The sequence below is a fragment of the Schistocerca piceifrons genome, chromosome 1 (genome assembly GCF_021461385.2).
Source record: "Schistocerca piceifrons isolate TAMUIC-IGC-003096 chromosome 1, iqSchPice1.1, whole genome shotgun sequence".
NCBI lineage: Eukaryota > Metazoa > Arthropoda > Insecta > Orthoptera > Acrididae > Schistocerca > Schistocerca piceifrons.
Window position 1 is genome coordinate 1,217,266,317 of NC_060138.1, and position 72,089 is coordinate 1,217,338,405.

Below are 72,089 nucleotides of genomic sequence, written 5' to 3' on the forward strand. Positions count from 1 at the left end.
ATTTAGCTTTTCCTTAATTTCCCTAAATTTCTTCAGGTAACTGTTGGGATGGTTCCGTTGACAGGGCATTGGTTGAAAGGGCCTGGGCGATTTCATTCCTCATACTTCTCCAATCCCAGCTTGTGCTCCGTCTCCAATGACCACGTTGTCGACGGGACGTTAAACACTGATCTCCTCGTCCTCCTCAAACTATCCGTCTAATCTTCATTATTCTCTCGCAGCACCATACCTTTGATTATGTTCTTCTGTGCACTGTTCGTCGACCAAATTTCACTTCTCTACAACGTTAACGGCCCAGACAAATACTTTCAGAAAAGATTCCCTAACATTTAAATTTATATTCGATGTTAGAAAACGTCTTTTTTCATTAAAGTTTTTGCGTGGTATTGCCAGTCTACATACTCAATCCTGCTTATGTCGATGTAAACATACTTATATTCATCTTCCTCAGGAAACTTTGTCTTGCTGTTACCATTCAGTTTTTTGTATCTGCCTCATTTCTATCACCATTTTGTGCCCAAATATCGAAACTAGTCTACGACATGAAGTGTTTCATTTCCTAATCTAACTTCCTGCAGCATAGTCTCATTTCACTCGATTACATTCGATTATCTATGTTTTACTTTTGTTGATTATCACATTAAAATCTATTTTCAAGACACAATGAGTTCTGTTCAACAGATCTTCCAATTCGTTTGTCATCTCTGACAGAATTACAACTACACTGTCAAACTTAAAACTTTTTTATTTGACATCCTAACTTTAATTCAGTTTGTAAATTTGTGTGTGATTCTGTTAACTATTCGCTCAATCGGCAGATTCAATAGGATGAGGGATAGAGTATGACTTCATCTCGCTCCGTTCTCAAATACTGCCGCGCTTTCATGTTGTGAGCCGAGCCGAGCCGGCAAAGCGCGTTGCGTGCAGCGCTGCTGGGCGGGGCGATTGCCTGGCCTCTTTAGGCCTTCTTCTCGCTCTTCTTTGGCAGCAGGACGGCCTGGATGTTGGGCAGGACACCACCCTGTGCGATGGTGACGCCCGACAGGAGCCTGTTGAGCTCCTCGTCGTTGCGGATGGCAAGCTGCAGGTGGCGCGGGATGATGCGCGTCTTCTTGTTGTCGCGGGCCGCGTTTCCGGCCAGCTCGAGCACCTCGGCCGCGAGGTACTCCATGACGGCGGCGAGGTGGACGGGCGCCCCGGCGCCGACGCGCTCGGCGTAGTTTCCCTTGCGCAGGAGGCGGTGCAGCCTTGGTACAGAACGAGTTGTTGATAATCTTTCGTTCCCTATGTTTATCCGTGGTAGCTTCATAATTGGAAAGGATACAGCCAACACTGTCAAAATTATTTTCTTATTCTATAAAACCTTTGAATAGTTCATCAACATATTCTCTAGGGTAAGGTGTGGGATAACATGCACGGTAGCTACTTCTGTCAGCAAATACAGCAGTGCTCTGCTGTTGGTGCAGTAGACAGCGTTTTGGGTGAGGATTCAGGAGGAATCGCGCTGCGAAGTCCTGAGTGCTCGAATTTTTCTTCACCCTGTATACGCTCCTAAACGCAAGATGATTTCCTCCCAGGCTGGCTTGCATCGATCGTTCCATTCTGCTGTTGATACTTTGAGCCAGTGTCGATCGTGGCCAGACTCATCTCCAGTATGAACTAAATATGTTCTGAAAGCACCCACGGCACCCGAGGGTCTGCAGACCACGTCCGCTAGCTTAGACAGCTCAGCTCTGCTCCTAACAGATTCCTGCCACTTTCTCGAGTCCAGTTCACCGGTTCCTTAAGATGTTTACTCTAACTTCGGTTTTTAATCTTAGCTGATACATTATTTTTACATTACAAAGCTAATAATTACCGCATCCCGGTAAAAGAACCAATGAACATTCAATGTTTCTCTACATATTTTTGGAATTACTACATTTATATATCTTATATATTATGTTTACAGTAAATATGATATAAATAATATTTTATTTTTTAATTACACTTGAAATAATTTTCACATAAAAAATTGAACTTTACTGAGTGTGTTTTGCGTTTTTCTGCATGTGTTACAAACTTTCAAGACATGGCAGGAAGAAATACATCATGCAGGGGAGAACTAAATGCAGATCGCGATTCACTGCCAGACTAAGAAGGAGGAGAAGGGCATTGAATTAGGAATCTGCAAGACGACATCACTCTTTGTTGCGTTTATGAGCTGGGTTAATCAGTTTCATTCACTCTCTCTTCTTGAAATTTGGTAACAAAAATTTATTTAAATTCAAGGATGCAATTATCCTCCAGAGAATACCTCATTACCTTATATGATAAAACCTCTGTTTTGATCAAGTATGATCTGTTTTCAAAATATTCAAATACGACTTAATCTTGTTTCGACTCTTGTCTTTTGCTCCTTGTTCGTTCTCTCGAATCCTACTAACTCGAACCATTTATTCGTTTCCAATTAGTCAAGCCGTTTGAAGTGGTCAGTTTGGTGTCACGACGATCGAATGCCATCAGCAAGCTGTTGGAGGTAGATTTACATTTTCACAAGTAGAACCTGAAATCCAGTTTTCTTTTTACGAAGTCCAATTGTCTACGCTATTGTCGTGATAATTATTTATTACTCTGAAATTTAATATTGGACTGTCCTACGCCAGCAAGCTTTTCCGCTCTCCAGCGACGACTTCTGCACCTAACTTTCACGGGATTTGAGATCTCAGGTATCGGAATTTTATCCCAAGCAGGAGTGGTGTCGAATTTTATGATTAATGATAGAAAATTATAGTTGCATGTTATTGCCATACTCCAGGTGTACTCAACGTGTGTGGTTCACTTCTCAAACAATGACCATTCAAAAATAATCATTATTTTATTTATTTTATTTTTGTGGAACATATTACAGTATGCATCTCATAGGACACGTTCTTAGCAGCTTCCTCTAAAGGAATCATGTGTTCTCGATATAAATAAAAGACACAAGAATCATTAACTGGTAGATTGTGCAGCAAATACTACTAATTCATATCATACTTGACTCATAAACAAGGAACACAGGAACAAAATATGTTGAGAACATAACTCATCTGTTTCTTTTTTTTTTTTTTTATTCTTCATTATTTCTACTGGTTTCCTGCAATCGTCCATCTTTTCATCCTTTCGCAGCTGTTACACTCATCATCCTCTACAGCATTTTGAACACTCTACTCTCTGTCTGCCGCTGCATCGCCTGCCCCCCACCACCTCCTTTGTCTACATTTTCGTACTGCTATATTTCACGAAGTGTTCGAAGTACTCAGTGACGTCACTTTTACAGTCTTCTCGATCGGATGTCCGGACCACGGGCTCAGCTTGAGACGGGCCGCCAGTCGCTGGTTCGCCTGTGTTCCGCTGCGTCGCCCGCGCGCCTTCATATGAAACAGAAAAAAATAAAACATGCGTCAGTTGCAAATAGTAATAAATTGTCTTATTATAAAAAATTACAAATCTACTCCGATAAACGCTTCAACTGTACGCCCTAATGTGAAGAGGCCATCAGCGAATTTTGTCACACAACACTACCCAGGAAGTAACGAAAATTCATTACTAGCAACGACTCATTCAAGGAATGTTAACAATGACGACGATAGCTCGCGGCAAGTTAAATGCGCTGAAAACGAAACTAACTGTGCAACACATGACACGCTATGCATCAATCAGTACCAGACTGATATCTGTGCGTCTGAATCGAAGAACGTACTGAAAATATGCAAAGAAAATTATCACAGTGACGCCATTTCACCGCGCTTGCTGTCACTGGAAGATCCAAAACTTGCCTACATTTTGTTTCCGTTACTATACAGTGTCTGTCGTGAAGCCATTTTCAAGTTTGTGCATAACTACGGCCATTCTAAGGTCAGCGTGCGAGTACTCTATTCATAAGTGTAACAATGTACTCGTGAGAACTAGGTCATATTTCACAGTAAAGGGCACAACAACAAGCCTATCTAGAACACAGTACTGCTTATGAATGTACAGTTACATCCATGATTCTCAGGCACTGTACATACATCTGAAAATGGCTGAAAGTGTACAGTAATAGAAACAAAATGAAGGGAAGTTTTTCTTTCTCCAGTGGTAGATAGCGTGAAAGGCTGTTACCATTCACATAGTGTACGTAAGCCTTTAACCCCACACTTCCCGATCGACGAATGAGTCTGTCTGACACAGTAGAGATGAAGCCAGCAGAGGAGGCGGGGTAGCTGTCCCAATTTATAATCTTTAATTTTCGTGGCGCCATTGTTTACAGTTTCCCTTTCTGCATTAGTGTATCTCGTAGTATGGAGCCTGTACGTAACGTTGCAGGGGATGACATGCTCTTAGCAGAGGCACTCGTGGCGGTCGTCTGCTATTGTAGCTCATTAACGCCAAACGCCTAACGGATACGTTCGCAGTGCGTCCCACATTGATGCCTGTGACTGTTTCACGCAGTCTGCTAGTCTGTTAGCAATGACAACTCTATGCAAACGCTGCTGCTCTCAGTCGTTAAGGGGCTCCGGAACGCCCTACACTTGCAATGTTAAAATAACGCTTATACATTACATCTTTCCTCACAAAGTATTTGAGGTAGGAAGTTGAACTTTTTACAGATTATTTATTGAAATATGGGCTACAACTTAACACAGGGATTTTACAAAATTTTAGTTCAGTTATTAAAGATGATTTTTTTCAATTGTAATGAAAATTCACAACATTTTTTTGCAATTTTTTATTTATATATTCAAAAATATACAGTTTTTTGGAAAAAGGCTGTGTTAAATTATGCAGAAGGTATTGTGTAACATTTACTGAAAGTTTGAAACAAATATGTTTGGAAGATCCTTAGAAAACATGTAGTTAGTATGAGAAAATAAAAGTTTTGGGAATCGAGCGACAAAGATTGGATTAACTTTTTAGTTGGACGGATTATCTTCATCCTCTGCAAACTCCTCCTCCAGCTTCCTCTTGTTCCTCCTCCTGTTTACTCTTGCTTGTATTTCTAGACTCTTTACAGCCCTGTCTGCAGCCCGAAGGCGTTCCTTGTCTAAAGCAAGCATCGCTCGTTGTTGTGTTCGTAGATTTTGCTACCATTTTCTCCAGTTGCAGTTACTGCAACACTGTTCCAAAAGGTGGTCATGTATGAACACTTATCACATTTCAGTTGTATTTGACTAGCAAGTCCTACGTACTTTATTATGGAGAGTTCCAGACCAACTTCACTACAGTGAATACATCTTACACAGTTTGAAAAAATTCCTTTGAGAACCGACATATCAAATACTTCATTCACATCCGATTCGCCCATAAAACAATTATAGTTTTCACTCATTGAACCAAGCTTCTTCTGTGAAGTATTTTCTTTCCCACTTTGACTGCTATGGGCAGGTGTACTTGAGAGGTTAGGTTCACTCACTTGGTTATCGTCTTTATTGTTTACAGTAATAACACATACCTTTGGCTTTCCAACATTTCTCCTTTTCTTAAAAGCCTTCAGAGGATTTCTAATAACTTTACTTTTACTCATTATTATACTTCAACAAAACAGAGACTCAAGAAACAGAATTAATTACGAATATTTTCGAGATAACGACAGAGTAAATAAACATGAAACAATCGACAATCACACCAGCGATATATATTGAACCATCACAGGTTAGCCACAACACATACTTTATCTCACATCACTAAAATGTACCTGATGAACACGAACGTTAATAATAACACCATTTGACAGCAGTTTAACAGCGCCACAGTGGGTGACGCCCATGTAGAACACATTTCAAAAAAAATTTAAAAATAGTTGTAGTCTTCGGAATTGAATAAATTATATATCTATTAAAAGGTAATAGTATGCAGATTCAGAAAACGCAAAAAAGTAAAAATTGAACTTTTCATGATTTTGAGCCTTTCCGGAGCCCCTTAATGCCGGTATTACACTATCAAATCTCTTTCTCAAATATCTTTGTACAATATCTTTGTCAAAGATATTTGATGGTGTAATAGGGAAATTTGTCAAATGTCGTCCAATATTTGATCAAATCTAGGGCCTCGCTGTAGATTTCATCAAATAAGTCGCTTGTCTTCTGTTCACTGCAATGTGACATGTTACCACACGGAGCGCTAGCATCGCTGCAGCATTCTGTCGTCTGTAGTGTTTTAATAATCATTGCCGGTAAATACAATTGGTGTGTGCCGACAGCTACAAAATTAATAGAGATGTATGAAGCTGATGAGGCGCTTTACAACGTGAGGCACGCTGAATACAAAAATAGATTAAGAAGATTGGAGACCTGACCTGATCTAACCTAACCTAACCTAACCCTCTCCTGTAGCAAGGAATCGGAGTGTTACAGTGAGTCTGTCTTCTGCAGATGTAGCAGTTCTTAAGTGAATATTGTGCTTTGTGATATGAGGATACACTTCATTGAGCGTATACAGAGATCAATGCTCATCCATTCTTAAGTATTTGATGTACGACTTGACGTCCTCCACTATAAGCTCACGTAACAAGTTTTGTTGAATGCTTGTATCGTGTCGTCGTAAAACCCACGGCTTCACCGAGGTATGTTTACTTCCCCCCCCCCCCCCCCCCCTGCTTCTTTCCGCTTGTGGTACATGCAACTGCCGCGATTAATAACAAGTTGTTGTTGTTAGCCATCTTGAACTTCGACGAAAAATATGATGACACTGTAGTACCCCTTCTAGCGCTACGTCAAAGATCTTTGTCAAATATATTTGACGGATTATTGGATCACATCTTAGATCAAATCTTTGACAAAGAAATTTGATAGTGTAATACCGGCCTAAGTGAAGCCCGTCGACCCTGCGTTGACCGTGGTGAGAGGTGATGCCTGAAATTTGGTATTCTCGGCACACTCTTGACACTGCGGATCTGGGAACATTGAATTGCCTAACGATTTCCGAAATGGAATATCCCATGCATCTATATCCAAATACCGTTCAGCGTTGAAAGTCAGTTAATTCCCCTCGGCGGGCATAATCAAGTGCAAACTCATTTCATATGAATCACCTGAATGCAAACTACAGCTCCCCAAAGCACTGCCCTCTTATACCTTATTTACCGATACCACCCCCATCATTCATGGAGCGCCATTTGCCTCATGAATGTGCACATCGGTGTCGCATGCCTTGTCGCCTCAGTGTCAAGTTACTGTCGAGTTTCTGGGCTTCTCCGGCGGCGTGCGTGGCGGGCGCGCCTACATTCCGGGGCCGTGTGTTGTGTGGGCCTCTTGCGTGGAGTCGCCAGCGGGCGCGTTGTGCGGGCTGCCTGCCTCCGTGTGTGCGCCGTATAGCCACCAGCCACCACACGGCGCTCGCACCAGGTCACAGCGGGCAGCTGCGCTTCCTTCATAAAACAGCTTTCTCTCTTCTCCTCTCTCTCTCTCTCTCCCTCTCTCTCCCTCTCTCTCTCCCTTTCTTTCTCTTCTTTCCAGTTTGCTAATTCTTCTCCAGGTTCGTAACAGGACAGACGCCCATGGCTGGAGATCCACGATCTTCGCGCAACTTCATGGTAGAATTACGGAAAGTGTTATGATCACGCACAATGTATAGGAGCCTGAACAGTTTCTCTGTCAGAATCGACATAGATTCTGCAAGGACAGGTCGTGGAAAACACGATTCACTGTTTCTATTGCTGAGATTCGGAAGACTGTAGACGAGGAGCAAGCCCAAAAATTTGCTGCGCTTCTCGACTTCCACAAATGTTACAATAGGTTTGCACATTGCTGCCTTATAAATAGAACACATTCTTACTGCCTTATAAACAAAACACATTCTTACGAAATATGAGATCACGTATACGATTCGCAAACAAAACTCAGTACCCACTCTCTGACGCCTCTCTCTTCATCTTCAAGGGGCTTTTCGTATTGATCTTTTCCCATCATTCATGGTGCGCCATTTGGCTCATGAATGTAGTGCTTTGGTCTAAGCGTAGGTGGTAGGATAAGCACTGACAGTGTAATCTTTGCACGCTACAGCCCATTTTCCCAACTGCTGTCAGTTCGTCAGCAGACAGTATGGAGTATGATCACATCAAAGTGCTGGATGACGGAGTTTCTGTGGAAGGAGGGCGTAAACAATACGGATATTCATAGGCGATTGGTAGCATTGTATGGAGAGGATACACTGTCTCGAAATGTTCTCTTCCAACATGACAACAGGTCGTGCGGTAGCGTTCTCGCTTCCCACGCCCGGGTTCCCGGGTTCGATTCCCGGCGGGGTCAGGGATTTTCTCTGCCTCGTGATGGCTGGGTGTTGTGTGATGTCCTTAGGTTAGTTAGGTTTAAGTAGTTCTAAGTTCTAGGGGACTGATGACCATAGATGTTAAGTCCCATAGTGCTCAGAGCCATTTGAACCAACATGACAACACTCGTCCGCGTGATAGTCGGAAATCCACGATTTCCACCGTTGAAATTCTCCTGACTCGGTCTGTTTAACTTCTGTAGTTCCTCCTGTTTTGGATCCCGTCGCAATCACCGAAAGACAACAGTTACTGAAAGTGTGCAAAATGATGTCTGTGAAGACATAGCTCGGAAGAGGTGGTAGTCAGAAAGAGCCAAGTCAGGAAGATACTTGGAATCCCGTTTCAACTATGGGAACCGAGATTTCCAGAATCGTATACATGAAATTTAACAAAGTTGTCAAGCTGATTCTCATAAGAAAGTAACAAATTATACACCGCCAGTCTGAATGGAAGGGCTGCCTCCAGACATACTAAAAATGAGCTTCAGTCGGCAAATCGAACGTGGCTGGTTGCCATAGCATTGGCCACGAATGGTAATGTCCATGAATGAGTTGCCGTCACACGCGTTGTGTTTATCCGACGAATAATTTCAGCATACAAACAAGTGAAAGACTGCACCAACACTACATGAATAAAACGATCATTCTTATTTTTTCGATATGGGAAATAGCCGACTCGTTCTGATATCTTGTTCCAGACATCTCGACTCTGATGATCAATCGATTCAATAAACTGCTTTAAGTCAGTTCCTATACTATGTCTTTTTATAGGTAAAGTAAAAATAAAAACTATCCCTTACTTTGATTATGTATTGTCATGCGGTATCATATTTTTGGTTAACTCATTAACGAAAGATAACTTTATATAAATTTAAAAGTGCCTAATATGGATTATTTATGGTGTAAATTCAAGGACGTCTTGCAGAAGCCTGTTGAAATAACTGGATATCCTAAATACAGCTTCTTAGTATATTCATTCACTTATGAAATTTATTATAGTAATAGAGTCTTATAGAGCAACAGTTCCATCACGGAAATCCTAACAGGAAGGAATAGTCGCTCAGTTTGCGCCAGAAAGCTTTTCGTCATTCAGGAACACAGATTTTCGGTAGCTTTCCAGCAGTCAGAAGAAGTTTAGCTGTTGATAAAGTGCAGCAGAAGATTGAAGTTTAAAAGATTTATAGGTGGGTAACTCCTGTTATTCCACTAATAGATTTCTCACCAGAACAAACTGATTTAGTTATTATTGACTACCTCACATTACATTAAAGCCTTCTACTGTCTGAGTGTGGCATAGCTTCAGTTATAATAGGAGAGTTCTGTAACTTTTTTACGATTTTTGAGTACAGTAACCTTGGAATCATCTTACGTACTGTAGGACATAAACATACAATGTTTCTTAATTGATGTAGAAACGAATATTTTTGTCCACATCTTTGAAAACCGTCTCAGTTAGGATCTATAGAAAGGAACATTTTCATATCAGTTCCCTTGCAAATATTGTCTGACACGTTTCACATCCTCGACGATCTCGTCAAGTTCTCAATGTAGTGAAAGAGCTCGCAGCATGTTTTAAATGAACCTAGATATTAAAGTGTTAATTTCAGAGAACTTATAATGCTATGACCACAGTATGAATGACAGACAATTGGCATCAGTCAACTCTTCGGCGTAGATAAAAGACGTGACTGACTTCAGTGCTACGTTTCTGGGAAAATGTAATTAGTTCACAACAGACACTCGTACGACCCATCCTCAAATATTATGGAACACAATCCACAGAGGATTACCAGGGGATGTTGAACGTATATAAAGAAGAATGACATGCAAAGTCACAGGTTTGTTTGACTGACCGGCGAGTTTTACGGAAATGCTGAAAAACCTACATTAGCAGATGCATCATTTTCGGCGTCAACTGTGCCGAGAAAGCCTGCTTACATAGGTTCAAGAACCAATGTTAAATGAAAAATCTAGGAGCGTACTACAATCTCCTATGTAGCACTTCCCTGTGGACTGGGAAGAAAGCGTTAGACTAATTGAAACGCTCAGAGTGGCATTTAGGGAGTCGTTTTTGCAGCATTATATAAGTGAATGGAAGTGGAAAGAGGAATAATATGCTGTACAAAAGGAAATGCCCTCTGTCATGCACTTCACATATATTTACAGACTTTTTAAGTCGATGCTGATTGAGTTCTGGGCCTACCGAACGCCAGTGCACTTAATCTACTGTAAGATTTCGACGCGACTGTTGCTTCGGTGTGCGGACATTTGCCACGCCGGATATTTACCACGCCGGACATTTGCCACGATTTTACCCGCTCCGAAGGGTTGGGTCCCTTGTCTCTCCCTCCTCCTCTTCCTCCTCCTCATCGCTTACTGAGCCTTTCCGCTGGTTTTCTTAACATAGGACCAGAATCTCTTTGGATTTTCCGCCACATTTCTAGAGAGACTTTCGTTGTGGAAAGTATTAAATGCATCTCGCATTTAGATCCGCACCAAATTTCGAGCCTCAGTAAAACTTCGCCAATCTTGGACATTTAGCGTTCGTCTAAATTATAGATGCCTTTTTCGGTGCTCCTGCAGCAGCTTTCTGTCGTGTTTTGTGTACCATGTGGGATCAGTTCCGTCTCTTATTAATTTATTTGGTATGAATCTCTCGAGGACTGTTGATACTATTTCTTTGAACTTAAGCCACATATGGTCTTCATTTACATAATTTGGAAGGATTGGAGACTGTCTCTTAGAAAGACGTCAACCGAATTTTTAGCTATTTTTATAAATAGATATATTTCGCGTTTAATTTTGGTGAATTTCTTTGTTGCGGAATTGAGCCTCGCTCGACTGTGTCTTCACTAATCCCTGTATCCGTCGTGATGCTCAGGATTATTTGTGGCTAAGAGGTCAAGTGTGTTTTCGTAACCATTTACAATTTGCATGGCCTCGTGAACTAACTGTTCAAAATAATTTTAAGAAAATCATTTAGAACAAGTTGTTTTCTGTCTACAGTAGGGTCTAAAAATGTATTTTTGTCAACATACGGGAGGTAGATTGAAGTCACTGCCAACTGTAATTGTATGAGTAGCGTACCATCTTGTGATGAGGCTCAAGTGAGACCGGGGGTCGGTAAAAGGAGCCAATTATTAATTTATTCCGGTTGTCCGCCCATACTAAGTCACAGGAACTATTTACTACAATGTCGCTTGTGAGCTGAAACGCACATTACATTATTTTCCTTAAGTTGTGCTTCTTGTTTCTGTTGTAGTGCAGATCATTACAATTACGGCTTTTCCCTCCAAAACCTAGGGTGCGTTCTCTGTGATCCTGTAAATACCAGAGTTAAACAATGTAGAACAACAACGTACGTTACAAGCATAGCATTCTGTTTTACTTCATTTCCTTATTTCTAACATTTTAAAATTGTACGTCGACTTTAGATGACATGTCAACCATAGATGTTCTTATCTCTATTTAGTGAACGTATTTTCATTCATATTTTGAAAATTTTCCCCTCTACACTTGTAAGTAGGCTGTTTATGTTTTCTTATTGGCAACGTTACGTAGCGCTCTGCATGAAAATCACTGGCTGTGCTGTGTGCAGTCTGTGGCTAGTTTGCATCGTTGTCTGCCATTGTAGTGTTGGGCAGCTGGATGCGAACAGCGCGTAGCGTTGCGCAGTTGCAGGTAAGCCGCCAGCAGTGGTAGATGTGGGGAGAGAAATGGCGGAGTTTTGAAATTTGTAAGACTGGATGCCATGAACTGCTATGTATATTATGATTTTTCAACACTATTAAGGTAAATACATTGTTTGTTCTCTATCAAAATCTTTCATTTGCTAACTATGCCTATCAGTAGTTAGTGCCTTCCGTAGTTTGAATCTTTTATTTAGCTGGCAGTAGTGGCGCTCGCTGTATTGCAGTAGTTCCAGTAACGAAGATTTTTGTGAGGTAAGTGATTTGTGAAAGGTATAGGTTAATGTTAGTCAGGGCCATTCTTTTGTAGGGATTATTGAAAGTCAGATTGTGTTGCGCTAAAAATATTGTGTGTCAGTTTAAGCACAGTCATGTATAATTTTTCAAAGGGGACGTTTCATACATTTTATTAACAAATGTTTTGCCGTAAGGGATATCGGATTTTAGAGAGTAAATTAATATCGAGTATGTCGTTCTTCTTTTCAAACATTCACATTTCCATTTATTTTTGTCTTTTGGGCATGCAGTTGTAGTAATTAAAGTAAGCACAAATGCAGTGATGAAAAAGAAATGATTAGCGTACATTCGCATTCTCTTTACGTCGTTGCTTTCTTGTTGCTCCACTGCCGATGGACTGTTTCTATTACAATCAGTAAGCGTGAAAGGAAGCTACCGTACAGACACAGTGATCTATATTTATACTTGGCAGAACTAATTAAATACCGACATAATCGTCGGTATTGCTTTCGTTTCCCAACAAGTTATAAATATTTCTATTTCGGAAAAGAAGCCCTGTATTTCGCCAAGACGTTGAAGAAGAAGGTCCCGTAGGTACTGGCTGTATGGAGTGAGATGTGAAGACGGCGATTTGAAAGCGGACAGAAGAAGTACGAGGAAGGGCGTCCCTTACCTGAGGGATCGCTACTCAAGCTACCTGGCGAAGGGGCAAGTGTGGCAAATGTCCGGCGTGGCAAATATCCGGCATTCGTTGCTTCAATGTCGTACCTATCTTAGATTGCGCTTGAGTCCCGCGTCTCTAATGACGTAGGCATGGAAGTCAGAAAACATCACTATAAGGAAGAACATGGACATTAGGACGTCTTCCGGGAACACAGTGGTGGGTTTAGCCACAGTGTGGAGCCTTTATGATTCTGGGTTACAGGAGGAGAACGGAGGAACGCGCAGATGGAGATGAGGAAATGTATGGCCGGTCATAGTCGGCTGCGCCCGGCAGGAAACCCGGCGGGACCCGCGCAGAGCAGAGCAGAGGAGAGGCACATATTAGGGGGAGAGAGCGCGCCTTCGCCGGCCCTGATTACATCTGCTCTGCTCCGCGCCGCGCCGGCTGGAGAAAGCCGCGCCGGACCCCGCGGTGCGCTATGACGCGCCAGCCGGCGTTTCCCTGTTCTGCACAACACAGCACGTCACTTCGGACAGCCTCGTCCGCTGACCACGAGGCGGTGTGCCCGCCTTCTTGCCGGAGTTGGCGTCAACAGCTGGGAGGCGCCTAACTGCCGCAGCGGCCCACTCGAGCGACTCAACCTGAATAAAAACGACTTTCAAACAAGTTCTACCACCCATCAAGGTAATTTATCTTTCAAACTCTGATTATGTATACAATCGATGTTCGAGGATTGACAAATTTAAAGACTATAAAAGAACGAGTCACTGAGGAAAAAATGCATACACTTATGGACTACAGATTCACGAGATTCATAAATGGTTAATTGGTAAAAGTTGAACCTTTGCTTAAAACTATTGGGAGATATTCAGCTGCCCCTACCGGGGTCGTTTTATGCTGTCCACAATGTTATATTTGGACTTCATAAACCACGCGCGAGACTTTCCGTTTCTCTCGCACGACTACGCGCAAAATAGTAATCCTACAGAAAAAAAAGAGTGTGACCTTTTTGTAGGAAATTCAATGTAATTAAATTTTGTGTAGGGATACGTTTTCGCTGGAGGCCACAATTTTTGAGTTATTCAAGAAAAATGTACCAAAGTGACCTTCAAACACACCTCCACCCCCTCACTAACGAAAGACAAACGACTTTCGTAAACGTTGCACTAAAACTAAACTAATTACGGTGACGGTTCGATCCAAACTTAGCCCCTCCAAGCACAGTAGGAGAAGTCAGAAGACCTTGAGAAAACAACATCTACATCTGCATCTACATCCATACTCCGCAAGCCACCTGATGGTGTGTGGCGGAGGGTACCTTGAGTACCTCTATCGGTTCTCCCTTCTCTTCCAGTCTCGTATTGTTCGTGGAAAGAAGGATTGTCGGTATGCCTCTGTGTGGGCTCTAATCTCTCTGATTTTATCCTCACGGTCTCTTCGTGAGATATACGTAGGAGAGAGCAATATACTGCTTGACTCCTCGGTGAAGGTATGTTCTCGAAACGTCAACAAAAGCCCGTACCGAGCTACTGAATAACGATGTAATTGCTTATTTTATTCCGTTAAAATTCGTAAAAATTGTAGGTAAAATTGACACAAACGTCGGTTTTACAATTTGTAAGTGCTCGACTAAACCGGTGGCGTAATAAGGCCAGTCAACGAAACGAGAGAAAGTCGAATGTGGGAAATATTTCGTGTAGTCGCAAATTTTTGTACAGTGGTAGAAGCGAAAACGTATTCCAGTACAAAATTTAATTACTTTAAATGTCCTGTTCGTTTTTTCTGTACGACTAATAGTTTGCGCGTAGCGAGCGAGAGAATATGAAAACCTCGCGCGTGGTTTATGGAGACCAGATGTAACGTTTCGGTTTGCATAAAACTACATCGGTACGTTCAGTTGTATGATCCTGTATATTAACACATGGTCGATATTTCACCATTCGTGTTCACGTTGTCTGCACCGATATACATAGCAATGTTGACAAACGCGTGGAAAAGATCCGATGTCGATACTCCTGCTTGATCCTCTGATAATGTGAGCAGTGGGGCTACTGAATTTGGACTGCAGCAGTGGGAGTACACCGGAAAAGATGTTGGTCGTTTACATCGCCTTTATCAAGTGTGCGTAATCTTCTGTTTAGCCGTGTTTTAGTAACTACTTTGAAAATCCACATTTGAACTTCGATGACAAGTAAGTATAACAACACCGACATTTTGTTTTGGGAAATCTGAGTCCGCAAGTAGTATATGTTAACAAACATCGTTTCAAGCAAATTCTTCGCCCGTTGTCGCATAGTACCTCTTTTTCGACTCTTGTGAATTTTCTGGTCACAACTGTCTGTTGCACGGTAACGTTTACAAGTAAATATCTCTCGTGGTTAGTAGAACAGACACATGTCCGTACTTTAAAAATACTTTATCCCATTTCAGGCGTTCTAACTGGGGTGCTTCTTTGTAAGCGAAAGTGTGGACCAGTTTAAAGGAAACCAAGTCGCTTTCACGGATTTTGTGAACCACGCGACATTTAATGATTGTTGGTGAATAACCAGCCACAACTACCTTTTTAAAATACTTTTAATTCATAGCCGTAACCGGTTTCGGACATTCATGCCCATCTTCACTTTGCTTATGTTTCCAATTACATAAATGTTTTCACCAGCAGCATGTCGTCAGCTCCACCACTGCATAAGAATATTTGAATGTTTAGTGCCACTTTTATGTTGTTTCGACAGCAAAAACATGTTAATATGCTTGCAATTACTTATACATACAACTGTTTCATCCTGTACAGAGCTAAATGCAGACATATTAACATGCTTCTGTCATATAAATAACATAAAAGGGAGCTAAATACTCAAACATTCTGTGCAGTGCTGGACTAACAACATTCTGGAAATGTTTATGTAACTGGAAAGGTTAAACAGGTTACAGCTTTGAAATAAAATAATTTTAAAACCATTTGTGGCTGGCTGCTTTATTCACGAACAACGTCCATGATTGTTTGAGGAGCTACAGTAGTCTTTCGCCAGTTAGTATTGGTATTTTGGCAAGTGTAGTGATGAAACAGCAGACGTGCTAATAATTTGCAACATGGCTCTACAAATGGTGTTAAGAATGCGAAGCCCATTTTAAATGTACGTACTATTCATCACCGGCACAACTCCTTATCACTGCCATGTTGTTTATACGCTGGACAAGCGATGAAGAAACAAAGTGCGAGGGAGACAGATACAAATGTTAATGTTACAGCAGATTATTTCTGACAGTAAGTAGAAATTAGAAGAAGCAGTATACTGAGTGCACACGGATTATGCGGTGCATAATTTGAGAATAAACGAAACAATGAAAAAAGCTACGAAGAGCTACAGAAATAATAATAATTTCAGGTGCACACAAAGAAAGAATAATTTCAGTACAACAAATTACAGAATTCTAATTACTAGGATACGAGATAACATAATTTTTAGAAATAACAATTATGGTACGACAGAATGTGCCGTTTCAGTATGGCCTTGTGATTCGGCCTTTTGACATGTTGCCTTGTGTGTAACTCTATCGCCTTCTCACATTTTATAAACTCAGCAAATGGATATCGTAGATTTAGATTCAAATGGTCATGTTGGACGCTCAGCCTGCAATAACGTCGTTCTTAATGCCGGTGGACGGTCTATTCTTTGAGCGGAGCTAGCAGTGTTTCAGTAAAGAAGCTGTTGTGCCAAACTATGGCTTTTGAAAAGGTTTTAGAAACTGTAAAATATCGATGCAAGAAACATGCAGTTAGCAGAACGGATTTCCTCAAAAAGTAAATATAACGTCAGTTTCAGAAATTGTACGCCTGAAAATTTACATCGTATAAAAATTATATTGTGCTACAGAAGACTATAACAAATTAAGTGACGGGCTAAGAAACAAAGACAAACTGTCTCCCAACAGTGGAAGGCAGTACTCCAGTTATTAGGAATAAGATAACTGTAGGAATGACAGATTTGAAGACGCTGTAGTAAAGGTTCGTATTTACAGAGGACAAAGTAGAGCACAGAAAAACCTAATCGCAGATTCAGGAGTCGAAACTTATAAATGTCGTCTCTAGCCACACTCGAGACGTCAACTCCGTGAGTCACTTTGTTGCACCTCAAAACATTCACCTCAGATTTTATGGCAGATGTAACGCAATTTTCTTATTTGAACATTCCATTAGGTCACATTAAATACTCTTAACCTGTGCGAATATCTTTTCTTTGTGCATTTTGTTCCTTTGTGACCTAAAAGAAGTTGTTTCTTATGAGTGTTCGCGTATGGCCACTTTCGTTTGCATCAAAGAGAGAAACATCTCTTGTGAGACAACAGAATGGAGGCAATTAATGATACGGCGTAGACACTGCCAGAAATGATTCACAGGTCGGCCGCTGGTTCCCTGTGACGCTGCGACAGCCGGTTCGCAAGGAAACGCAAACACAATGCGCAGCAAACTAGCAACAAGTTCGTTTGCGATAGTTGTTTTGACCTGTGAGTGCGTTTCAGTGCGAGAGTTTCGAGTCTATGTTAGATAGCGTGACCATACGCTTTGTTAATAAACAGGAGTTTTGAAGCTGATTGTTCACCGAACTGAGACGAGATAATCCTCATCAAATTTCTAGGTTTCAACGGATGAGAGGGACCTAAATAGCCACAAGGATGACACACTGTGACAAAAAACAAAAGAAACCGAAGGTGACTTGGATCAAATAAATTAGGAAAGAACTGGAAAGAAATAACACAAAAGAAATTGTTTCAGCACTAAGATCCTCGATTTAGAAGGCCACCAAGACAGGAAAAATAAAGTTTCAACAAGGAAAACAGAAACAATGGATGGTAGAAAAAATGCGACGTGGAGAGAAAATGAAGCAGTTTTGGAAAAAAAAAAAGTAATAAGGAATGTAAAGTAACTGAAGTTGTGACTCGATCACAGTCAATCAGTACGCAGATGTCTATGTTGTTATATAATCGCGGTAAAAACTAGCTACTGCTTTCCTTTCAAAGGTGCTGTTAGATTACCAGAGGACAGAGAGGAAATTACGGTAGACTAGCTTCATTAATTGTTGTGAACGGATCACTTCTGTCAACCAACGCAGGTGTAGCTGAAATGAAAACAAGTACGTGGCAACAGATGCCTATTCACAGGTCACGCTATTCCTGTAATTACGATATCGTGATCCATAAGCTCTGCTTCAAAAAATGGTTCAAATGTCTCTGAGCACTATGGGACTCAACTGCTGTGGTCATAAGTCCCCTAGAACTTAGAACTACTTAAACCTAACTAACCTAAGGACATCACACACATCCATGCCCGAGGCAGGATTCGAACCTGCGACCGTAGCGGTCGTGCGGTTCCAGACTGTAGCGCCTTTAACCGCTCGGCCACTCCGGCCGGCTAAGCTTTGCTCCCAGATGTGCTGTGTACCTGGAAATCGTCAGAACGCTCACCGAACTATTATGGCAAAACCTGGTCCTGTTATATGGATGACAGTATTCTTCAAGTTTTGGGCAACTGCGCAAGTGTGGCGCCTCCCGCCGCAGCTGCAGGGGTCAGCGATGTGCGTATGACAGAAAAAAAAAATGGTTCAAACGGCTCTGAGCACTATGGAACTCAACTTCTGAGGTCATCAGTCCCCTAGAACTTAGAACTACGTAAACCTAACTAACCTAAGGACATTACACACATCCATGCCCGAGGCAGGATTCGAACCTGCGACCGTAGCGGTCGCGCGGTTCCAGACTGTAGCGCCTAGAAACGCACGGCCATTCTGGCCGGCTGCGTATGACAGCCACCCCTCCTACAGAACGACACTGCCCTAGACACCCATGTACTGCATACCTTGCAAACTCCGTGCTCCGTCACCACGACCCCTGTTATACGGGGTGAGTCAGGAGGAAAGGTACAGAGTTTGAGGGCTGATAGTGTAAGGGATTCTGAACAAAAAACTTCGTACGGACATATGCCCTATTTCGAATGGTTTCCGAGATAGAACGTATGTAATAATACATTATTCCTTATTTTCTGTGTTATTCAGACATCGTTATTGTTCACAACGTACGACGGCAGTGTAGAGGAAGCTGAGACGAACAGTTTGATACAGGACACAAGTGTTCCATGAAGTCGGGAGACTACTTCAAATTGGGCTACAAAGAGTACCTAAGATACAGCGCATGCTCATCGCGCCAGATTTTCAATATATCATCGCGCACTGGTTGGGCCAACTGTAAGTCCTAGAGAAACATGCATCGGTCCATTTTTTGCAGGACACTGATTGTAGTTTCGTACTGCGACATGTTTTCCCTGGAGGGTGCGGGTTTCGAGTGATTCAAGAAATCATAGAAAAGTGATATTACATGTTACTTTTGAATACATTATGGGAGTGACAGTGATCAATATGTTACAAATATTTACCATTAAAAACAGTCTTGATCACAATTTATATAGTTCGGTGACCGGTTTCGACCACTATTGTGGTAGTGCAGTGATTCTCTAGTAAAAGGAGGTTCTTACTCATGGGTTTGAAGTTGACCACAGTAGTGGTCGAAACCGGTCACCGTACTAAATAAATTGTGATCAATACTGTTTTAATAGTAAATACTTGATATTACATGTGTTTTATCTCGGAAACCATTCGTAACATTGCATTTGCCAATGTGGAGTTTTTTTATTCAGAATCAGTAATGCTATCATCCCTCAATGCATGTATGGCTCAAATGGCTCTGAGCACTATGGGACTTAACATCTATGGTCATCAGTCCCCTAGAACTTAGAACTACTTAAACCTAACTAACCTAAGGACATCATACAACACCCAGCCATCACGAGGCAGAGAAAATCCCTGACCCCGCCGGGAATCGAACCCGGGAACCCGGGCGTGGGAAGCGAGAACGCTACCGCACGACCACGACATGCGGGCTCAATGCATGTAATTTCCCTCCTGACTCACCCTGTGTATCTGACAGCTCGGCTCTCAGTTCCGTGGTCCCTTGAGTAAAATGAAGCAGCTATCAAAACGCAGTGCTTCGCGATCCTTGGCTCCACTTTCAGTGCCATGTCCTCACCTTCCTTTTACCTAACAACTGGTTCTTCTGGTGAACTGTGATGGAACGCACATTTTGACATCGTGTTCGAATCACTTCGGTACTTTGCCTATATACACACTCCATTTTCGCAGACCTATATCTCACGTTATTGCCATAAAAATAATTCATAGGACGCACGGAGCACTAAACCATGGAGTTTTGGCTCTGATCCTGACGCTCTCGTAGCCAGCAGTCCATTCTCTTCCAGACGGTCCTACATCCATTACGTTCTTAACTGACAGTGTCATGCAGTCAGCAACGTCAAACGGACGGTTCTTCTGCTGCGAATCGAGCGAGACAGTAAGATGCTGAAACTTAAAACGCCTAAAGGCGGCGCGGTGTTTAAAACATTGTGAGGTGGCGCAGTGCTTGAAACACTGTGTGAGCATCTGGGAGGTTGGCGTTGAAATGCCCGCCCTACCGTCCATATGAAGGTTTCCCGTAGAGCCCCAGAATCTTTTAAGGTAAATCACAGGCTGGTTCCTTCCACAGTCGAAGACTTCGCTCAGTCGCTACTGATCCCATCGTCGATGCGACGTTAAATTCTACTTTTCTTCCTTGTTATGGATGATGATGATGATGATGATGTTTGGTTTGTGGGGCCCTCAACTGCGCGGTTATCAGCGCCCGTACAAATTCCCAACCTTTCAAAAATGGTTCAAATGGCTCTGAGCACTATGCGACTTAACTTCTGAGGTCATAAGTCGCCTAGAACTTAGAACTAATTAAACCTAACTAACCTAAGGACATCACACACATCCATGCCCGAGGCAGGATTCGAACCTGCGACCGTAGCGGTCGCTCGGCTCCAGACTGTAGCGCCTAGAACCGCACGGCCACTCCGGCCGGCAATTCCCAACCTTTGCTCAGTCCAATCTGCCACTTTCATGAATGATGACGAACCGATGAGGACAACACAAACAGCCGGTCATCTCGAGGCCGGTGAAAATCGCTGACCCCGCCGGGAATCGAACCGGGACCCCATGCTCGGGAAGCGAGAACGTGACCGCGAGACCACGAGCTGCGGACCCTTGTAGTGGAAAGCCTATCTGCAACAATTTGAGATGAATGGTGCACCACGATAAAATTATGCATTATACGGTTGTGTACTTCATTGCCGCCGGCTGGTGTGGCCGAGCGGTTCTAGGCGCTACAACCTGGAACCGCGCAGCCACTACGGTCGCAGGTTCGAATCCTGCCACGGGCATGGATGTGTGTGATGTCCTTAGGTTAGTTAAGTTTAAGTAGTTCTAACAAGGGAACCTCCCCATCGCACCCCCCTCAGATTTAGTTGTAAGTTGGCACAGTGGATAGGCCTTGATAAACTGAACACAGATCAATTGAGAAAACAGGAAGAAGTTGTGTGCAACTGTAAAAAAATGAGCAAAATATACAAACTGAGTAGTCTGTGCGCCACATACGCAACATCATGAGCATAATTCTCAGGAGTGCCGTGGTCCCGTGGTAGCGTGAGCAGCTACAAAACGAAAGGTCTTTGGTTGAAGTCTTCCCTGGAGAGAAAATTTTACTTTCTTTATTTTTGCATAGTTATTATCTGTCCGTTCGTTCATTGACGTCTCTGTTCACTGTAATAAGTTTAGTGTCTGTGTTTTGCGACCGCATCGCAAACCCGTGCGATTAGTAGACGAAAGTACGTGCCTCTCCAATGGGAACCGAAAACAATTGATCGCAAGGTCATAGGTCAGCCGATTCCTCGACAGGAAAACAGATCTGATATATTCTATACGACACTGGTGACGACATGTGCGTCACATGACAGAAATATGTTGTCGACCCAACTAACTTGTACACTTGGCGAATGGGTAAAAAGATTCTTCTACCTTGCCCGATTTAGGTTTTCTTGTGGATGTGATAATCACTCCCAAAAAAGTGATGAAAACATAAGAGTTTGTCACATAAACTGAAAATAAAAAAAAAATTAAACTTTTCACTCGATGGAAGATTTGAACCAAGGACCTTTCGTTCCGCAGTTGCTCACGTTACCACGAGACCACAGCGCTCCCTCGTGCCCAGTCTCCTTGATGTTGCATATCTTCCCATGAACTACTCAGTTTGTATATTTTGCTTATTTTTTCACAGTTCGACACAACTTCTTCCTGTTTTCCCAATTGATCTGTGTTCAGTTTTTCAAGGCCTATCCACTGTGCCAACTTATAACTAAATCTGAGGGGGGTGCGATGGGGAGGTTCCCTTGTAAGTTCTAGGGGACTGATGACCTCAGCAGTTAAGTTCCATAGTGCTTAGAGCCATTTGAACCATTTGAATTTCTACTTCATTGTCTCTGATGAGCTCCGAACTTGCCAAGCAAAACGTGTTTAACTCCTACATCTACGTTCTTAAGAGGCGCTGGCGTTCAACGTTTTGTGTGCTCTGCTAGTGAGTTCACTTTGTTTCGGCAGCTTCCGGCAGAAGCAAACAATTGCAAAACGTGAAATTCTGAAAAGCGTCGTCTGTTTCCAACAAATCACTCCCAGTTCTCAGGTTATTGCAATTAGCCTCACCCAAACTAATAGCTGCCGGCAACCGTATCCGCTGACATTCAAGTATGCTTACCCATTCGCGCGGTACAGTGATCTCAGAACGTCCTGCCACTGAACCCAAAACAGTAACGACGCCGTGTTTTGTTGCCTAAGCAAAATCTTAATCAACATCAAGTATCGCGTGATGCCGTGATTTGTAGTTCGTTTCGCTCTGGAGTTCTTCGTCATAAAAAGGGGAGCAATTTCTCAAGACTAGCCGCGCCACTTATGCAGAGCGGTAGCGAAACAATCGGATAGATTTCCGCAGAAAAGAAACCGTAGGGCGGGTGGAGCGTGTCGTGAAGGCCGCCGCCGGCTCAGCAAGACACGACAGGAGCGAGACGAGACGAAACGGCCCAGATACAGACCTAGCCAGGCCTACGTGGCGAGCAGCACACAGCTACACGCCGCCATCTTGCGGAGGCAATGCGGAGCATGAGAGAACTGGTGACCCGCCCAGGAAACCATCTCACGGAAACTGAGACTTAACAATCACACAAGGCGTTATTGGACAGCCGCTAACAACGGGGTCAGGTCTTGGTGTGCAGCTTTTAGTGTTAGAGACCTTTACGGTTGTTCCAGAGATTTTTTACACAGTTTTCAACAGAAATTTTGTATCACCAATCTGCTTCTGGAGACATTGTACTGTTGCTTCCAGTTCAGATAAACTTCAACAGAAATTGTAAGAGTTCAGTGGAATAAGACTGAAAGTGTACTTCAAAATCAATTACATTAAGACTAAAATAATGTATACCAACATATCGCAAAGAAAATAGTATAAATCAACAGTGAAATCATAAAGGCAGTGTATGAGATTTTGCATTTACAGAAGTTGATGATAATGAGTGGATGAGCAAGAAAAGAAGTAAATGTAAGAGCACAGAGGGCTTTTTGTAAATAAAATATAATTTCATAAATCAGCTTCTGATGTGTCTGAATGGGAACGTTCGTAATCAGTGTGTAGGTTTCTGCCGTATTTATCCCAGGTATTTGACTGGTCCTCATCATGTGCAGGCTGAACAGGGAGAAAAAATGGTTCAAATGGCTCTGAGCACTATGGGACTTAACATCTGAGGTCATCAGTCCCCTAGAACTTAGAGCTACTTAAATCTAACTAACCTAAGGACATCACACACATCCATGCCCGAGGCAGGATTCGAACCTGTGACCGTAGCGGTCGCGGGGTTCCAGACTGAAGCGCCTAGAACCGCTCGGCCACAAGGCCGGCTGAACAGGGAGAAAGCTCAGAAAGTTTGTTGGTAAGATCCTTTACGGCCAAGCTGAGGAAAGGTTCTGCGACGGTAAGTGGTTAACACGTAAGTCATCAAATATGGAACAAAGGCTAAGTTTATTTTATCGGTTCCACAGAGCACCCATCAAGACATTTATTAATTTCTTTGAGGACTGTGTGCCACGACTATGTAGACAGCCCTAAACGGCGTACAAATCACACTATTCAGTAAACTCCGCGGCCCTTTTGACTCGCGTCCAAACACTGACTCATTTTCTCGCCCACTGCTGCACAGCACCTGCTACACGCTAGCGGGCGCCAAAGCAGGACCACGGTTCAGACCAGAGACAAAGAGCATTGTACTCTTACACTCTCACAACAGTAGGTAATTCAGAAAACTTTCACACTCAGGTTCACCATTCAATAAATTGACGCAAGACTAGAACATCTGAGGGACACACATAACTCGCAGGTGTATGTCGCCAGTTTTGTCTTATGGCAATGTCAATGCGAGAATCATTCCAAAACTTAGAGTGCCGAGCAGCCAACGAAAATATGTGCCATGGGAATAGCTAGGAAAGGCAGTAAAACAAGAAAACTGGATCAGGGAACAGACTGGAGTGGAAAACTTAATTATGATGGTTATAGAAATGTAATGGAGATAGATGGGACGGATATCCAAGTGAAAAAATGATAGCTTTAGCACGAAAGTTCTTTGCTGGATTCCAAGACATCCCAAAAATGTAGATGGGTACGATGAACTAAAGGACGATGGTTAGGTGGCATTAGAAAACCTGCAGGAACACCATGCGTTTAATTTAGACAGTAGTGCATGCAAGTATTTAGAGACGGCGTTTATCCAGTACTGGATCTGGAATGCCTGTTGGATTTTCTTGTAAACTAATAAGTAATGCTTATAGTATTTTTACGACTCATTCCAGAAAAATTTGAAAAAAAGAGAAGAAATAAAATGCCCACCAACTTTATATAGTAAATAGAATGTGATAACAACAGTCATCGAGGTGCAAATACACTGCACAATATTTTAAAAATTAAGGATTATTTTCCTTAGTTCTGCGAAAAGTCCATTGCTAAATGTCTATTCCATTTCATTTGTCTTTGTAAAAGAAAACTTTGTTTATAGCTCAGCTAATTCAACCTTTACAAGTCTCTTTAATCTTAAACTGACAAGCATAATTTCAATAGCTCTTTCCACGCCTCCCTGTCTATTTCCATCTTCTGCCAGCTGAAGCCTGAGACTTTCTTCAGCTTTTCTTCCCAGATGTCGGAGATCTGCCTTGCGGCCCTCTTCTTTGTCTGGGACGCCACTCTAGTACTGCTTTTGTCCATCGTCCGTCACTCCTTCCAATTTAGAACATTTACCCTTTCCATAACATCCTGAATTCCTGTTATTGCTCTTATGCCTTCACTTTCTTCTCATCTTTGTTCATGTCACCTAGGAGCGATCTTTCCATAGCTCTCTGAACTGTTCTTAGTTTTCGTTTCAAAACCCAGTTTTAAGTCCAAGTTTCATAGCCAAAGGGTCTATGTTAGCACGGGAAGAACACTCTATTCAAAAACAAACTTTTTCAAGTTTGCTGGTGTAACAGATTTAAAAACGAGTGCATTTCGTCTACAAGATTTGCAACCTACCTTGATTTGTTTTAAGTCTCCTTGGATATCAATTAATTGTCCCCAGAAGAACGCATTCCAATTTTTAGACATTTGTTGTTCAATATTATTTGTTTTGCAGTTACTCAGTTGTTGTGCCTAGTATTTGTTTTGGACAAATCTATCTTAAGGTCCAGTTTTTCACAAATATAAATCCTTTATAGAGGCTTGCAGATCTATCATATTGTTCCCCAGAACTACTATATCATCTACGAATCTCAGGTTATTGATTGTTTTGTCATTAGTTCGAGACCCTTTTCTTTCCAAATAATTTTGGACATAGCCATGTCGAGCACTGCTGTAAATAGTTTCGCGTATGTAGGATCACACTGCTCGTGCGTTTACCTATGCTGACAGAAGGATCATAGATGTTACATTATAGAATGTATGTTTTTACTGTATTTGTGCAGTAAGACTAAAATACTTTTTGACTAATCATCTCACATAATTGTTTGCTTATCTTGTTCCCAAACAATATTTCGTTTGATTTTTTGTAGTTAGTTAAACAAATGTCGTATTTGTATTATTATGTCACATAAACGAAATTGATGAAATGGGCTTTGCCTGAATCCGATAAAAATAAAATAAAAAAGGTTCACCGTTCATAATAGAAAATGAAATTTTGCTATTGTCTAGAGTTTTTATTGTGCAATATACAGCCAGCAATGAAATTTATCTGACTACCTCAGACTGAAGATAAGACGTTTTTACGACTTAGTTTCATGCATTATTGCGTCATATAATTATTTGTTGTCTACACCAATTTCAGTTATAGCCAAATATTTGGACGGAATAAATGTGTTGTATTGCAGTGCGGCACTGATAATTTCTCTGCAATCTTGTGCTTAATTTTTTAATACCTTCTGTGAGAGGGTGTTAATTACGAGTACGTGAATTTGTAAAGGTGCCGCATAGATTCAGAGATTTAGAGAGTTCACTTATTAAAGCTTCTTGAGTTTGTTATAGTTACCTAGCAAAGAAACAGAAAATAAACTGGGATGTTGTTTGCAATGCTCTCTATAACTGTCTGCGTATATATTGCGTCATGTGGCTATTAGAATTCCCCTCATAACTTCCCTTGCTTCCCTGGCATATACACACAAAGAGAATGCATAGACACATTTTTCTATGACATTTGGTAACTAAATTAAACCACGCGGCCATACGACGTGTGTCTTAGTTGAGATATACGGCTGTGGTGAGTAGATCATCGTAAAGAAGCACACTCAATTGCATGAAGAGAAAATAAGAGGCGCTGTCTTGAATATTTTTTTCATGTCTCGTAACTAGTTCCCGTTATATAAATAAGAAGTCGGAAAAAAGGACCTTTGGAGACGTGGGTGTTATTATTTACCCAAATTGTCGCATTCTAGAAGAAGAGCATACTTATTAATGAAGCGGCTTTCCATTAATTGAATATACAGTTGCTGAGCAACTTTGAACATGGAGAAATTTATAACTGGACATATATTTGTTCAGAGCGAGTTATATTCAGTCAATATTTATACCCAAGGTAAATGTACAGTTTTAAATCATCGTAAAATTAGGGTATTTGTATATCACAACATGTGTGATATAATTTTAGTTGTAGTGTATTACTACAAATTCGTCTCAATGCTTCCCGCTCATTAACATTTTTGATGACAGTATTTAACTTGTTCCTGATAATGAATTCGTAAAGACAAATCCTGTTGCCAACAGAAATAAATACTAACTTACGATTCACATTACTGGATTTTTCATTATACCGTTAGAACATTTCACCAAAATGTATCACACTAGTTAAGGGAATTTGCAACAGTAACCGAAACGTTTGGCTATACATCGACTTGACGACCCTGTAACATATCCAAAAAAAATTTTTAAGGAAAAAAGACTGATTGAACGAATACATTGTGTATTAATGGATTATTTCACCGCTATATAATGGAAGAGATTCCTCTTTAGCATTCAAACATATGAAATGTGAATCTTCTGCCGTGTTAATCTTCTTTTCTAAAATGTATTTTACGGCTTAGAAGAATACAGTCAGATAACAAGTTACTACAGAAATTTCGCAGTTTTTATTTCCGTCCGAAGCGGATGAACAGAGACTTTGGAGAACATCTGTTGTTAGTAAAAGATTAAATTGTCTTGACATTTATTTGTCACAAGAAACCATTTGTTACGGGCAGTTATTGGCTTTTTTAGAAAAAATGACAGTCCATTTAATAGTAAACAACATAAATTCGGTACGCCTTCTACCTTTGTAATACATTAGATTCATTTGCAGACTGTACGTGCAATATCACAAAACGTTGTTTTTGCTCATGAGTGACAAACGACAAAGATATACTTACTACTCCCGTGAGCCTCGCGAAGCGGAATAATAATGGAGCGATAAGGTTTCAATGAACCAATTTTGCACAAACAGTAACCGAAGGTTTTGCTGTCAGTGTACATAAGGAAAGCTGTCATCAAGCCGAATGCTGGTTAGAACACCACAGTACTCCACAATCCAGGATCCTAATGGAAGTGACACTGCGGTCTTTGCACTGGTTCAGCAAGCCAATTGTAGTTGAATGTGGACTCCGAAGCACAGTGCAGCCCGGCCTTTTGCATTAATAAACTTTGCAGGGGTGAGAGGAGCGATAAGCTAGACAGGGGATGGAAGTACAGAACATTGCATTCCTACTCTGATAATTTAGAAGTCGGCCACCGAGCCGCACATGTATAGAAATTGAGACGCGGTCTAGTGACAATTATCGCAATTCGGAAATTGGAGCTGACAAGTAATAATCAGTGACGAGATGTGCTGGTACATGCGAGAGTAATTAGCACTTCGCATTTTGCTCCACTCCATCACTGGACCTCTACCGGCTGCCGTGTCGACATCTCGGCACGCAGAAGGGAGAATGTTTTCCGTCGTACACGCAGCAGGAATTCTCAGCCCGCGAGGCGAGGCGAGGCACGTGGAAACTGGTGTTTCCCTCCCCACTCAGTCTGTCCACAGAACAACAGCATGTGCTACTTGTTTGCTAATAGCAAAACTGTTAACTGTCGATGGCTTTACGAACTTATGCCGCGTCAAGAATAGGAATGGTGTGATTTCTTTCGTAGCGTGATTTCTTTCTTCAGGCCGGAATAGGTGCAGCATTTAACGCGACAAACGTTGTAGCTTACGGCAGAACGAGGCCTTAATGCTTATGGGTATAATGTTTTTCTGGGTAAAAATTCCTTCTCTGAAATCTGGTGCTACTTTGGATACGGGTAAGAGTAAAGGCCGGTATGCGCCAAGGAAGCGTAATAAGACGTCTCTGTAATGTTGTCAGCATATTACACAATTTATCAGATAGGACCGCGAGCAGTTTACAGACTTAGTCGTGTCGGAAATACTTCCCCCTTGGAAGAAACGTTCATAATCATGCTCTTGTGGACGTCAGATGAATCGCTGCGTTTCCGCATTATGACAACGACTGCACTGTTTCCTGCGCTCCCCTCCCGACACGCTTTATATACCCTCCACTGCTAGTGCTGCCATCTGTCGTCTGTGAGTAGTTACTGCATCGAATCCGAAGAGTTCGTCCAGACAGGCAGCACCCTCTCCTCCAGGATAACAATGCCAGACCACAGACTAGTGGCCGCTGCGATATCTGCAACAATCCGATGCTTTGGGTTCGCTGTTCTCGATCATCCCCCATAGAGTCCCGACGTGACCCCAGCCGATTTTCAGCTCATTCAAAAACATAAAGAAAACCTTCGAGGGCATCACTTTGACTGAAGCGGTGCAAGCAGAGATGACGTTGTGGTTCCGTCAACAAAGTCGAACACTCAACAGTAAGGTTATCAACAAACATGAGTCTCGTTGGGAGAAACGTGTTCTTCGCCAGTGTGATTATGCTAAGAAATAAAATTGTAGACATGAAGAATAAAGATGAAGAATGTTAATAACGTTTGTTTTATTAAAAAGCTTTAAGAGTTTTCACATAAAATGTTCAGAACCATTACTTTTCAGCAAGCCCTCGTACAAAGACTTGGTCAAAACTGCGCATGTTGTAAGGACCTCTCTCTAAATGTGGATAATTCCACATAACGCTTATGACGAAGACAAAGGAGCCGGAAGTGTCCGACTAGGTTCCCATATACGGGAATAGCCCGAAGACTTCTTCAGTAATAGAACCCAGAACGTTGTCCTGGACGACGAGTGTTCATCAGAGACCAGGGTATCTCCGGAGTGCCCCAGGGAAGTCTTACGGGAGTGACCTTGTTCTATATGTAAATGAAAGACCTGTCGGACAGGGTGAGCAGCTGTCTGCAACTGTTTGCTGAAGCTGATGTAGCGTATGGGAAAGTGTCGTCGCTGTGTGACTGTAGGACGATAGACGATGACGTAGGCACAACTTCATTGTTGCATTGCTTGATCTAGATAAAACACTTGTTTATAGGGACGCCGGATGACTTGAAATTTCAGTGCCAATCTATCGTACAATAAAACTGCTCTCAGCCACCACCCTTTGTTGTGCTCGGCAATGCGACAGAGAATCGAATCGGTGTTGTATTGCCGTCGTTCTACTGTGAACCAGTTAAGTCGCTTCGTTCAGTTGTCCGCCCACTCCACCGACGCGGGTTGCTCCTGGGTCGTACCACGGGCCGTAACACGAATCGTATCACATATCGTGAGGACTAAACCTTAGCCTATCTGATCAAACGTAATGCAGAAATGCCCACTAGATGTGATGAGAGTAGACCCGCCAGTACTGCGTTGTCAGTGGGGAAGCAGGAACGACAACATGGGTCAGTCACGAGAGCTCATTGATTTCGAACAGGGACTCGTCACTGGATGTTACCTGAGTGACAAATCCATCAGGAAGATTTTAGCTCTTCCTAAGCAGCCTATGTCAACTGTTGGTGATGTGAATGTGAAGGGAAAACGTGAAGTAACAACGACAGCTGAACTTAGAGCAGGCGGACCCGTTCTACTGACGAATAGAGGTCGTCGAGTACTGGGGAAGGTGGTTGTAAAAGATCCTATAAAATCAGAGGAAGGAATCACTCGTGAGTTTTAAAGTGCTACCAACAGTCCGTGTAGCTCTATGAATGAGCCTTAGGAGTTAAAAATAACAGGGTAAAATTGTTGAGCAGTTCCTAATAAGCCACAAGATTTTCAGGTGACGCTCGAGGTGGCGTCAAGAACGACGCCAGTGGACAGTGGACGATAAGCAACGAGTGACGTGAAAGAAGGTAGGAATGAAGATTAAGATTTAACGTCCCGTCGCCATCGAGGTCACTAGAGACGGTGATTTGGAGTGATGAATCGCGCTATACCCTGTAGCAATCCGATGGAAGAATTTGGGTTTGGAGAATGTCTGTAGAAAGGTACCTGCTGCCATGCGTAACGGCAGCAGTGAAGTGTGAATGAGTTACGTTAAAATTTGGTCTCCTTATTGCGCTTAAGGAAGCGTTAAATGTGGAAGTATGCCAATACATTTTACAGAACTGTGTACGGAGTACGTCAGAGGAACAGTTCGGAGACGATGACCGTTCGTATCAGGATGACAATGCACCAGTCATAAGGCGGCATCTATGAAACATTGTTTTGCGGACAATAACGTCCCTGAAATGGACCGACTTGCCCATTGTTCCTACCTGAATCCAATTAAACACCTTTGGGATGAGAACGGACTTCGCTGCAAAGCCCGAAGCTAATATGACCATTATCTCTAGTTTCGGGTCTTCAGCAAGAGTGGGCTGACCTTCCACCACAGATATTCAGATTCCCCATTGAAAGGATCCCCAGGAGAGATGCACCCGTCATAAATGAGGTTGGACAGACCTCACACTAAAATGTGCATATGGTACTATTGGCAGGGAAATCCCATCTGGGATATTCGACTAGTCTTTTTATTAGACGTCACTTCGGTGACTTGCGCGCCAATGGCGATGAAATGGTGATGTGGACAATACATACACCGTCCCGAGTGGAGAAAATCACCGACCCCGCAGGGCCCCTGATCGAGAGTCAGCAACACTCACCACAAGAGCGCGAGCTGGTGACGCAACACATTTTAGTGTCCGCTAATGGGTGTCTGTATACTTTTGATGAGATAATCTGTTTGGTTTCTGTACAAGTATTCTGTACAAGTATGAGAAGTATTTGAATAATATGTATGCAATGTCTTCCATAGAAACATTGTAATACCCCAGTCCCCTATCCCGTTTGCTTTACCTACAGTTGATCCTATGCTCGTTCCACCTCGTATTTATATACAGTGTTACTCCGTAAATATTTGTATGCAACGCGTGACTGCAACTCATTAGTCCTGTAGCCATAGGACACCACACTTTTACATTCTGTAAAGCGCACAACTTTGCAGTCATCTAGATTAATAGCTAGCAGCCAGTTTTTGTGAATCTAGAAACGGGCGGCATTTCGGTACATCTTCCACTTGAGTCGTGTATGTACAGTGGAGGAGTCACATAATTCTTGTTTACATGGATCGTCTGCAATGACACCCAGACTAATGATACCCACACCTGTGTAAAGAGTGTAAAACGGATACAGCTCTAGTTCAAGTTATACGGTGTGCGCGAACGCGTAAACGCTCTGCTGGAACCGTAGCACTCGTCAGCTCCCTGTTATACCCGCCTTCCTCTGCCCTTCGATCTGGAAAGTGTGAATACTTTGCTACATTTTTATTGTGTTAAGAACGTAAAGTATGCTAGCTGTGTGACTGAGTAATAATTTAGAACTAGGGAGCTTGGAAATATAAAGCAAATAGCACTGTAGCAAAGTATTATGATTCGTCAAACAATCTCTCGCTTTTTCTCGTAAGCCAGAAGCCACTTCTAAGGCAAAAAGGGTGTCTAGTATTCGGCAGGTAGTTTACAAATGTTCCGAGACCTTAAACAAACTTAAAAGGCGTTTAAATGTTGATCATAGCAGACGTGTGACGTTTTAACAGTCGTGATGCCTAGTTTTCGTAGAAATGAGTTCAAAAATTAGCTTTTAAAGTCGTTTTAAAATATACGAGGATCTATTGGGTAACTGAAGCAACATAGGAGCACAGCAAATATTCATTATTCCAGCAGCTGCGTATGACAAGAGAATATAAATACTCAGGGCGGAAGAATAGCTATTCCGTTGTAGATTACACTTTTGTGAGGCCTCAAGGTATTTTCATACAAAGGACGCGGCTCCATTAGTAACTATATGGAAGCCAATTGTTTGCAGATATGTTGTTCAGTATGCAAATATCTACTCGAAGAAAAAGTGTTGTCGGATATTGTCCTCAAACAAGGACGCACAGCTAGGGAGGATATAGTGAAGATGGAAAACCGTCCCATCTGATGGAGGATATCTATTGTTACCAAAGGTAAACGAACTACAGCGTGTGTACCCGAGAGATGCCCGGTGTATCAGTACCGCTTGAGGCGGAAGTCAGAATGAATGCAAAGTCACCGATGTCCAGATCAGATCTCTTATGACTTCCCTCCGCTCATTCGAAAGGTCGTGTTTGAACTTGTATTATCGAACCACACTGGCGACAGAATAATTGATGTTTACAACACACCGTATTTTTTACAAATATGAAAATTTTCCCTTTTTCCTTTCCACGTAAAAAAACGGTAATTTCACAATAACAAAATTTGACTAAATAAAGAAAGCATGTTTACTGAACTTCTAAGCGGTAACTTGTTGGTCGAGTTGTTGAAGTGCTTCACTTGTGCCTGTAAGTTACATAATGAACTAGTCAGCATGTCAGAAAGTTTTGGTTTTGAACAGATGCTACCTCGTCAGCTTTCACAATCTTATACAACGTGAAATTACGTTCTACAGAAAAAGAGAAAAAAATTAACGTAAATTAAATTAGTTTCTTGAAAGAAGAGATTTCCGTGCATCTAGTTATTTCTAAATGAAACAAACTCTTTATTCCAGTGATGATTAACTTACTTGGCCCCTTGGGCACTATTAAGCAACTCACCATAAAATTACATTTCATTCTTCGATTTGTCAGAACGTCATGATTCACACAGCAGTACTGAATAGTTAAATATGTAACATTGCCCCACATTCTCGTCTAATGGCGTAATGTCTAGCAATCACACAAGTTCTATTACAAGAGCAACAAAGTGCCACCCATCATAGACAACATATTGTGATAGAATGGGGAAGGACATGTTTTGAAATAAAAACAACAGGCCGTAGTGAACGTCTCAAAATCAGTTAACATAAAGGGAAAAAATCTCTGTTATCAAAAATTTATTCATTGATGCTGGCTAATAAAGCTCAAATGCGCAGAACTAGCAAATCACCAAAGAAATAAAGGGTTAGTTTTAAATAAGAAATCATCCTGATTCAGGAAAATTACTTGTTTCGTGAAATTTACTGCGGCTGTAGAACGAGGCATAAAATTAATTCGAAGGACGAAAATTAAAATGTAGTCAATTCTTGTTTGTGACTGTATAATGTACATAGTGACACTGTTCACCGCTTACCAAAGCACTCGGCACGCCTTTCCCCCTATTTTCTTCTTAAGTTTTACTTCTAAATCTGTGCCGCGCAACCAGGTAATAGAATTTTGTAAATGCCAGTCGACTTTTGTAAATGCACAGGTCACATAATTAAATTGTGAGAGTTTCTATGTATGCTTGTGCATCTACACTTATGTACGTACATACCTCGCAAGAGAGCGAGGAAAAAAACACCTGTCTAATGCCTCTGCTCTCTCTCTCTCTCTCTCTCTCTCTCTCTCTCTCCAAATTCCGGTTTTCTTAATTTTATCAATACTGGGTATGTTTCGCGAAAAGGCCATCGTCGTCCCTCCACGGATTCCCATCTGCGTTCACGAAACGTCTCCGTAATACTCGCCCATTTATCGAACCTACCGGTAACAAATCTAGCAGTCCGCCTCTGAACTGCTTCTATGTGTTCCTTTAGTCCTACCTAGTGGCCATCCCAAATACTCGAGCAGTACTCAACAGTGGGTAGTACTAACATTCTATACGCTGACCTCACTACAGGTGAGCTACAGCTTGGATATTTAAGCGAGATGGCTGTGCAAAGCCGTATTCGAACAATAAGGGATCATTTTTCGTGTTCATCTGCATGAACTTTTATTTATCTGTATTTAGAACAAGTGCCATTCATGAGACCAAAGAGAAATTTTGTCTCAGTTATCTTGTATCATCCTCCACGGTCCCAAACACACAGCGACACCAGAAAACTACTGCAGATTGTTGCTCAGCCTGTCCGCCAGTCACAGACTAAGAGGCACTGCTGATGATATCCTTGTCTCTGATAAACACTCGCTGCCGAGGATTCTATTACTTAACAAGTCTTGGGGGCACTCACATCCCTGGGAACCTATTCCGTATGCTCGTACCTTCGCTAATGGTCTGCAGTGAGCCACGCTGTCAAGCGCTTTCCGGAAACCTAGAAATATGGACTCCACCTGTTGTCTTGTGACACAGACACAGAGCATCCAATCGCTAACGCGATACACAAAACACTGAAAATCTGTCTCTTGGTGGACGCCCGGTGTCAACAACAACAGCTGGTGGCCACTATCTACAAAACATGGAACGTAGGTAAGATCAGCAGAATGGGTCTATGCACTGCTCTCTGGAAGGCAACTTGTGGGGCTGTGTCGACGCAGACAGTATACAACCGTCTCCAAACCACTAGGCCTCCATTACGCCCAACAGTAGAAACCGCAGCACCAAGGTGCGCGAGGAAGTGTACAGCAGATCACCTAGGAAGAAACACTGATCTTTAGTTCGGGTTCTCTTCAACGAAAGGACCTGATGAGAGTCGTAAACGGACGTGGAGGTGGCCAAGTACCAATACACAGCTCAGGCGTGCAGTCCCTCCGATTCGCAGGGAGACAAGCCGGTTACATTTTGTAACGCTCTCACGCATGAGTTTCAGACGCCTCTACTCGCTGTGGATGATAATTTTAGGGTTGTGCGGTACAGTAGGGGCGAATCCTGCAAGCTAGTGTCCAACTTCTAAAGCCAACTTTTGGCAATGGGTACGCCTTCCAAGACGACGTCACGTCCACGAAATGAACACCGTCTTTCTGGAGGAAGGAACTAGCCGAATGGAATGGTCTGCTCTACCTTCTGACATTAAACCGATTCACTATGCCTGGAACCAGCTGGAACTACCACTGCCTGCGCGCAGCAACCCTCCCTCTCACACTGGATGAACTCGGGAGGAGGGGGGAGAGGGGGGGGGGAGTAGGAAGCGCAGAGCATCGACGTCCAGACCACCTTTTGGACGCCATACCAAGAAGGATCCAAGCTTGTGGAATGAAGCGACGCGGTTACCCAGTAGCTGAGTTTGATTTCACATTTGTGTAGATGATAGCAGCTTTATTTGAAAAATTAATTTAAAAGGGTACAGCAGGAAGTCGTCTGTCCGTGCTCTTGATCCGTTGAGATTGGCGCTCCCCGTTTTGATCTCATACTGTAAAACATGGAAATGCGGTCGCCACCTGTCGTCATCTCATGACTGTGAATGCTAAGAACTTGATGTTGAAGACAATGCGCACGGTCGATACAAAGTATTGGTGATGATAATATCCCGTGGAATGACTTTGCGATTTCCAAGGAATCTAAAGGCGTCGCAGCACTTTATTTGTTTCGAGAACAATATCAAAGCGGAGCTTCTTCCAAGACAGCAAGTCACCTCAGAGCGGCTATCTCCGCACACACTCGGCCAGCCCCTGCAGAGCGTAGAGTGCAATGTTTGTGGCTTCTAGAAAGCCCGGCTGACTCACGCGGCGGTCTTCCGCAGGAAAGTGCAGTTACCGGATTATCTGTGTTCTCGTCGGACAACGCGCTTTCGTAGCGCTGCGCCACACTAAACGCGATTCGTTCCGCGTTTAACGATGTCGCGATTTTCTGATGCGTGGTTTTAAGGAACGCTCACAAAACACTCTCATACATCGCAGTTTCAGCACAGAGAATTCCCAAAAGTAAAACCACTACCTTTCTTTTTTTTAAGACACGTTATTTTAAGGAATAGTAAGTGACGAAATATTTTACACTAAGGACCGAACATCTGTTTGTGGAGAACACGAAAAATATTTAGGAGATACCTATGAATCTTATGATTCTCAAATTCTTTGAGTTTGAAACGTTACCGTAACACACAGTGTCCGCAAGATTAAGCTATGTCTTTTAAGGCCATTAATTGAAGTAGTAAAGGTCTTAAGACTACTGGCTTCGTTAACAATCCTGTCAGAAGAATCGTCTGTTGCTCAGTGTGAGGTCTCACGTGTAAACACTTTTCTCGAATGCGGCAGATTTTTTTATTAAAACCATTATTCACTACTATTGCAATCCAGAAAACAGTAACCACTTTTTTCTACATTGCAATCGCTGACGTTGAAGGTTTTAGTAAAAAATCTACAGTTCTCAAGTTTACAGACCTCTGCCTCCATGCCATGTCAGGTAATTAGAAAAGCTTACTCCATACCACTGATTTTTACATGTTATTAACACCTGAACGGTCAACTACTACAAACGTGCCTCCTGTCCATGTCAGGTAATTAGAAGAGCTTACTCCATACCAGCGATTATTACACGCTGTTAGCAGCTGAATGACCAGTATCTACAAATGTGCCTCCATGCCATGTCAGGTAATTGGAAAAGCTTACTCCATATCACTGATTTTTACGTGCTGTTAGCAGCTGAATGGTCAACATCTACAGACACCGTACCCTGCAAGCCACAGTGTATATAACGTGTTTTCCATTCTTAAACGTGGAATGAAAAATATAAAATGTAGATCAATCGTGTACTCGTGGCACTTACGCGAAGCATACTGTAATAAAACAATAATATAATAAGGGGGTTACCAAAAGAAAGTATCATAAGGTTATACTGTTTACAATATAAGTAAATAAATCAGTGGGGCGTCGAAGTTCTGTGAGGTTGTTCGCAGACGATGCTGCAGACTGTAGGATTGCGATAAAGGACTGTAGTAAAGTACGAGAAGACTCGCAGAAGGTCGAAGGTTGGTGATTGGTGCATGGGCTGGTAACTGACCCGGCTTGTAAATAAATACAGTGTAACTACAGCACATAAAACGCGGAAGACATTTATTAATGTTCGATTAAACCATAGGCGATAAAGTATTGTAAAGAGAAAGAAATCGTAAAATACCTGGAACTACATCTCCAAAGCGATCAAACGTGGAAAGATCACATAAAACTAGTAGCAGAAAGGCAGGTGCCAGTTTAAGATCCATTGTAAAAATCTTACGGGAATGTAGCTCATCCACGAAGAAAGTGGTTTACGGAACCGGCGCTCGAGCGGTTCTTGACTCTTGCTTGTCAGACTGGGACCATTCCGATGTTTTATTAACACAAGAGGTAGGGAAGATCCAACAGAAAGCGGCGCCTTTCGTCATGGGATCATTTAGTTTGCGTGGTAGCGTCGCGGAGATGCCCAACGAACTCCAATGGCAGGAGCTACAAGAGAGGTGATCTGTATCACGGAGAGACACCTTGAAATACCGAGAGCGTACGTTCCAAAAAGAGTTTGGCAATATATTACTTTCTACCAAATACGTCTCGCGAAATGACTGCGACGACAAAATCAGCGCAAATAGAACTCATATGTAGAGCAATCAACAGGCGCACAAAAGAAGCGTTACCTATTGCACAGAGTCGTTGAAATTCCGCCAGTGTAGATTCAAAAAAAAAGTCGGACAACGTATTACTTCGTTCCGTATTCGTCCCGCGAAACGATCATGATGACAGTATCAGAGAAATTACAGCTCGTATGATTTACTAACAGTCGTTCTTTTCTCGCGAATGCAACAAGGAAGGGACGAAATAACTGTGGTACCAGATATACCTTCAGCCCTACACCTAGCTTGTGCGGTTGGGTATACATGTAGATGGACACAGTACAATCGTTTTAGTCTGAGAAGTAAATATGCATTCACAAAATTTACCCAACGACTTCACAATATTAATGTCCTCCTACTTCTCAATAACCCCACTTTTCTCCGTAAATCCATATTTTTCCAGTCAGTGATTCGATCCCATCTGGGTGACTCTGTCGTTTTCCCACTTGTCCGTTTAGATCGATCTCACGACATCTCAAATGTTGCACCAAAACTTTAGAAAAAGTCATAGTAGAGGCGAACACTTTTGTACATACGCTACACTTTCGTAACATTCTCCCCTCTCTTGTGGACCTTGCTACTATTAATTTCTCGTATTGAACCTCACACGACTTGGTAGCTTTACAGGTAGGTATTTCTCACACTGCGTAGCAGACGGTTCACTCGTTCTAAGGTTGATTAATAGCCTCATTCTTTCTTGGACCACACGCAAGTCTTTCTCCATATCTGATAAACACCAGGCAACCCAGCATCACTCGTTTTGTCCGTTAAGAATAAGAAAGGAAGTCAGCGTCCAGTGTTCCGTCAACGACGTCGTGATTAGAGAAAGAGCACAATCCGGTATAGGGAAAGGTTCGGAAGGAAATGGACCGTCCCATTTCAAAGAAATCATCCCGGTATTTGTCTTAACTGATTTAGGAAAATCACAGGTAAATCTGGATTACCGGGAGTAGATGTGAACCATCGTCCTTCCGAATAGCACTCCATTGTGTGTCTTACTATTCCCGCAGGTACCTCCCTTGGCCTTTGTTGAGAATAGACGGGTAATACGACTGTATGAATGTCAGTCGACAAAGTGTCGGAAGTAGTTAAGAATAGACAGTTGATATGACTGGATGAATGTTAATCGGCAGTGTGTCGAAAGTAAAGCTGAAATCCAGGAAGACATGATGTAGCTTTTCTCTTTTGACACCTGCTCGGGAGCATAAGGTGGATGAAGACAGTCAACTGTTTTTGACACGAATGGTACTCTTAAACACGTCCCAATTTTAGAGATACTACCGGAAATCAGCAAATCCATATATCTGAGTACTGGTCGTCCTTGTGACTGTAAAGCATTTACACTGCCTATCAGAAAACATCAAAGCAAAGTACAGAAACTGCATCACGTGTGGAATATTTTCGATAGACGGTGCTCCACAGCCGTGAAGTATTTCATTGTGTAAAAGCCGCATTGGAAAACACTCTGACAGCTGCTAAGTGAATCTATTTATTGTGCGACCAGTCTACAAGGAGATCATTAGATCAGAAAATATCACATTACCATGTGTACGTATAGCACATCGCGATTTCGATGACGACCATCTGTTTATAGTTTAAAATGTGATGTGATAACATGGAACGCTGGGCGCTGTAACGATGATGTCTAGATTTGAACGTCAGACAGTTCAAGCTATGACAAAACTGACATGCACATCTTGCTCTTCCACAGCTTCTGGCATTTGACGCCAGCAGAGAAGTGTGTGAGAAGGTGTCGGTTTTTAAAATTAAGCTGTGACGTACATTGCACATGTTCAGCTTGTGATTTGATTGATATATGACATTTCGAAGCCAGGAATTTGCGATCAAATGAAACCTTACATATTTTAAACTTGAGACAGAACGCGCACTATAAAAATTACGATAGATTATACGTACACTAATGCAAAATTTTGTAGTCTAATCAATTTGTAGATCGAAACTCAGTGTACGATCAAGAGATTCGCCCGCAAGCTGGCGGTGAGTGTTTAAACAAGTGAATTTAACGTCACTTGTCTTGTGCTACAGATCGAGTGGATAGTCACGGACAGCAAACCAACTGCGATTTGTATCCGATGTTAATTTAGATTATGTACATGACTATTTACAATCCGACTACTTTAGGTAAAAGTCTCATTTTTTCAGTCGTTGTTCCTCTTTCCTCTCCTCTCCGATTATCATAAGGACTGGCGTACAGTGGGGTAGCTAGCTAATTAGTCTGCCCGGCGTCGTCTTCGTGGAAGGAAGTTGCCGTCTACACGGCCTTGGAAGCCGGGCGGCAGGGCCCTCGTTAAAACTCGTAGCAGACGCGCCGCCGCTGTTCTCACTGCCTGCACTTGCTATACGGTTCTCTCTGCCGTCGGGGAATTCGACAACTTTTTTCTGTGATACATTTCGCAAGGGGATGACCGACTGTCTTCCAACTCTTAAAAAAAGCAGGAATTCAACCATATTCTACAAAAACACCTCGCTCCGAAATCTGTATCCATAAACGGGAAAATATATTGTAAAAAATCTGGAAACACGATAGGCTTTATGACACCTAGACGGCTCTCTTACCAGATCCGTTACTATCAGATATTTTGTACGAGAAAATTACTCGCCTCGAACTGCACTGCAGCGTTGCAGAAAACACACTGAAGCTATTCAGTAATATTTGATGCAAGACAGTCCTTTATATAGGTAAACATGTTAATCATAACATGTTCATCATCTATTCCAAAGGACACAATGGAGACTCGTCAGAAAATGGAGATTAATCGCCAAGAGCGCGTTACGTATGGGCCTCTAACGTTAAGTTCCTACACATTTAGTTAATAATTAGGATGAATGTTTGCACATAATTAAACTTGTCATTCGCTACTAAATAAATGGAGCTTTCGTCCACGGAATCAGAGCCTCTTCCAGTGTTGTGACAATTCTGTCATCGTTAACACTAGCCTTCTTCCGCCCTCAGACTTTTTAAACTTCTTAGTTGCCCTAACTAATAGTAATTATTCCATAACACGCTGCAAATAGGTAGACAGTCGTGAAAGATCTGTTTTATTATAGAGGACACAATAAACATGTTACGTTCCGGCACAGACCATTTTCAGACTGTCATCAGATCATTGGTATTCGAACACCAACGCAGAAATTGAAAGTAGTAATTTGATCAGAAGGGCACGTCGTTATCCTCTTAGAACAAACCTTTCCCCGTAATAGAAGTGTGCGCCCCGGTCACAGGTCGGAAAATAAAAAGTAAGTTACACTTCATTCCAACGGACAAAGAGCAGTAACTCTCAAGAAGCTGTTTACTACCGATCCGCTCTATATTTTGCGTTCACTCAAATTGTGTGTCTCGTAACGAAAGACATGTGTGTTTTACTGGGCACGTGCATTAATTGGCAACTGAAGGTTGTGTTATTAAAATTATTCTACAATTTGCTTCTTGGACTAAGGATTCATCGAGTCTTCATTATAGTCAACAAGTCGATTCTGACGTCGTTATCACTTATTTTGTACATTTGTACCGCGTCTGTTGAGATAGTTAACTGGATGTCCTTCGTTTTAAATGCAGGCTGTGTAGAAATTACCTTTGTGACCTAGACGAGATAATCGCCTGAGTTTTGTTTGCTACACGCACTGCGTATAACAGCAAGCCTCCGTAATGACCAAGGCTGTCCGCAGACATCTTACAGAACTTCCCTTCCAAACGTTTCGCACCTTCTAATGATTACTGTGAATTTGTACGAGTCACGTCTGTCATTCTGAAAGTAACTACGTTGCTGCGTGTATATCGTATCTGTCGTGTTTAATTTCAACTGACAGCGAAGGAGAAGAAGAAATATAACCGATCACTATTCCTCACTAGTCGAATGCATCACAATACCTTTCGGAGCCTATGCTTCATCATGAAGTGATACCCAAGTCGGGCAGCTTCACTTCCTGCCACCATAACATTTACATTGTCCTGAATGATACAAACTCCCATTCATTTTATTGACTAAAAAGCCGTTGCTAAGAGTGACAAGTCTTTCCAGCTTCGTTTGTAGACGTATTCGGCCACAAAAGAGTGCGGAATTCTGTATCCCTCTACAAGTTACAGTGTTGGATCGGAAGCAGAGCGCCTTGTACATCACCTGATAATGGTGCACAGAGTTCGAAACGATATGTGATAACTATAAAATTAAACCAAAGAAGGAAAAAAGAAAGAAACCCTCAATCGTTCCTGTTTTTTGTCCTCTTTCATTGCTCACAGTTCTTACGTCCAGATCGCCTACATCAGTTCACAGTCACATACACAGTCCGTACTGTCGCTTGGAAACAATGGAAGACACAGTTTTTTATATAAATAAACATAACTGATAATTACTTTTAGAAATCACACAGTTACCGATAGCGCGTTACGTATCACAGTGCGTGGTTTCCAGGCTGTCTCAACCGCGTCGCTTAAAACTGGGGTAACTAAGCAGAGCTACCGACAGCGGGTCGGCGCAGAACGGACGGGACGAGACGGCCTCTGCCCGCGGAGCGCCCTCGGACGGTCGGCACCGGATGGCTACGCAGGACCGCACTCACCGGCTCGGCCGGCGTCGCCGACGGAACCGACGCCTGCCGCCGCGGCGCCGCGGTGCAACAGGTGTCCGGGCCGGAGGTTTTTGCGTATTGCCGCGGCGCGTCCTCCCGGCGGCTCGGCGGCGGCTGTGTGGGTGTGTGGGCGGCTGCGGTCGCGGGGGGGCGGGGCCAGCGGCAGGTGTCGGCCAATGGGAGGCCGTGGGGAAGGGGCGCGCGCGCGGCGGTGGGGGCGGCGGTGCGGCCCAGGTGCGCCACGCCGCGCCACTACGCTCCAGCAGTCGCGTGTGTAGTTCTGTACAGTGCGCGCGCGCGCGCTCGGGCAACCGGAAAAACTACTCGCTCGCGTCGCGTCGCACCTCATGTGACTCGGAGCGTCTCGCCGCGCCCAGCTCTCAGTGATAACCACCGTGACGACCAAACTGCCGACCCAGTGCCTCATCCACGGCGGCTCGGCGCTTTTCCGAAAAGGTAAGCACTTTGACAGTGTTTGCGCAGACGCACGCGCAGTGTTGCGCTCTTCGAGTGTTGTGTGTGGATCGTGCTGTTGCGGGTGGTCACCGAGATCTGTGTCTGAGTGGCTTTCCAGTGGTGCGTAGCTCTAGCTGGAGCGTTCTTCTCAGTGATGTATCCTTCTAAGTGGAGCGTTTGTTGTGCCTAAAGCCGTCAGTTTTGTGGGATCGTTGATCTGGATTTGTCACACAGGTGATTAATTTTTTTTTTTTTCACATTATATGTATCTTATGAACCTTGACCTACGAGTGAGATTTTCCAAATAATGTACTACCTGTCTTTGCAGACCTTGTAGGGTCGAATTTCGTGAGAAAGAATAGCAAATATTTGCCAAACGCAAGAGGCTGCGCAGTATATGTACATAATACGTGTTTCGAACCATGTGACACATCTTTAACGAGCGCCGATGCAGGCCCAGTTAGGGCCGCGCTCGTAGCTACAGGTGGTCGCCGCTCCGCAGTGGAGACTCCGACGCGCGGTCGGAACAGCAACACTTAGCGCATCAGCGCTGCCTGCCCATTATCTTATCCGCCTGGCCGACCCTAGGCGAGACCGCGCGGAGTATCGCATTGCGTGCTCGACTGAAGACCACGCCGAGATGCACTTGACAGAACACCGGTTTGCCCCGCTCTCCGAGGCGCGAAGGTTAGCCGCCGCCAGAATGGTGCAGGCTAAAAATAGCGGAGGCCCGGGGCAGTGCCTGCGGTCTCCGCCCGGGCCCGCGCCGGCTAGAAAGCGTAACCGCAGCGTGCCACTCCAGCCCCGGCAGGAGCAGAGGTTCCGGGCAATTACTGTCAACGGCTAGTATAATTGCTGTTATAAAAACCGACACCACACGTGTACTCTACAAAAAGTGATTATTTTCGAAACCGTTGTGGTGATCATACGCTTAACAGGATGATTCGGGACAGCTCGTGTCAAGTTATAATGAAACTCATATCTTTTGTTCAAAACCGGAAGCGATATTTGTTTTTATATAGCAACAGCATAGAATTATCTTCGTTGACAATTATTGCTGTCGTTGAAAGAGTTTATGTGGTCTAGCGGTAGGTTTTCAAGGAAGACGAATAATAATACTAATAATAACAAAAATTTAACTTCTATGCTTGTGTTTTGTTGTGCTGGACTGAAACCTAGCTAGTGTTATATGGTACCGATAGTATGTAGTTAACAGTGAAACGCTTCGGCATCGGAGCGGCAGAGTCCACTTGAAAACTTAGTCTGTTTGGGGTTCGCTAGTTGCGCGTAGAAATCAGAGGTCCGTACTTAGCGGCGGTGAGTCACGGGCTGACTTTCTAGCTGGAGCCTGCGATGCGTGACAAGGCAACAAACCCGTGTCACTGAACTGCCGCCCACTGCTTTTTAGATTTCCCTACGCTTGCTCCACGTCCTGGCAAAAATACTTTCTTAAGTAATGACGCTAGAGGGACAAAGGGGAATTTTTTTACGGTCTGGTCACTGTGGCTGTAGCAGCTACATTCCAATACAACGTAGAGTTGTGGGAGCCCGCTATAGAAACGCTGAGAACCAAACTGTTTTCGAAAGCTCTGATCGATTAGTGTGAAATTACCCAGTGACTTATCGGTTATCGTGTTCGCTCTTTTTCCGAACACTGTGCTGCAGTTTGCAAAAGATGGTGTGATCTCTCGCAGTGGCTAGCTGCGTAGACGTGTCTCAAACTGAAATATTTAGAGGGAAAATTAATTTCATGTTTTACTATTGGCTTCATAACGTCGTGGCTTCAGCGAAAGATGACTACACTCTTTTGGGACATATCGGGTAATACACTGTAGCGCAACATTTAGAGAACTATGAAGCCTCAGCAGTAGCAAAGTTTCGAGATTGTACATTAGGAATGACATCATTGAAAACATATGAATGACACCTAAATATGTGATCAAATAACACCGTCCATCGATAAACGTTTATATTGTAAGTGTACAAACTTAAGAAAAATATGTGACGCGAATATTTTATAAACAGAGTAAATTTCGTCCTTCCGATATTGCTGGAAGAGGTCATTAACCGCAAGAGTTTGTGTTTCTCTTTCCGTAAGCATTAATGTCCTACCGTCTACTTATCGGAAAAATATTGTTACCTTCAACCCCACGTCAAATTCGTCAATATTGCTGTCCGGGACACTTGGTCTATTGCTGCTATTCCTTTCTCGCACTTCCATTTTATCCACAAACTGTAAAAAAGTTGTGCACTTCGTCGTACGTGTTACAGGAACACTTTCAGATGTATCGACGGTGGACATCTGTCGCCTCTGTTCATAACATGCACCTGTCAGAACATCCCACTGCAATCGTTGCAGATGAATGGTTCGTTTAAGTAGATGGGCACCGTGTGTGGGAGTAAAAACCGAGCTCAGTATTACCTCTATACGCCACAAGTATGAAACAAGTTTTCTTGGAGGTGCAGACTGTAAAAAAATCCATTTTAAATGTTAAGCATACCTGAAGTTGCTCATCCCAGGGCTTCCTGTATGGAAGTTCTAAAACCAAATTGTATGACTGCATCTTTTTTTGGTAGAGTAACGGAGAAATGTTCTTTCTTATTCTGTCATCGGAAATATGATAGCTTCACAAGGCATTAGCTTAATAAAATGCTAAAAAATTACTTCGAAATTGTCTGTTAATCTTTCGTGGACTTTTTGTCTCTCCAAAAGATTTTATTCTGTCAGTATTTACCAAAATTCGCGTTATCATTCTCCTCACTTCTTCCAACAAAACAGAAACTAAGACCTGTTTCCACATGTATCACATTTTTTTGTCCCTATATCTACATCAAATGCTGCAAATCACAACAGTAATGTCAGATGTTACTGTTTACTGTGCCACATGAAACTGTTAAACTATTTGTTTCCGTTCAGTTCATAGCTAGGACGTTGGGTGAACAATCACTTAGATGGCTCTCTGCTGTGCTTTCAACTTCACAGCCGCTACAGGCACCGTAAACAGAGAGCTGGAAAATATTCAGAGCAGGCTTGGAAACCAGTTGTTGCCATTTGCTGCGTAGATTTTTTCCAAAATTAACGTGTGTTTCGTCGAATACCTGCCAATTCATAATCGGCTGTCAGTCACACTCCCCCTCGATTCAGACACGTCCGGGAGTATTCTGGGTATGAACTCGACATTTGCTGGTTTGTATTCCGACCCGATACGCAGTCCACGTATTTGAATAGTATTTTGGTACAGTCCGTACAACCGTTTCGTAAGCGACCCCTTTCAAAGAAGTAGTGTTGTTTCCCAGTCTCCTACATGAGATTCGAAACTCGGTGCTGTATTTACGAATGACTGAGTCTGTGACATCGATCACCTCCATAACGTCACGGATAACTGAGTCCAGCTGAAGTCACCGATATCAGGTGTGCCTCATTAATAGCGTTGTGAAAACAACAATTAGTTTACTTTGAACTGGTATTTTGCTAGTCCGTGTCTGGTATATTGTACGGCTTTGATCAAAAATCTCTTCTCAGTCACTTTGAGCTTATTACATGACCGGTTATATGAGGCTGATGTCCTATTTTCAGTTGCATCGTAAAACACTTATCTCGTAACTAAAATAGATATTTACCTCTACGAAAAGCGTGTAGAGAGATGTTCTGAATATATTACATAGTTATTCGACAGTGCCGATTTCTGCTACAAGATAACTGGTTTATGAACTACTTCAAACTGTGACACTGAGAGCTGAAAACCAATCATATAATGAACAAGCTCAAATGGCTATTTTGTCAAAAATCAACAGTTTTACAGAATATAGAGCAGCAACCATACTAAATTCAGTTTCATTCCATGTCGCTTTTTTTATAAAATACAAACTAAAAATACGTCTGTACTAATTTCGGATTTTCAAAATTCATCCTCAGACATCTTTACATGCTTCTGCCTTCAAAACATATGAGTCGAAATCAGCTGCTATACTACTCACACGTTGTTTCTGCATTAGGATACATAAAAATGAACGATCTTAAAAGAGAGACAGTGTTGTCGGAAATAGAGCTTGGGTTACAAATAGCGTGTCACAGTGTTACTTACGTGGTACGTCAACAGGAATATTTGCAGTCAATGTATTTCCCACGTGAGTAGCGTCTCATAGTACTAAGTGGCTGAGGAAAGATTTTTGGTCAAATTTCTGAAGCAAAGTCAATGATTTTATACTCTATAAAGCATTAAGTAAAAATTTCTGACGGTTCTGGGCGCTTTAGTCCGGAACCGCGTGACCGCTACGGTCGCAGGTTCGAATCCTGCCTCGGGCATGGATGTGTGTGATGTCCTTAGGTTAGTTAGGTTTAAGTAGTTCTAAGTTCTAGGGGACTGATGATCACAGATGTTAAGTCCCATAGTGCTCAGAGCCATTTGAACCAAAAACTTCTGAACATTAAGAGCTAGGTGCCAATGTTCACTGGAGGCTAATTTAACTGGACATAGCCGCAGTCCTTATCGAATACTTCTTGCACATGGATAACAGCGACGTATGTAAAGCAATATCACATTACAGATAAGACAGTGAGGCAAATCATTGATTTATATACACACGTTGGGCCTAAATCAGAAAAATATTGCAATGAACGCTTGCTGCTTTGCATAATAAATCAAGAACAGCTGTTATTTTTCTTTTGCTAGACTTATTCGGTTACAAAACAAACAAAAAAGACGGACAATTTAGCGAGACATTGAAGAACCTCGAGATCGGCATGTTTATTCTCCCACAGACGCCTAACATGACGTATCTAAATCCTGATTGACAGGAGCCAGCGCTAGATTGTTCAAATGTGTGTGAAATCTTATGGGACTTAACTGCTAAGGTCATCAGTCCCTAAGCTTACACACTACTTAACCTAAATTATCCTCAGGACAAACACACACACACCCATGCTCGAGGGAGGACTCGAACCTCCGCCGGGACCAGCAGCGCTAGAAATATATGCAGTAAAAACTCAGAGAAACGGTATGACAACTTGTGATCCACACGATGCCGACAATGACGGAGTGTACAGTTCATGTGTTGCCAAGTTGGAGCTCTTAGCGGAAATAGCGACCGACAGCTCCTACTACTGCAACGTGTCCACATTTACTTTCTAGGTACCCTTTCCTCCTGGTTTATATAGGCCCATAGGATCACAGTAAAGTTCATCCACATTTCTCGATTTTATGTTTAGTTTCATTGCCATTTGTTGTCGCTGGAACTTGGGGGAAATTATTTTTTACGTGTGGCTCAGTGAGTGTCCCTATAAAAAAAATTATTTTTCCTCGTGTACATCACCTCGTGTAATACGAATGAGACTAGTGATTTTGTAACACTTCCCATTTTATTAGTGACGACAGCATCACATTTACAGTTATTCTATGTGTTTAGGATTTCTGTACCGCGCCTTTGGCGAGCTGAGAGAATAACTTAGCGGCGAGGCGATGGGTATCAGCCGGGAGCTGTTCTTTCATTCCGCGGAGCGCCGGGCTGCTGTAAACAAGCGCTTATTATGACGGCGGAGCCTTCGCGGTATGCAAAGCGGCGGCCGGCGATGCCCGTCACGGCCGCGCCAGCGCTGGCAGAGTCTGCGGACAATGGCCGGCCGCCCGCTGGCTCCACCGGCTGCCGGGCTCACCGCACTGTGTGCCTACCTGCCGCGGCTCAGTGCAGAGCGGAGGCGAGACCGTCTAAACGCCGACACCCCGCAACGTGTTGACGCACGTGGCGCTGGTCCCACCTGCTGCGTCTGCCACTACTTGCTCTTCCCACTGCAAACGAGGTCTGTCTGACTCGAAAGAGAAGACTTGTTAACAACGGCCTCTGGTACGTTTCACTAGTGTGGCGGCATTGGAACCGTTGTTTCCATATGGTCCTACCAGTTTTCCACTTTATACGGCTCGTTATTCGTCTGAATGTGTAGCTGCTCCCAACCGTTGCCATGTGGTTTTGGGGCTCTGCAAAAGATTCGGGGGAAATACAGGAAATGGTCGCAGATTCCGCGGTTTATATTGGCAACTGCACGTGTTGCCAACGTAGACAACACTGTGCTTGTTCCCGGTCCTTACCTCGGAACTGTGACGAAATCAATTAAAAGAGCACAAGCACACAGAACAAATTTTATATGATTCACGATTATCTACATCTATAACTGCATGATTACTCTGCAATTCACAATTAAGTGCCTGGCAGAGGGCTCTTCGAACCACCTTAACGCTACTTCTCTAACGTTCCACTCTCGAATATGGCGCGGGAAAGACGAACTCTTATACATTCCCGTGCGAGCTCCGACTTCTCTTATTTTACCATTTCTCTCTAAGTAGGTGGGGCCGGCCGGAGTGGCCGAGCGGTTCTAGGCGCTACAGTCCGGAACCGCGCGACCGCCACGGTCGCAGGTTCGAAACCTGCCTCGGGAATGGATGTGTGTGATGTCCTTAGGTTAGTTAGGTTTAAGTAGTTCTAAGTTCTAAGGGACTGATGACCACAGCACTTAAATCCCATAGAGCTCAGAGCCATTTGAACCATTTTAAGTAGGTGGGTGCCAACAAAATATTTACACACTCTGAGGACAAATTTTGCCATCAAAATTTCATGAGAAGAACCTCCCACAATTAAAAACGCCTTTGTTTTAATGACTGCCACCCTGATTCGTGTATCATATCCTTGGCACTCTTTCTCTCTCCTATTTCGCGATAATACAAAACGAGCTGCCCCTCACTGAACTTTTTCGATATCCTCCGTCAATTCTATCTGATGCAGATCTGACACCGCATAGCACTACTACAGAAGACGGCGGACAAGGGTATAAAAGCAGTCTCTTTAGTAGACCTGTTAAATTTTCTAAGTATTCTGAAAATAAATCGCAGCCTTTGGTTTGCGGTCCCTACAACATTAGCTATGTGATCATTCTAATTTAAGTTATTCGTCATTGTAATCCCTAAGCATTTAGTCGAATTTACAGCCTTTAAATTTGTATTATTTTCGTGTAACTGAAATTTATTGGTTTCTTTTTACTGCTCAGCTGGAGGACTTCACACTTTTCGCGATTTAGATTCAATTGCCACAGTTTTCACCAAACAGAATATTGTCTAATTCGTTTTGCATCACATTTTGATTATCTGATGACTTAAAATGTCGGAATATGACTCCAGCATCTGCAAACATTCTAAGAGGACTGCTCAGATTGTCTCCTAAATCGTTTATGTCCATCAAGAACAACAGAGGACCTGTAACACTTCCTTGTGGAACACCAGATATTACTTCTGTTCTACTCGATGACTTTCTCTCAGTTATTACGAACTGTGACCTTTTTGACTGTAAATCGCGAGCCAGTCACACAACTGAGACCATACTCCACAAGCGCGCAATTTAACTACAGTGGGTTGTGACGACTAGTGTCAAAAGCCTTCTGGAAATCTAAAAATGTGCAATCAATTTGACGTCCACTGTCGATAGCACTCATCACTTCGTGAGAATAAAGAGATAGTTGCGTTTCACAAGAACGATAATTCTATAATCCGTGGTGCCTATTTACCAAACGTTTTCTTCGAGGTGATTCATGAAGATTGAGCACAGTATATGCTCCAAAATCCTACTGCAAATCGACGTTAGCGATATGGGTTGGTAATTCAGCGGATTACTCCTATTCCCTTTCTTAGGTATTGGTGTGACTGGTGCAGCTTTCCAGACTTTGGGTACGGATCTTTCTAGAAGCGAGCTATTGTATAAACGACATGTGCGATATTGTAATGTGGTAATGCAGTCCTCGTTCTGTTAAATAAATAAAACAGTGCTCAATATATCATCGTTTCAAGTATCGCACTAGCGCGAGACCTACGGTAGCGAAAGAGAATAAGACAATGGTTAAAACGGCAGTTATTTCAACAAAGCCAGTCAAAGGAAAATAAAAATTAACTTACGAGGATTTGCGAAATCAGTGTTTTTCGTGTTTCGTTGTGAATAAAACGTGTTATAGCTAAACAGTGATCGTCACCTTGTGTAATCAGACGTGTAGCAAACACAAGTGTTCGTTTCAGTTGAGAGTCACTCTCTGCTGCTATAACTCTATTTCTGCATCCAGTTCCAATCGTAGCAAATCGTCAACTACGAAAAACATATATCACCTCCGCATTTTTGTATCAGTCCAACCACTACCGAAAAAAATACCCTGAGCGTTGTAGAATAACTTATTAAAATCGTCACAGACTGTTCTGGAACTTTTTTCGAAGTTACTCGTTAACACTTAGGTCCTTTTTGATATGTTACTTGTAATCATACACAAATGCTACATCATAAAAAATTATTCGTTTCTCATGACTGTCCGTTAATCGTCCTGTTGCCGAAATGAAAGTGACTCGTCGTAGCTGCAGGTGGTGCGACTTCAAACGATTTTAAATAAATGTTTACAGTCCGTGCAGCATCACCTACACAAAGTCCGCCCCGGTAGCTGAGTGGTCAGCGTGACAGACTGTTAATCCTAAGGGCCCGGGTTCGATTCCCGGCTGGGTCGGAGATTTTCTCCGCTCAGGGACTGGGTGTTGTGTTGTCCTAATCATCATCATTTCATCACCATCGACGCGCAGGTCGCCGAAGTGGCGTCAAATCGAAAGACCTGCACTAGGCGAACGGTCTACCCGACGGGAGGCCCTAGCCACACGACATTTCCATTTATTTACCTACACAAAAGTTTCTTTAATGTCGTTGGTCCACAAAATTAGGCAATCAGTGCCCTTCAGAATGATCTATCATTCAGCCCTTTTCATGTAACAGACCGTACATATTACCCATGGATTCGCGGATACGCATTATCATCGTTTTCAAGGAGCTACTCCGTGTCATACCCACACCGACTATCCAGCATATTTTCACGATGGCAGTTCGATTCATTTGCCAACGCAACACTGTGCATAGGGCTCGAAATGCGATTCGACTCAGATCTTCCTTCCCAAGACTCGGGATACGTTGCCAGTCAATCGCGAGCGAACCGCGACGTCCATCTGTTTCTGTGTAGGGCTACCTGTGTTCCCTCTGAATTACGTTGACGCGTTCTAACTAGCTCCCTGTGGTTTCCCATCTCCAAAACATGCAGATGCAGTATTTTTCTTTAATTTTTCAAGCTCTTCTCCTAACTTCATCTTGCAAGTCTACTCTCTGTGCGCGACAAAGGGTTCGCGACACCAGCTCATTTTAGCCGCACTCCTGTTCCATTCACGAGTCGTTCGCGGAGAAGCGGTCGTTGTGTCCATCGTGGCCTTTCTGTGTATGCTGAGACAGGAATATGCATTTTCGGTCGTCACTGGGGACAGTTTTTCGGAATCTCCGTGTTAGACTATAGCTTTCACCTTGTTTTCCAAAGCTTCCGTATCGCTTTCGGCCTTGCAGAGGAAACTGACCAGCTCCGCTCGGTACAGCCCTCTTTGTTGTCGCCTCCACTGGCGAGTGCTGGGACGGCCCGGCTGACAGCAACAGGTGTGAGGCGCGGCGTGGCCGTCTCGGGTGTTTGGTGTCGGATGACAGGGGGGCAGCGGGCAGCGCCGGGTCCCTGCTTGACCCCGCCACTCAAGGAGGACACGCTCTCTGTCCTCCTAAACGCCGTTCATATCTGAACAACGTCCAACTCACCAGCTTCCTGCACACCCTCTTCTAATTCTGATGTCGAGATCCCACGATAACACTTACTCACGGGTTTCAGTGGCAGCAGACTTGTTCGGCAGGACGTATAACCGTTACCAAGTTAACAAGAAAAATGTGAGTTAGAAGCAGCAATATTGTCAGAAGTGCAGGCGGGTTTTCGGAGCCAGTTTTATGCATAACGTATCAACTACTGACCTCTTCCTCTACGTCTCATATAAATGCGTTCTTCGCCTGGTCTCCAACCTGTCTGTGCAAAAATCGGCATCCCGTCTCGACTCCGACAAACACACCTCCCAGCAATCACGCCGTTCAAACGCCTTAAATTGCGAGCGGTTACTCATTCTCCACGTAAAACCGTCATTTCGGGCTCACTCCTTCCATTATCGGTTGGACGATAACCACGTTCCGCTTCCCTGTGCCTCTCCCTTAATTTTCTTCTAACTTCTGTTTTAACTGTCGTCCAGCATTCCAAGCATTTACCTTTCTCTCCTCCCTGCAATATTCCCTTCGGCGACTCTCCTTACAGACAACTTAATTCACAATACACGTCCCAACACTAATGCTTCCCCCCAGTCTCATGTCTTCCTTCCCCCTTTTTCTGAGAAGTACTGTTTCATTATTTATTTTATTAATCCATTTCACTTTAAGCATCTTTTTCCACAACCTCATTCCAGAAGTATCAAAAACTGTGTTTTCTCTTTCATTCTCGCTGTCCATGATTAACTTTCATATAATACTACACTATAGATAAAATAGTAAGATGCTACTTTATCTGATAACTTCCCAATAATAATTAAGCTATGGTAAACATTACCGGAATTTACTTTATTATTTACGTGAAGTGAGAAGGTTGAATTAATAGTGAATATCTACGTTACAGTATCGTTATGCTGACAGATCTTTTTCTGTGAATCTTGCAGTCTTTCAACAACATTACATCCGACACCCGCTGTTTCTTTCCCATCGTGTTCAGAATCGTAGCAGTTCTGCCTCTTTTAGTGATATGCACTTGAAGGCCCCAAGGACGAAAACGAAGCCGTTGATCTCTCCTGGCGGTCGGTGTTCTTCCAGTGAGAGGTCCAGAAATGGTTCAGATACTTGTCATTTATACTTTAATTGGTTTCTGTGTTAATTAATTGCCTTTTAACCGCATTGTGGCTTTAGCACCTCACAAAAAAACATATCTTGAGAAATGTTTGTTACTAAAACTACTAGTAGAAATATGTAAACATGTGAGGTGTGTACACAATAAATTTAGTTGGCTAAACATTGGTTTCTTTGGAGGAATAGGAAAACTTCATCCAGATGAAAACACAGCGATTAAGAGAAAGTATAACAATTCTTTTCTTTTAATGTTCTGTCTTGCTCTTCCTTAAATGTCGATTTTTGTTCAAGAGTAACATTACAAATCTGACGGAACTTTAATTTATCGTCTTTGTCGTCAGTGACATGTTCTTCAACCTTTCATACTGTTACTACTAGTATGGTGTTTTGACAAGCAGGTAAAGTGCCTATTGCTTGCCTGATATCTTCTGGCATGCCTATTCGCTGTCCATTTCAATGATTTGAATACTCCATGGCACCAGTGAGTAACTCTGTACAGGTTTTTTGGCACGGCATCCTCTGCTGCCGCTCTCAGCAAATTTCTGTGTTTGTGTTCCCTCTGAACGTAAGCTAGCAGAATTCCATTCACAACAGAAAACTTCATTCCACCTCGTAGGTCTCTGTAATGTACTGCCATAAATTTTGTTGATTTTGTTCATCTGTAGCTCGAGACTCATCCATCTCCACACTGTTCTCTCTAGGCTACTGTATAATGAATCTGAAGAATAAAAATGGTTCAAATGGCTCTGAGCACTATGGGACTCAACTGCTGTGGTCATTAGTCCCCTAGAACTTAGAACTACTTAAACCTAACTAACCTAAGGACATCACATACATCCATGCCCGAGGCAGGATTCGAACCTGCGACCGTAGCAGTCGCACGGTTCCGGACTGCGCGCCTAGAACCGCGAGACCACCGCGGCCGGCTCTGAAGAATAAAATTCTGGTTTGCGTGACACACTGGAATATTCTATTGCGTAACGAGACGCGGCGGTCTTAATTCCCCGAGCCGCGCTTCTGCCGCTCGCGTCCGGCTTTGTGATTCAGGACTGGTTAACGAAGCTAATTACTCGGCCTCTCCTTTTCCCCGGCCCGTGTTGTTAGTGACGTTGACAGAGCCTCCTTAATGAAGGCTCCCCGTCTCCCCGGCAGCCGGTTTGCACGTAACGCCGCCCGCACTGGTCCGGGACAATTACGCCTACTGCCCCAGTAGCTTGCCTTCTCTGCGCCGCTGTTTAAGTAGTCTGCAGGCGTGTGGAAGCATCCGCAGCCGCGCACAGACGTCTTCGTGGGATCACATTCCCCATAACACGGGCCAGACCAGAAGGCTCAGCAATCCTAACACACAGTACAATGTTTCAGTACGTAACGTCGTTGTAAACTCAGTAATCAAATCTCTCTTTCACTACACTTGCGTGGGCTGCGGAACCGGTATTCTTAAGCCGATTTCTCAGTTCCCCTTTCGGCTCCCGATTCTGGAAATGCATTTCTGGCCTCCAGCTCCCACAATCCGTTTTAGGTCTCATATAAACGCTCACAGTATTTGAGCCGTGATTAAGTTGTCGGATTGTTAAAATGTTGGTCACTGTGAGCGAAGCGATTTCATGTGGAGTAAAGAAGAACTAGCACTGAATTAACGAGTAAGTTACTAATTTCCTTCGTTGGTGAGAAACGAATTTTTTTCTTTGTGTTACGGATCGGGATACATGAATTCTAATATGTTTACTGAATTAGCAAATTCGAACTGCTTGGCAACAACCTATATTCTGAGTAGCCGGCTAAATGCTAAACTACTATACCCACTCTCGCATTCATTGGCAAAAACTCCCCACACAATCAATAGCTGTTGACAAAATAATCGCTAAATCTATGTGTAGGGTTAAAAAAGTGTCTTTTCTCCCTTTTTCGTCATCAAGTTTTCTAGACATTCCAAACTGTAAATTGCTATACGCTGTCTCGCTTTTAGTTGAAAAAGGCTCCCCACACAATGATTAGCTGTTGATAAAATAATCACCAGTTTCTTGCGCAGGAGTAGGAAAGTGTATTTTCTCTTTATTAAGTTTTCTAGACATTCCAAGTTTCCAGAACTTTAGCGTATAATAATGTTCCACCAGTTATCGGTTAATACTTTTTCAATAACTTGAATGATCTAGGTGAGTGTAGTAAAACAGCTGCGCAGGCATTAATTGGCGTCGGTAAGATTATTGTAAACATCTTTCCTTTAAGATTCTTATACAAGTTCCCCATTCTCTTCCTTAGGAGTTCACTGACATCCGTATGGAATTCATACTCTCTCTTTATCAAACAAAACAGATTACGGAAGTTCTTATAACTTCACTTTATCGTATTAACGAAATCGTTGCAGCTGATTTACAAACACCGTTCGCGCAAAACAAGGTATTCACGGGAATCCACTATTCGATCGAACTATCAAAATCAGTTCTGGCCTCACATTCGGCCCATTGCAATTTGCGTTGCATATAAACGTGGTGATCGCAGCTCACAATTTCGTGCAACAATAACACATTAACAGTTAAAAATGCCATCACACCAAGTTCCACGTACAGTTAACCTTCCACTGATCAGAATACACACACAGATATTTTGCAGTAATAGTACAATAAAAATTTACACCTGCACAAAATCGCATTTCAAATCAGACAATATGATTAATCACAATAACTTCTCTTCCTGAATATTTCTGTAGTTAGCATATTTCATTAAAAATAGAATTTCTGATACAAAGGAAAATCATAACAGTAATAATTTTTTTAAAAAAATTATGGTTTTATGAGTTATACTATTACAAATCGACAGTGTAAATATCCGGAACATTCAGAATAATTTGTTTCCTGCATTGTACCCAAGTGGATCTGTCTTCAAACTATAGTTAGTCTTAGATTAACTAGAGTTTCGGAAACATTCCACCTCGGAGGAGGCTAGTACAATACCAAATGTAAGATCAACGATGATGAGGCAATATAATAACACAAAATGGAACTCTATTTAATCATAAATATCAGTATCAGAATTTAACAGCTAATTCGATACGAGATGAGACTCTCAGTCCAAAACACATTATATGATAGATACACAACACCAGCTGCGCGTTCAACATGCACACAGAAGTGCGCACGCATTAGTTAGCTTTGTGCACAGCAACCACCGATTCGTATCAAGAACTTAAACACGAGAAATATTATTTTCTGGAAAGTTGCCGCTTAGAAGTAGGCGTCGATGTTTTGTAAACAACATTTGTTCTAAACATACTAACTTGTGTTTACCTTACTGAGTAATAGATTAACAAATTCAGATTTAATTAATTTAACTTTAATGGAATTTTCACCTCTGGCAAAGCTTCGCGCATTCGGCAAATGCTAAACTATATCACGGTTCTGATTCGACGGTAACTGTTAGTCAACTTGTAAATGATCAGATAAAGTGGTCCCCAAGTCCGATAAAGACAAGATATTTTACCTTCAGCAGATCCACTCATGTTACGGCGCTGCGGTGCTCCGTTCGGCTGGAGCGCTGATGGCCTTTTTCTTATCAGAATAATTGATTTTCTTTCCTCTTCTCTTTCTGTCAGTAACACTGAATTTTCCGGCAGACATTCCTCTCTAAGTCCTTGTTAACCTGACTGATGCTCAGCCAGAATTCGAGAGCACTGTTGTAAAGTACAGAAGTGTTTTCTTTCTTCAGTTTTACTGTTCCATACTTCCCACAGCTTGTATTATAGTATTCCACAGGTGTTAAAAATTAAATTTGAGCGACGGGATGCACGTGTTTCAATATGTGCGCCCTGCTTCTGATACGAGTGTCCTTTGTTTTAAGAACGTTGGCAGCTGACTAGCATCTCACAATATGATCGACATGAAAGGATGATTTACTTAGGAACATGGGTAAATATTTTTTTTCCACTTTATCGCCAAATTTATTCGCATTAAACATACACTGAAGACTCTGCCTGAAGCAAAATATAATTCATTTTTTGCTCAGTTTGCCCAAACACCTTTCGGTGATGTAACACCATCTTCAGTGGGTTTCATTTTATTCTATTGTAAAACACAAGTACATTTTACCAGTAATATAGGTTACACACCGTCTCTTGCTACTGTAATAAAAGTCTTCTTTAGGCCATTCGTTTTTCCCTTTCTTTCAAGACAGGAATTGTAAATGGATCTATGCAACACGGAAATGAAAATATATTCAGTGTCAGTGAAGTGCAGGGCACTAAAAGTTTAACACCTATTTTAGAAGGCACCGGGAAACAAAAGAAATCTGACCACTGGAGATACCTTAAAATAAAGCGAAACGCGTTTCTTTTAAATAAGACTTTTATTACAGTCGCAGAAGACGATACAGATATTACTTGTATAACTGCGACTAGGGAAAAGAGGCATTAAAAACAAAACAAAAGCAACACGAGTAAGTAAAGTTGTATGAGAAAACATTTAAGCTCGTAAAACGTTCATTCTCAAAGATGCTTCAAGAACATTACGTTATTCACAGCCTTTTCGTCGGGATGTTTTATAAAACGGCTTTGCCGTCTCCTGATTTCACGTTAATCTCTGAGACTTGAAAGGTCAATCGCCACTTCGAACGAGAGACCCTCCTGTGTTTGTTTAAAACCGCGTTTGTTGTATATCCCGTTCGGAAGTTTTACATTCTGGCCCGTTCACCACTGGTGGTAATGTTATGGAAATTTGTACGAATAACAACGAACATCTCACTGAAACTTCACGTCGGCGAAGCCAGTTTGGTTTTGAAAAAATACGGTCTTCTTTATTTTGAACAAAATATCATTCAGGAAACCGGGCTATCGGTGTAATAACAAACTCTGCCTGTAAGAAAAATACAGGGGAAATACGACGAACGGGGAGCCCAAATGAGGAAAAAAATTGCCTAGGTAGAATAGAAGACAGTTACTGTTTGTTACATTATGTCATTTTCAAGTGTACGCGCAAGGTTTTGTGGTAACAGACGTTCAATAATTTGCAGAAAATTTCAGTGGACAGTTGCTGTGAAAATAGGCAGCGCTCAGGGATTCGAAACCTGCAGCTGGACTCATGGACGGGAAGTGTGCAGTTATTTCAGTGACTCATACCCACCGGCGGTCTTTTAGCGATCGGGTGAGTCATGCTGGACACAGGGGGGTATTGCAGGCAGATCAGGGAAATACGCATTCCCACAACGAACATTCAAAGAAAGCGCTTAAAATCGCGTGTAAAGATACAGACGTCAGAAATTTCCAAGAAGTAGCTCTCTGAGAAGAATCTACAAACAGTCTCCAGCACACTGTAGGTTGCTACCGTTCCGTCATTGGAGATAAATTTAGGATAGCAAAAAGTTCTCACACGGGCTTATAAGCCTTTTTATCTCTCCGTGGTTCGGCAATGGATACGGAGGAAAAAATAGTTTGTGCAGTTTTTAGCGCAGAAACGCTAATTCAGTCGTGTTCACTGAGTATGACATCTCAGAGAATATTGTAAAACTCTTCACAACCAGGAAATATGCGGCCGTTTTTATTTGGCTATTTCTCCAGAGAATCCCCTGCTCTCCTCGTCGCCAAGACAGACAGGAGGCTCACTGTATAGGATTTTCCACATCAGTCGTCCGTTTAATGTTTTCTTTAAAACTTGTTGATCAGAAAAAGAGAGACATTTGTTTTTAGTGTGTACAATCACCTTTCATCGAAAGCCTAGGACACCATTTCAAATGTCTGTCAACTTTTTGCGATTGGAGGGATACGGTCTTAAACAGTTGTCTGTTTAATAAATTGTCCTTGTTTTAAAATACGATTTTATACTGAACATAGGATTAAAATGAACTCGAGCTCAGTTACAGATCAGGCTCTGAAATTATTTCTGGTCACTTTATCTGAAAGCTTCGCAGGTGACGAAGATTACACAACTCTCTAACAAGTGATGTAACATTGCGAAATTCTGTCACTTGAAAAAGGAAGAGAATCAAAATGTTTCGAACGCACTGACCAAAGTAATTCAACAGTTGATTTACTCGTATTAAAGTCCATTCTAAAATTTTCATTTTGGTTTTCAAACAGTTAAATTACAATTTCGTTAGGAAATCCTCAATATTAGGCATAGTTGCAACGTGAATCACTTCATAAAACTTAACACATCGAGCCGTACTGGTCCTGCTATGAAATTAATATACAGAACATTGCTTCAGTCAGAATTTTCATTTATAAAGTGTTGGCTATAATAACCAACAAACACAAGTAAATTTAATGTAATCATATCATATTATAAAAACGAATTTTCAAATGTATAGTAACAGTCAATAGAAATTGAAATTTAAATACGTATTTCGTTTACGATGCACCTGAAACATCATGCCCCCTTCCTTTTATATCTTTAGGGATGATTGAGGTTAGTGAGCAATCGATGAATCTATTGGCGTCAGTTTCCGCATGTATTTCGTAATTACGCTAAGTATGAACTTTACATATTCCATGTCTATAAATGAGATTATTGCTTTATTACACTTCACGCAGTTGTTTCTGTACGGAGTAAAATATGACCCGTACTTTGGCAAAGGTCAGGGCATACAGCGTTGGAGAGCAGGCGAGGCCAGAAGTGGCTTACTAATAGCTGCTTTGGTGCATCGGTTGGTAGCCGTTGTCAGCGTAAGGGGAACACTCGGATTCGAGTCCCACTCTACCAAATCGTTTCAGTCTGCCTCGACGGTTTGTAAGCGCAATGAATTTCACCCGGAATATTCTGCCTCCAGCAAAATCGAACACTTTACAGACTACCGTGGTACCTGTGAGCAATCCCACTCAGGTAGGTTTTATCGTGTTCATAATTTGTAATATGCAGTTGTATCAAAAATATTTATTGTGGTGGTTTATCTCACATCATCATATACGCTTAACTCTTGCAGTATTCCTGATAATTAGTATCATGGAAATTCATTATTAATTCTTATACAAAATTTGTGAGGTTTTCTTAAAACTTAGCATATTAGTTTCTACAGATTTTTTCTTGAATGGACTTATTTCTTTCCGTCATTTACATTTTGAAATTTAAAAAAAGGAAAAGACGCCAGAGATGTCGCCATCAGAGAAAATACTACAGAATTAATGTTGTGAATTAATTTTGGATCACTACATTGTGAGAACTAAACAACATTTGATTTGCTAACAAGTGTTTCTCTTGTCCGATAGTATAGCCCTAAACGAAAAATAAATAATTTTTCTCTCTTTCCAATTCTTCAAGGGGTTTGGTGCGTAGTGTAATTGTTCACTTGAAGCTTTCCTTTCGGTCCTAGTTAACTTTGTGCTAAAAATTCATTTATTTCTTTATCTAAAATTTTAGTACAAATTCGAATTAGCTAGTGTCGGATGCCAGACTAGTAATATCCTATAAAATTATGTTAGATGAAGCTACTTTTTAATGTTTCTTCTCTTTTGTCTATCAAATAAACAGTAAGAAGAATAGTTTCTAATAAGCTTCTAAGTGAGCTATCACTTTTTGCCAATACCGGCCAGAGCAGAATATTGGTACTGCAGATTGTTCCTAGAACATCCACTGAAATGTGATTCTTCAACTAAATACATTCTCAGTTGTTCCACGACATTTCATGCGAACTGCTGGATGTCGATAACGCGCTACCACGATATTTCGGTTCAGAATCTTCTGGCCATTTTCAGGTGTATAACACCAAAAGTCCACTGAACTCCCCTATTTTAAACCGCGTCAGGGCCCGCGTTGTTAGAGTATACGACGGAAGATGGCGAGAAGACTCTGCGTCGAAATATTATGGAGGAAGTTATCAACGTCCGGCAGTTCTCCCGAAATTTGATGGAACGATTGAAATTTCGTACTTTTTTAGTTCTCATCTTCCATAAAACTTTTCTTTTCTTTAGATATTTGAAAATGATCTGCAACATCCATTCTGACTTTCTTCGGAATGTTCCAAATTCGCCACGGATGCATGCTGAAGTGGCTTCTACTTTAATTTATTGTTTTATTTATATATTGTTATTATTATTGTTCTTCATTAGTCTTCTGACTGGCTTGATGACAGCAGCAACGGTTCCCTTCCTCCGGTAATTTCGCAGAGTAGCACCTACATCTAACATTTTCGCAAATTTTTTGCAGCGCTATATATTCCGATCTCAGAACTCCCCTACAGCTGTGCTCTACATTTCTCTCTGGGTCGGGCGCTGCACTTTATCGGCAATCAGGCCGATATTCCGGTCACGGGCTTGCACCACAGATTTTACATTTCCTTTTACGGTTGCCTCTATTACCCTGGAAGTTATTTCTTGTAAGTACCTACCAAGCTGCCCCTTCCTCCAGTCAGTGTTTTCAACATCTTTCTTTCCTCTTCGCACTGCAGAAAACGTCCTCTTCACTTATCATTTCGATGAAATTTGTGGCACCCTTTTGTAACACCACATCCCGGACTCTCCGGTGCTTTTTTGTTGCCATTTTCCCCCCAATCCGTGCTCCACTTCCGTTCAGTGCTGTGCTCCAGACGTATATTCTGACACATGACTTTCTAAATTAAGACTGTTTGAAAATAATAAATTTGTTTTGGCGAGGCTTGCTCAGTTTCCCTGTGGTGCTCCTCATATCCCCTGCTTACTTTTTTCACCATGCGTTACACACACGTGCAGTCTTCCAGCAACGAACTGCTTCGTGTAAGATGACGAATTCAAGAACAGCCCAGCAGTAGGCCACCGTTCAACCATATGTTGAGTGCGACTTTCCCACCAGGTATGGAGTCGACGTTAATGGCCACCCCCTTAACGCCGCTTCCCTCATAACCTGCGTGGCCCCCGTAATTGCGGAGTACAAAGCGGCGAGTCGCGAGTGCGGCCCCCGCCCCTGCCCCCCTGCCCCCCTGCCCCCGGCACGGAGCAGCGGAGCGCGTCCGCCCCCGACTTCCGGCGCCCCCGCCACCCTCTTCCGCCGGCGCTGCTGCTGCCCTCAATGGGGAGACTCAACAAGTCTCCCGCTATGCATGCCGCGCCTCAGCGACCGCGCACAACAAATGACGCGACCCTCATCCCCCCTCCCTTATCTCGCCTTTGTTTCCCTCTGTGGTTATCCGCCCTCGGCGAAACTCGTGCTCGAGCTGTCCAACCGCCTGATCTCTGCCCCGTTTAGTCCTCGGCGCGACTGCTTTGATTACGGTACTGGAAAGTAGACCTAACGTGTTGCGCACAGAAGAAAAGTTTTCTCCGTGTGGAGCAGCGTCACGATATTACGGAGAAGTTTCTCCACTAGTAATCAGTTGTTATTTCATCTCTCTCTCTCTCTCTCTCTCTCTCTCTCTGTTCTCAGTGATCACAGGCCCTGTAGACCACGCGCTGCATCAACAATCTGCTTCCACCACCTTCTATCTCTCCAAGCGTCTCTCCACTCGGCGGAAATTCCTAATGCTGCGATGTCCTTCTCTGTGTCATCTTTCCACCTTGTACGAGGCCGGCCCAATGGTCTTGTTGCCTGGAGAGTTCCTTCAAATGATTTCTTGGTGATTCTGTTGTTTTCCATTCTGGCCACATGTCCAGCCCATTGTAGTCTCCTACTTTTTAATTTCTGGATGATAGTGGGTTGCTTCATTAACTGATAAATTTCATTGTTCTTTAGAATTCTCCATACGCCATTCTCCAACACAGGTCCCCAGATTTTTCTCATTATTTTTCTTTCAAAAACATTCTGTTTTTCTCTTTCATTCTTTGTAAGCGTCCAGCTTTCTGAACCGTACAGTACTATGGGGCAGATAATAGTGTTGTATATCTTCATCTTTGTGGTGATTGAAAAAGCTTTACTTTTGAGTGGGCTGCTTAGTGAGTATAGACATCTTGACCCTGGGGCTATTCTTTCATTTATATCGATTGTTATGATATTTTTACTATTGAAACGTGATCCAAGGTATTTAAACTGGAGAACTTTTCTGAATTTAGAATGTTGGTCAATTTCAAAGTAAGGATTTGGGTTTATGACTCGACCTGTTTCCATATATTCGGTTTTCTCCATCGGTTATTCCATCATTTATTAAAATTTGTTACACACGTTTTTCAGAGACTGCTTTTGGTCAAACAGTTCTTCACTAAGTTGCTTACATTATTGTAATATTGTAACATGTTTCGAGGTATGACCCAACCGTCAGGCAAAATGACAATATAACAACTTTTCCCGTGAATGCCACACACATGTTACGTACCAGTCACCTGTGTTGTAGACTGAGCCGCACTACATTGAGAGCTACGTGTATTCTTGTTAAAAGTCTTTATGTTACCATTTTGCCTGACGATGTTTAATCTCGAAACATGTTGTGGCATAAAATAATTTAAGCAATCTGACAAAGAATTTTGTGAGAGGCTACACTATCTGAAAAACGTGGAACCAAATTCTCCACCACGAGACCAGGAGAAGACCAGTGCAACCTTGCCGTAAACTTTGGTTTTATCCCTCTAGTGACTGTTACTTTATAACATGGCCTCGCCCTACTCCCACAAAATTATGTCGGTTACCATAGCCGTAGCAGCCTACGCAATTACATACTTCGAATAAATAGACAGAGTGCCTATTAATGTTCGGTTTCACTGTTAGCGATAAAGCATGTGGAAATGTAACATTTAAGATATATAACAGAAGCTGTCCACGTTATTGTTGTTGTGGTCTTCAGTCCAGAGACTGATTTGTTGCAGCTCTCCACGCTACTCTATCCTGCGCAAGCTTCTTCATCTCCAAGTACCTACTGCAACATACATCCTCCTGAATCTGCTTAGTGTATTCATCTCTTGGTCTCCCTATACGATTTTTACCCTCCACGCTGTCCTCCAATACTAAATTGGTGAGCCTTTGATGCCTCAGATGTCCATAACTGAATGACGACACAAAACTAGCTATCTGATGCCAGGCAGAGTTCCATTGGAAAATTGCTAAGGAAATATAATTCATTTTCCGATAAAATTCTTCTAGGTGCGCGACCGCGCGATATAATTCAGTCTTCGTCAGGATAAAATATAATCCATCCAAGAGATAAATTAATTACAAAGCACTCAATCGATTGGTTTTTGAGTTCCATTCGTCAGTCTGCTATATTTAGCACGTAGGATGGAAAAACGGAAGATCCAAAAAAAACGTTTAATAAGTGTTTTACTTCGATCTTCGTCAAAGTCCAGTGGCAGGCGATACAGGAGATGTGTTGTGCGTCACGAAGAGGCTTGCAGTTAAAATAGCGACAGCATTCTTTCCAAAAGAGTCAGGCAACACATTTCCCGAAACAGTGATGATTGTTTGAACATTTTCGCCACTGCCAAGCGCTTATGGATTAGAGCATTCTTACAGTAGCTGCACATCCGAAGTAAAAACCACAAACTTTTCCTACAATCAGTATAACAAGTATCTATAAGAGTCCACACTCGACCGAAATATGTTAACCTATAATGTGCGCGGAGAAGTGACCACTCTGTTCACTCGACTGTGAGCACATGTAGACACATGTTTCACTTGTCATGCACGCCGGTGTACCAAAGATTCGCGGCTTTTATTTTTGACGTGGGCTTAGTTTAAGAATCTTCTAATCCATGGCCATTTGACAAATGTCGAAATCGATCGGCAGTGCAGAAAAAAATAAAAATGTTTATTTTAAATGAAAAGTCTTTCCGGAAATGATATTTTTCTTCATCATCACTTTTTGTATTGGTTGTCAGCTCTCCATCTGTATCGTTTACAAGCTAATTCCTTCATTTCGGCACAGTTGTTAACTCTCGCACTGTTTATGGCTTGTTTTAAAAATGCCGATCGGGTCTTATTTGCACTTATTTCCTTAGATTGACTTTTGTAGAATATTTACAACAAAATACTTGTGGCTGGCGTCTCCGTTCGATTGTTTTCCTCGATGTTCTTTCGTCACCAGTTGTTTGAGACTTCCTGCTTGGTTATTCTTTCCGTCCATTTTATCTTTTAACTGATTTCTCCAATGCCACACCTAAAAGCCTTGAAGAGTTTTCCTTTTGCTTCTGCTCCTGGCCCAAGTTTGGTACTCGTAATGTGATACAGTTCAAATTCAATTTTCATCCACTTTTTCCTCCCTTAAACTAGCTTAGGACACTGGACTCGTATTCAGGAGGACGTTACTTCAAGTCCCTGTGCGGCCATCCATATTTACGTTCTCCGCGGTTTCCCTAAATCGCTCGAGGCAACTGCTGGGATGGTTCTATTGAAAAGGGCACCGCCTATTTCCTTCCCCATCCTTCCGTATTCCGAGTTAGCGTTCCGCCTCTAACGGCAGCGTCTTCCTTCCTTTTGAGAAAGGCATTTTCTTTTTATTCAAAAACATTACGTCTGCGTCGGTATTTCTTATTTTATACCTTCAGTGCTTGTTCCGTCTTCAGTTATTTTACTACGTAACTATTTTTCTGGATCTGTTATCTTACCTCCTTTAATTTGAATTTTTAGCGCTCTGATTCCTTGGATCAACCAAGTATTTATGTTCTTCTGTGTTAATTTTACTTTTGTCGTCATCTCTTAAGTACTGAACGCATATCTTCTAAGTTCGTTCGGAGGTTATTTTTATCTGGAGCTGTGAAAGCTATGTCATCCACAAACCTAAGCACCTGCATTCCTTACCCACTTATTCTAATACGTGTACAGCATTCTCTGCACTCATTTACACTCTATTCTATAAAATGTTTCAAATGGCTCTGAGCACTATGGGACATAACTGCTGTGGGCATCAGTGCCCTAGAACTTAGAACTACTTAAACCTAACTAACCTAAGGACATCACACACATCCATGCCCGAGGCAGGAATCGAACCTGCGACCGTAGCGGTCGCGCGGTTCCAGACTGTAGCGCCTAGAACCGCTCGGCCATTCCGGCCGGCTCTATTCTATACAGATGTTGAACAGGGTCGGGGATAAATTTCTTTCACATCTAACGCCTTTAGGAGTTCTTTCTTCTTTCCCCGTATCGGTTATTTTTACTATCGCTGTATGTGTCTAGTTATATACGACGACGCTATATCTTGGAATCCGCCGGAACTGCGGTGCCGGAATGCTGGGCTGGTTCCCCGGTTGGTCCGCTGGCTCTCCACCCCCGCTCGCCCTCCACGCCACGCTGCGATATCAGCCCGCCAGCTGTCGCCAGTTGCCGTGCAGCGTCCTGTGCTGGCGCGCCACCTGGCGGCAGATAGCGCTATCGCAAGGCCGCGGCCTTTTACGCAGACACCGCCGCCGAAAGCCTTCCGCTCAGCGTGCGCACCTGGGCCTAGCATCGCTTTTCCATTTCCACCGCCGCCGCCATCCTTGTTCCTCGTTTTACGACGGCCGGCAAGGCCTGCACCCAGTCACCGGGCGAGCCTCACTCCACTCCACACGTTTCCTTTCTCTCTCCGGAACTCCTCTCACTACTGTAAGAGCATTACTGTTCGTTGTCACAATCTTTCCTTGCAACTTCTTCCTCCGATTCATGTTCCACGTGAAGCATCCTCATAATTTATCATTGCTTTTTCTCTCGTATAAAACACTATTCGCTACAGGTATTTCAGCTACGTCCTGTCTGTTACCAACTTCGCCATATTTCTTTCATTATTTCCCAGTATATGTGTTTTCCCCTTTCAGTTAGTTTCGTTTTCTGTTCTCCGTTTTTTTTTGTTTTTTTTTTTTTTTTTTTTTTTTTTTGCAAACAAACTAAGAAATCTTACAATCCGCCCTAAAGTACACTTTACGACATTTATGGTGCGTCTTGCTGGTTTTCGGTTGAACTCATAAAAGAATTTTGTTTTGGTTCAAATGGCTCTGAACACTACGGGACTTAACATCTGAAGTCATCAGTCACGTAGAACTTAGAACTACTTAAACCTAACTAACCTAAGGACATCACACACATCCATGCCCGAGGCAGGATGCGAACCTGCGACCGTAGCGGTCGCGCGGTTCCAGACTGAAGCCCCTAGGACCGCTCGGCCATACCGGCCGGCGAATTTTGTTTTATTCATTTGACCATTAATTTTACCTGACTAAGATATCACATGATTTTGCCTATTACCAGACATGGTCAGAGAATGTGCTGACAGCTTACACTGCCCTTTGCAAGTTAAATAATTTACACATATAATAGTAACAACAGACATAGTGATCAACACAGGTACCACAGGAATTCCAGTGTTAGCAGCATTTTGTCAAAATCGTTTCTCAGATAATAACGTTCCTGTAGAGTAGAAGTAATGATACATTAACAGAAGTTCTTGGCGGCACTACAGAAATAATCAGATCTGGAGGAGAACTGCTCTGGGGAACAGCGAGAAACTATAATGTTAGGAGATGTTACGCAAGAAGAAAACAGAAATAGATACGAACTAAGAAAGCTGGGAGAACGTTGATAATGTGGGGATTCATTCCTTTACGGCAGTGGTTGTCAACTGCGGCTCCCGGGCTGCATGCGGTCCCGATCAAGGAGGAGTATTCGCGCGGCCCGCGGTTGTCAGCCGTATTTTATAATAATTTGGGTCTTGAAACTAACAGACGAACAGAAAAACGACCATTGAAGTTAAGAGCTTCTTTAGAGTGCAGTTTCCTAACAGAAATACTTCCAGAGGCAGTAATATTTTGAGATCTGCTTAATTTTAACTGACGTTGATGGATTCGGCTGTGAGGTACGTAAAGTTGGCCGCTTACCTCAGAGGCAGAGCGGTAAGTATCGTGGCCGTTGGTGGGTAAGTTGAGAGGAGGGGAATGTTCTACTGTTTGTCTCGAAGCCATGTGAAACTCATACCGATCAGCTTCTGTGGCATAAATTTCAAACGGAAGAGACATGTACGTGTGAATGCGCACTATAGAGATGGTCAACTACAAACGCGGCTCTTGTAGCAAAGAACATGAAAATAAATTAAGGGTGCTGTAATACAAGGCAATGATACCCTAGAAGGAAAATGACATTAAATATACTCAGTCAACTTCTGTGATCGTGCGTCATATTGCATAATGCATTGAACTATAACAACGATTACTGTTATTAATCAACTAATAATTGCTGACACAGAAACCATAATGACACTTCGTCGGGCAATTACAGTGTCACAATTGTGGGGTTACTGAGGGTGGCAGCAATCTCAAACAGGGATCATTAGAAACGCATGTTGCGAATGGTGCCGATTTTTAACGATCAGTACTTGGTGGTGGGGGGGGGGGGGGGGGGGGATTTGACGGTCAACGTATAGAGCCCTTTTTACAGCAAGTTTACTGGGGTTCATAACATACAAATTTACGTCGGTTACCCATTATTGGTAAGATCATTGCTTATGCGGACCAATGTGCCTCCCAATAATGTCAGAATTTGCCCTTGAGAAAAAATGTTTAAGAACCACTGCATTATGGTGTTCATAGTATGTAGCTTCTGCGTATTCATTCCTCCATGGTCTCCATAAAATCAGTCTTCTGTTTCTAGTTTTAAATGTAGCATCGCCAATACATGGATGCGTTTGTGTGTGCGTTTATATATTCCTCCACGTCCCATTACATCATTCTTTTTCCTTTTGTGGTTCTGCTGACATCGATTTTCTCGCTGATGGAAAAAATTAATACATTTACTTCTTTACCTTCTTTCACTAAAATATGTTCTGCGTCTACACTTGGCTATTATGGATGATTCTGTCACACGTGTAACATAATTTTATGAGCTTCTTGAGTGTTTTCAGAAGTTTGTCTGGCATCTGCTTTCCATCAACATGATTATTCACATTGGCGCATGTCCATTCCAATCAGTAACCACTTTATTTTTATCTTAGCTACATTTTGTTCTAGCCTTAATAGCGGGAGAGAGACTCGTTACTTCCATGGGCAACACTGTTTACTAGAATTGAACTCGTATTCGGAATGACAACGGTTCAAATCCCCGTCCGGCAATCCAGAACTAGGTTTTCCGTGATTGCCCTACGCCGCTCCAGGCTTTGAAAAAGGCTCGGCCGATTTCCTACCCCGTCCTTTCGTAATCTTGTACTCCATTTCTAATGACGGCGCTGTCGACGGGACGTTAAACTCTAATATTCCTTCCTTTTTTCTTCAGCTGAGGCAGCCAATGTAACTGATCGTTTTTAGTTGTTCTGATTCTAAGCGGTTTAGGGTAATCACGGGAAACGGTAATGTGGATGGCCGGACGCGGGTTTGAACCGTCTTCCTCCCGAATGAGAGTGCGTGCTAACCACTGCGCCACCTAGCTCGGTGGGAGAGCAGGGGTGTCCCCATAGCAGACGAGAAGACACGTGCCCCTACTTGCGTGTGGGGCCAACACAGCCGCACGACGACTTGCCGCAAGGCGTATAGAGATACACGCGTGCGGCTATGTTTGCTTCACACGCAAATGGAGGCACGTGTCTCCCCGTCTGGTGTGGGAGACCCCTGCGCCCCCGTGCGCGACTTTGCACCGGTGCATGCGTCTCCTTGCCTCTTCGTGCTACTGGCTACATGCGCTAATGCAGGGGTCTCCAAACTACGGCCCGCGGGCCGAAACCGGCCCGCGAGGATCAGCAGCCAGCTAACGCCGGCCGGACTGAATTTATTTTTAAGGCACTTTCATTACTACCTTAAATACTCACAATTACACTGTAGTTCCACTAAAAATTACAGTGAAAAAATACTTAAGTAGTGCTATACATATTTCGATTTTCAGATTGTCCTTGTCTCTTCGAATCCAAACTTTGAATCGTCCCACACTTCGTCGTCTCACATACTAGTACAGCGCATAAAACACTGAAAACGCGTGAGACACTCGCAACATAGACACAATCACGCAACACAAGTATCGAATATATGCTCTGGCTCTGCTACTCGCTACAAGACTCCATAACTAAACTTATTGTTGCGCCGCTTGAAATAACAATGCGTTGATATACTCTACCTCAGTTACATCTTGCGGTAATAGTGTCGCTAACAATGATTTTGAGATTTCGTTAACTTTGCAAGACGCTTTCGTGAAGAATGTGCAGTGACATACTTTTTTGTCGGTGAAATTCGCCAGAATAAAATACTCCAGAATTTCGGACAGGTACGTCCACCAATCGAAATTATGTAATTAAATAAAAATCGTAGTTCGTTTCAGTGCTAGCTATTCCCACTACCTTCGATTTTTGCGATTTCATCTTTCCTTTAGCCTTACATTACGGTGATCGTAGAGTGCTAGGGTGCTTTAATCCCACTATGTAGATCTTGGCCCTTATGACTTCGTGCAGGAGTCAATGTGGCCCGCGCACTAAAAAGTTTGGAGACCCCTGCGCTAACGCCCACGGGCCGGCCGGAGTGGCCGAGCGGTTCTAGGCGCTACAGTCTGGAACTGCGTGACCGCTACGGTCGCAGGTTCGCATCCTGCCTCGGGCATGGATGTGTGTGATGTCCTTAGGTTAGTTAGGTTTATGTAGTTCTAAGTTCTAGGGGACTGATGACCTCAGAAGTTAAGTCCCATAGTGCTCAGAGCCATTTGAACCATTTGAGTCAATGCCCACGGAAAGTAGATGGGGTGGCGGGTGCTCCAGCCAGGAAGTTGCAGGGGAACGGAGGCTGGGAGGCGGCGCCACCTTGCGGGAGCCCCGCGGTAAACACCGGGGCCTGGGGCTGAGGTTGGGGATGGGGGCCCCCGAGCCAGCAGTAAGTCATGCGCGCCCATTAGCGGCGTTTAATTGCCGGCGGGGGCGGCGTCGGCGGCCCGGCGCGGCGCGACTACTTTGTATGCAAATCGCCGCCACAATGGCTGATAGCCGGCGCGGCCGGACCCCGGCTGATGCAAGGCGGGCGGCGCGTGCTGCTGGTAACAGCGGCAGCCGCCGGGCCGGGGGTCAGGACCGCGGAGGCCACACCGCGCCCGCACCGGCGGCTCTGCAGCCGTCTCCCACCAGGTGGCACTCACTGAGAAGAGCACTGCGTTTCGTCACGGGTCCGTTCAGTAGCTGCCGAAGCGTCACTGAGGTAGAGACGCAGTACATCACGCTGTGGTTTAGTTTTAAGACCGCAGGACATGGTGACCTCGTACCTAGTAGCCGGTATGTGCTCCTTTGGCACCAGTAAAAGCGGAGAACACGTCGTGGCACGAAAGCAGTGAGGCATTGGTAGGTCGCTGGAGATACTTGGCATCGCGTCTACACAAACGTCATTTAACTCCCATAAATTCTGAGGAGGGGACGATGAGTTCGACCAGGTTCAGATGTTTGAACATCGATGGTTGAAATGAAGGACAGTGGGACGTGAGCTGGTATAAATTTATATTAAAAATGAAGAAATTCCCCCAGCTGTATTTAAGGTGTC

The 72,089-nt window shown here is 42.9% G+C and overlaps 1 long non-coding RNA gene across 1 annotated transcript; it reads right to left on the reverse strand.

The window, feature by feature from the left end:
• Positions 1–3,042: 3,042 nt before the first annotated feature.
• Positions 3,043–42,588, reverse strand: LOC124802748. Its single transcript, XR_007017152.1, has 2 exons — positions 42,390–42,588; positions 3,043–3,392 (listed from the first exon to the last, which is right to left on the reverse strand). It is a non-coding gene; the product is annotated as an uncharacterized LOC124802748 (long non-coding RNA).
• Positions 42,589–72,089: the final 29,501 nt, after the last annotated feature.